The sequence below is a fragment of the Sturnira hondurensis genome, unplaced genomic scaffold, assembly GCF_014824575.4.
Source record: "Sturnira hondurensis isolate 20B ecotype Veracruz unplaced genomic scaffold, ASM1482457v3 Scaffold0022910, whole genome shotgun sequence".
NCBI classification, from domain to species: Eukaryota; Metazoa; Chordata; class Mammalia; order Chiroptera; family Phyllostomidae; genus Sturnira; species Sturnira hondurensis.
The window spans coordinates 10,338,508-10,410,596 of NW_028095541.1; the positions used below are offsets into that span (position 1 = coordinate 10,338,508).

The 72,089-nt window shown below is 40.5% G+C and overlaps 1 protein-coding gene and 1 pseudogene across 2 annotated transcripts; one reads left to right on the forward strand and one right to left on the reverse strand.

Annotated features, from left to right (window-relative positions):
* Nucleotides 1-4,992: 4,992 nt before the first annotated feature.
* On the reverse strand, nucleotides 4,993-12,875 carry LOC118980453 (NADH dehydrogenase [ubiquinone] 1 alpha subcomplex subunit 8-like; annotated as a pseudogene).
* Nucleotides 12,876-47,545: 34,670 nt separating this feature from the next.
* On the forward strand, nucleotides 47,546-53,380 carry HMGB1 (high mobility group box 1). Of its 2 annotated transcripts, none has more exons than XM_037037129.1 (5): nucleotides 47,546-47,705; nucleotides 49,535-49,698; nucleotides 49,902-50,047; nucleotides 50,583-50,757; nucleotides 51,730-52,827. In XM_037037129.1, the coding sequence occupies exons 2-5, from the start codon at nucleotides 49,549-49,551 to the stop codon at nucleotides 51,904-51,906; spliced, it is 648 nt and encodes a 215-aa protein (XP_036893024.1). In that variant the 5' UTR covers nucleotides 47,546-47,705; nucleotides 49,535-49,548; the 3' UTR covers nucleotides 51,907-52,827. The 2 variants fall into 2 exon arrangements, with proteins under 2 accessions (XP_036893024.1, XP_036893025.1); XM_037037130.1 differs by lacking the exon at nucleotides 47,546-47,705 and adding an exon at nucleotides 48,683-48,763 and having other exon boundaries at nucleotides 51,730-53,380.
* The last annotated feature ends 18,709 nt before the right edge of the window (nucleotides 53,381-72,089 follow it).

Consider the following 72,089-nt stretch of genomic DNA (forward strand, 5'->3'; position numbering starts at 1 on the left):
TCAGAGTTGTGTGCTATTTTTTGACCCCTCACTCTGTTCCAAGCACTGTGCTAAGGGCTTTTTGTTCATTGCCTTGTTGGTGCCTAGAAACAATGGTATGTAGAAGGTCCTATTTCCTATTTTATAGAGAAGGGAACTTAGGTTAAGAAATATTAAAGAACACTCCCAGCATTCTTCAGCAACTGAATGACACAGCCAAGACTTAAATCCATCTGATTCCATAAGATCCTGCTTTTGACAGCTCTCCAGAGTACCTTTAAAACTGATCATAAATTGAGTCTTAAAATCACAGACAATCCAACAAACCAGGAGGAGATGGGAAAAGAAAGATGGATGTAGTTATGTAGTAGTTGCAGACTTCTGGGCATTTTCTAGTCTCACTAGAGTCAACTTGGTCGACTCTGCATTTTCAAGTTATGGGAGGAGGTTGGAGTGCAGATGAGTGAGAATCTATAATTACACGTTCCAGAGTTCTTCTTCTATGAGTTCTGCTGATCAACTGTAAAACTAATTAAGTTTCTGTCTTCCACTTTTATTCTCCAAGCATTCTGGCTTTATTTTAATGTGCATAAATACCTGCACATTAGAGAGCCACAGGTATCTGTCTGAGATGCAGAGCCAGAACAAGGGTATTCTATAACAAAATTCCAAAACACAGAACAGTGGAGCTAAAAAGGATCTCAGAGACTGATGCACGTTGAAACCACCTATGAAACTTTTCCAGGAACTAGATCACAATGGTTCCCAAAACAGGCTTCTTGGGTCAGCAGCACCAGCATCACCTGGGAACGTGTTAGAAATGCAGATTGTCAGGCCCCAGCCCAGGCCTCTGGATGAGAGACTATGGGGTGGGGTCCTGCCATCTGTGTTTTGTTTACAAAGCCTGCTTACGTTTGAGAAGCACTGAACTAAAGCAAAAATTTGGATGGGATCCTGACACCATTTCTCTTTTTTGGAAGTACATTGCAGCTGTATTTCATATTCAGTTAAAAAATATTTACTTTCATATTTTATACATGAAATTTCTTTGAGCATTGTATTTAAAAGCACAAGAACCCTAACTTCCTGCTTTTGATCCTATTCTCCTGCTTTTCTCCTTAGCAATTAAAATTGAGTAAAAATATCATTTCTTAAAAGTCTGTCAGTCTGAAATGTTTTTTGCATTGAATTGTAAGGTAGTAGATGACAGAAACCATATTGTTTCACCTAATTTGGAAACAACCACATTAATAGTGAACAAATAGATATGTGATATCACTAAAACTATTCTAGAAACTTCCTTGGGATATTCATTTTTCTATATAGGTATTTTTATTAATATAGTTGTTAAAAGTCACTTTTTAAATTTATTGACTCCAGAAAAAAATAGTAAAAAGTTGCTATAGCCAAAAGGAGAAGAGAAAGCAGTTTTCTGGCCCTGCATATCTCTAACTAATTCAATTTCTGAAAAGTTTCTTTCCCTACTACTCTTCTGATTCGGTTCTTGTTCTGGAGAACTGTGGAATTTGTTCAGGGCAACATTTCCCAAATGGCATTCCTGTAGGACATCAGCTTGTTTCCCAAAGCAAATGTTCCGGGGTAAATACATCTTGGAAATGCTGGGTTAAAAAAAAAATTAAATCAATAGATTCACTTCATGACTTGTTTGAGTTTTTAGTAGGTAATATGAATTGTGACTCTCTGGGGGGTTATGTCAGATACAGCATTTGCCATATTTTTCTAATAAAAAATTTTGGAAACAAACCAATAAGGCACTGTGTCTAAGGACCTTTGGCACTGACATGGAAATATTGCTATACAGAATCCTTTCCTCCGGTGGTGATTTGTGCAAAGAAATTTTGCCTGTCAATTTGTTGTATGATTATCTTAGTTTGTAAAATATCCTATGAACTGATTTTTGGTGCCCTAAAACTAACATATAGTTCCCGGGTATACGAGATGTATGTGTAGGTACACCTCTGCTTTAAGTAATTCTCTTCATGTCATATGAAAACATTATTTCTGGAGTATAATGTATTTTAAGCAATTTAATAAATATATATAATATAAGCATGATGATTAGTGTTCAAATTAAAATCTTTGTTAAAAATTTTGTTTTTATTTTGATAGAAGAGAAGGCCAGTTGATATTTTGATCTTATTGGTGGTAAAGTCATTTCAATTATTAATGTTTTTTCAATGAGTATTTATTGAGTATAATATTAAAGAATGTTTTACTCAACTTAAGGCATTAAAAACTATTAGTTTTTTATTACTGCATAACAAAAATTATCACAGAGGCTTCAAACATCACCCACATTATCAGCTCACAGTGCTGCAGGTTCAAAGTCCAGCTAGACATAGCCAGATCTCTGCCCAGGGTGTCATGAAGCCAAAACCCAGATGTTGGCCAAATGAAATTCCTGTCTGGAGGCACTCATGTTATCAGCAGAATCCAGTTCCTTGCAATCGTGTAACTGAGGTTCCCGTTTTCTTGCCTGTTGTCAGTAGGGTGATGATCTCTGGTCCTATATGCTGCTTTCAGGTCCTTTCTACACAGCCCCCTCTACCTTCGGGACAACAAGGGCATGTCCAGCCTCTCATTTGCTTTGAATCTCTGACTTTTTCTTCTGTCTCTAGCCAGAGAAAACTCTACTATTAATGATTCATTGCGATTAGGTCAGGCCCGCCTGGGTGATCTCCCTTTCTTGAAGTCCACTGTGTCATGCAACATAATCACAGGAGTAATGTCACATTCACAGATTCCACCCACATTCTGAGGGGAGGAGATGCTGCAGGGACAAAGGGCATGTGGGATCATCTTAGAATTCTGCCTACCACAAAGTGCTAAGACATATCCCGATTCTCCAAAGTTTAAAAGTTGGGAGAAGCCCTGACTGGCCTGGCTGTCTTGGCTGAGCATCAATCTGCAAAGTGAAAGTTTACCAGTTCAGTTCCTGGTCAGGGTGCATGCCTGGATTGCAGGCCCAGTCCCCAGTTGGGGTATGTGCAGGAGGCAACTCAGAGATGTTTCTCTTACACATCAGTGTTTCTCTCCCTCCTCCCCTTCCTCCTCCTATCTCTAAAAATGAATAAATAAAATGTTTTTTTAAAAAAATTAAGAGATTGACAAATATAAACAGAATATAAATTTTAAAATGAATGCTACACTAAGTGCTTCAGTAGTTTATAGGGTGACATCAGTGGGATCAACTAGTTAGAAAAATTACATAGGGTTTTTTGAAAAATTAGGTCCAGAGGTCCAGAGGGATAATAGGTCCAGAGGGATAATAATAGAATGGCTGGCATTTATTGAGTTATAAACCCCCAGCATTGTCCTGTTTATGTATATTATTTTATTTGATGTTTACAAAAATTCTACTACAATTATTCCCATTTTGCAACTGAGGGAACAGAAGTTTGGAGAGGTGAAATCTGGCAAGTGGCAGAACCAGAAGCAACGTCAAGGCAGTGGGTTCCTTGTTACTATTGAACGTAACAAACCTTTGTTAGGTCATTACCCTGAGCCAGGCACTTTGCTTGGCACTGTTAATACACAAGTAAGATCCAATTTCTGCCTCTGGGAAGTCACAATAAGAGAGGGTGTCCAGAAACAAACCACTGCCCTGGAGTATGTAGAGTTTGATAACAATACAATGGCCTCACAAAGGATGATTAAATCCACTTCAGAGGGTCACCAAGGGCTTCTTGAAGGAGGTGACACTTGAGCTAGATCTGAAGAATGACTAACTCTCCAGGAGAATGTGGAGGGTTGGGATGGACAAGGAGAAATTCCAGAAATGGAAAAAGGCAAGGAAGAATGAAGCCATGTGACCTAGTTAGGATAACTCTAGTTTACTAGGGAGAGATATGAGATGAGGCTGCAAAAGAAGCCATGCGTCCAATCACTGGTGGCCTTGCACAACGTAATGGCTTGATCGGATTTATCCCATAGGTAGGGAATCCATTAAGCTGTTTTATGAAGGAGAATAACATGGACAGAGTTGTAACCCCAAAAGGTCATTTTAGCATTAATGTGGGGATGCATTTGAGAAGAATAGGAGTAGAGCAGGGAGACCAGTTAGAAGACTATCATCACGTCTAGATGAGCGATATTGAGGGCCTGTGGTGAGAAGCAAAGCAGACAAATGTGAGGGGACCATGGAGAGATGAGGTCTGGTGACCTGTTAGACTGAGGGCACGAACAAGAAAGAGGAGTTGGGATCACCCTTGGGTGTGGTTTAGCTTATTGTTCAGTACTGCTCAAATAAAGTTTGAGTTATCGGTATGACCCCCAAGTGGAGACAGGGGAACCCACGCGCAGATGTTTCTGTATTGCGATGGACACGTGCCTAGCATGCAAGAACATTCATGCAGGGTTACTCCCCAGAGCAGATGACTCTTAGGAAGATAGGAAGAAAACCAAGAGGGACAGTGGAAGAGGTTTTCTAGAGCAAGTGAAAATTGCCTAGAGAGCCCCAAAGGATGGGGGTAGCTGGGGGAAAATGGAATCCAGATGAAGAGAGTGTTACCATATGACTTTACGGTGGTGCACTCAGCACGGGGTGATGCAGGGGCTGTGCCTGAGACGTGAGCACACTGTCCACTGTGAAGTCACTTTAGCATGGTCCTGAAAGCTCTTCCTCAGACTTAGGAATTTGATTTATTTTGTTTGTTTATTATTATTGTTGAAATGGAAGTGGCTTCATTTCTCAGCAGTGGCCTCTCCTTAACCAAGCTCACCAAGACTGAGTCACACATGTAGACAATGCATTGATTTGCAGGGGAAGCTACTGGCAGCCGGCCTCCCTGACCAGGGCCCATACCAGGGAAACTGAGCTGCTGGGAGACTGCTCTGGTATCATGACCTAGTGAAGGAGATTGCCAGATGACTACAGTGTTCTCCTGTATCAGAGCCTGACCAGCACTTTCCCAGTCAACAGACATGGATAGACATTTTGGTTGACTTAACAGATGGCTGCTGTCCACCCCCTCTTGCTCCTTAGGTTCCCTTTTAGTCACACTTTTTCTCTGAATCAGCTTCCTTGTTTGCTTCTTCTTGCCAAATCACAATCACTTTTTTTCTTTTAAATTTTTTAATGGCCAGGAAATGGCATAGAATAATGGCCAAGTCACATAAATTAACTTTTTTGTAATGTTCATAAACCGCATGTGAGTTTTTGTCTGCTGTTTTCCAGGCACATGACTGAGTGTGGGGCATGGACCCATCTTTACATGGAGCAGGAAAAAAGGTGGCTGCGTGTCTGGCAGGCTGCGAATCTCCTTTCATGTCCAAGTTGGGCTCTGGTCTTGATCTTGAGTGACAAGGATTATCTGGTAAAGGTCATGTGTTTTCACCTTGGTGACCCTGGCTAGCTCTCCCAGGTCAGGTCACACCCAGTCCAGCACACACTGGTGTAAAACTTTGCCTGCTGTTTGTGACAGCAACAAAACAGTTGTAGGCTGTAATAATCGATGCAGGTTTAGAATTCTATAAAGTAGAATACTGCACAGTGACATTTCATCTGCGCACTTGTTGACAAGCTTGCCTTTCTCTAAACTCTGCTTCAGGTCCTTCTCTTCCCAGCAGCATAGCATGAGCCCCTCTGGGTTTACGCACTGAGCTTCATAGTGATGTACCACAGCTTTAAGCACAGCAGGACTGACTTTCACCTCTTGCACTTTCAGATCCTCTGAAGTGGGTAGCTCCACTGTCCCAGGAAGGAAGGCAGTGTCCCCAACCGGGACGAGGTGCCCGCAGCCACATCGTCCCTGTCTCCTACCATCACTTTTCAATCCTGCTTCTTTGATATTGCTCCCAGGTTTTGGTTGGAGCTTTGGGTCACCCCCAGCTCCTCAGTCACTCATCTTTAGAGCCCACCTTTTCTTGATTTAGGCATGCCAGTTACATCCACGTGCAGATCTTTAACCATGTAAATTGTGGATGACAACTTTCCAGGTTATAAAGGGCAATCCACAGTCATCCCCTGTGAAGAAGAGTCAGAGAAGGTTAGAAAAAAGGGTACGCTAGATTTAAAGAGTTCTTGCAAAAAAAATACCAAAAAAACCCTAGTCAAGTAGCTCGATTGGTTAGATCATCATCCCCATATGCCAAGGTTGTGAGTTCAATCCCCAATTAGGGCACATACCAGACTCAACCAATGGCCCCCGCCAGTGGCTCAGCTGATTGGAGCATTGTCCCATACGGCAAAAGGTTTGTGCATTAGCTTCTGAGTCAGGCCATGTATAGGAGGCAACTGATCCATACTTCTCTCTCACATTGATGTTTCTCTCTGTCTCTCTAAAAAATCAAAATCAATAAACATAGCCTTGGGTGAGAATTTAAAAAATAATAAAATGTATATATAAAACTCTATATAAAAAAGATGTAACCAGTGAATGCATAAATAAGTAGAACAACAAATAAATGTTTCTCTTTCTTCTCCTTCCTTTCTCTCTCTCTCTAAAATAAATTGTAAAATATTGTTAATAAAACTAAAGAAAAGTTATTGCAGGTGTAACATCTGGCCAAGGATGTGAATTCTAGGGATGTTCCTTGTCCCTGTGAATCCTAGGGAGACCATGGAGATGTGGATTTGGGGCAGCAGGACAGCTCGATGAAATCATGTTTGGGGGCCATTTTCTAGGACTGAGGGTAAGGATTGACTACCTCCACTCCCTACATTAGAGTAAGGATTGACTAGTGGGCAAGAGTCCAGTGAAGAAACTGAGGCAGTGGAGGTAGGTGGACTATGCAAAGCCAGGACTTAAATGGTGACAAAGTGCAGAAAGGAACTACCACGTTGAACACCTGTTTCAAAGAGAGAAGCCACAAGACCTGGTGACTGATGGGCTATAGCAGTTAAAGATGAGGAACTCATTGGCACACACACACTCTTTTTCTTTAGTTTTATGATTCTCATTGTGCTTTGGGTATTTTAATTAATATTACTCGTTGTTTTGGGTATATGTCTGTAAGCACTATACATGTGTAAAACTTGACATTTTCAGTCTGTCTGAGTCTGGGACTCCTTACCCTGGTCTACTTAGGTTTAACACAATGAGCAGCTTCTTAGAAATTCCACCCTGTAGTCTAATCCAGATGATTTTCCTTTGTCAGATCTCTTAGGAAGAAATGTCCTGATATAAGCAGAATAAGGAATAGAATTCTGAGAGAAGAAACTCAGGCTGAAGAGGAGGAGAACTGACCTCTCGAGCAGTAAACATTTATTAAATGCACTATATCCCTAAGGTTGCATGGAGTGCTGTGAAGGCTCTGAAACCTGAATTCCTTCTCAGGAGCTGGATTCTCCTGTAAGAAACAAGCAGCAGCAAGCAGCATAAGGGTCTATATGAGCTATATAGGCTTGTCCATGGCAATGGGTGGTATTTGCATAAAAACTAAGCAGTGGGCCCCTGGAAGCCATCTCAGAAAAAAGAAGGTCAGGAAGACAAAAATCTCCTAGCGTGAAGGCCATAATAAAGGCAAATAGGCAAACTGGGACCGATATGTTTAGTCACAGAGTCCAGGGGGATTCATCTTTTCTTATTCCTCAGAGGCTTATTCTCTGCAACACACTTTTATGTGTATAAACCTCATTTCAGCCTTGACACAATTCAGCAAAGGAGGCATGGTGGGGATTGTAAAGGGGGGAAGGATTTGAAAGAGATTTATGATGTCAAAACAGCAGGACTTTATGACCAATTAATCTTCCGGGAAAGGGTGGGTGAAACGTCAAGGATGACCCTCCTCCATTCACTCAGTCACTTGCTTATTAAATCACCTGTGCAGCAAACACTTCCTGAGGTCCAGTATGCGTTGTGTCTGTGCCCCGGTGCTACCGAGCAGCTCCTAGTGCTGCTGCGTGCCGTAGGAAACAGCGGAGGAAGAACACCTGGTGCTGTCTTTCAGCTCCCCGCTTGCCTGTGGGACACCCAGGTGAAATCAGCCAGTAGGAAATTTTACAGAAAGGTTTGGCTTTTTGGGGGCAGAGGTCTGGGGTCTGAAATAGATTTGGAAGACCTGGGGTGAATTAGACGACCTGGGAGATGTTGGTTAAGATATTTAATAATCCTCAGCTTCAGTTTCTTTCTGCGGGCAATGGCAGTAATGTCTACATCACAGCATTATCTTAGATCAAATAAATGTGAACAGGCCTGAAAAATAGCAGAGCATCATATAAACTGAAAATATTATTACTGGTATTTCATTGCTGTAGAATCAGCATCTTCTCTGACTAAACAGCTTAAAACATTCCTCAAAAACCAGTTTTATACTAATATTCCTCCATTATTTCATCATTCACCCTTCCCCAGGCAAAGGTCAAGAGTTAAATAGATATAGGTGTTGATATCCAGACTCTGAGTAGAAATTGAGAAGACTAGACTAATTCACATCTTAGGTGTGAAAGGTACATGTGGCAGGAGCCGAGCAGGACTGCTGTGCTGTTGTGCAACCTTGACATCTAAAAGTATTAATAGGAAGCCCTGGCTGGTGTAGCTCAGTGGATTGAGCGTGGGCCTGCAAACCAGAGGGTCGCGGTTCGATTCCCAGTCAGGGCACATGCCTGGGTTGCAGGCTGGTTCCCTGCAGGCCAACTCCCAGCAGGGGACGCATGAAAGGCAACCATGCATTGATGTTTCTCTCCCTCTCCTTCCCCTCTAAAGATAAATAAATAAATAAAATCTTTTAAAAAAGTATTAATCGGAAACAAATTTCCAGATATTCTGAATACTGGAAAGTGAGGAGGGGAAAATTTAGAAAAATTTGAGAGAAAAAGTCAAGTTATGATCAGGAAACCCCCTGATTGTCAAAATGAAAGGTAGGGGAAAGCCAGGATACCTTTAGAAAAACATCCAAAACAAAGTTACTGAATGCCAAATTTAGGAGATCTGTTTTGATTGAGTAAAAGCATGAAATATGTGACAAGGAGGGTTTTTTTAACGGTCTGCTTTTTTCGTCATTTTTGGCTTCATAAAGTTAGATTTTAAAAACAAGTTTCTTAGATTCATTCTTGGTTTTTGGGTGATATTCCTATAACAAACTCCATGGATTAGAGCTTGGCCAGAAAGATTAAGGAAAACATTTCTGCTCAGTTTTCAACTTTCAATACAGTGTGATATGGAGGCAATGACTTAGTGCCCGTCCAGGCAACCCATTGCATTTTTTAGCTTTTATTAATTGATGACTGGATGCATAGGTGCATCTACTATGCAAGTAGCCAGCATGACTCAGAAGTAAAATGGGAGGCTGACAGGTCACCTGGTTCTAGAAATTTGCTTACCATGTTCCAGTAAATCACCTCAAGTTCAGGTCAGTCAAATAATAGTATATCCTTAGCACCACACGTGCATGGTTCTGGGAATGCATCTCCTCAGCCCAAGTGCCTGCTTCCTCTCCCCACCCCCAGACCCCTTCACAGCTGAGGACAATGTGCCCTTCAGTTCAGGAGCCAGAAAGAGAGTTGGCAGCAGATCTTAAATGCTCCCACCCCAAAAGCTGCCCCATTTTCCTCTCTGCCCTCCTAGACTTGGAATCCCTCACCATTCAAAGGTCCCCCTCCTGCCAGCCCTCAATGCACTTCCACGTGGAAGGGATTGGAGAAGGGCAAATGTCCCAGGATGCAGCTTTGCCCCACTCCTTAGCTTTTCCTGATTGTCATGGCTTTCCTCTCTCCCTTTCAGCCAGTTTTTATGTCAGTGGAGACTGTTTTCCTGTCTCCTCTGATCTGTCTCCTTCTGTCCTCAGATTACTTCCTGGAGAGGATGGGACTGAGTGCAGACAGAGGCAACCTTGACACTGAAATGATGGTACTCACTGTGGTGACTACAGGTGCAGTGATGGCTGCACACTAATCTGGTAAGCGGGAGTGTAGACCAGAGCAAGATTGGCCTGTGTTGATAACTGTTGACATTGGATGGTGGAGACACAAGGTTTCCTTACACACTTTTCTCTGCTTGTGTATGTTTGTGGCTTTTCATAATAAAAGGTGAAAAGTAAAACAGTTAGAATTTGGAAATACTGTGAATTTTTAGTACTTCTTTTTGGCGGGGGGGCAGGTGACATGAATAAACACATGCTATTTACCAATGTGAAGAAAAGGCAGGAATTATTCTGTGAGAACATTACTGGTTTGGATCTCTCCTTCTCTCCCACCACCAACTCCAGTCTTGGACAGAGTTATCTGGTACTTTTCCTCCCTGGTTTTAATCGGAATTGCCCTACACTTCCTTCCTGCTGAAGGGGCAACTTTCTTCCTCTCTGTTACAAATTGGAAAAGGTAACCCTCTTATAAGGCAGTTGCCATTCAAATGTAACTGAACCTTCCCTTGGCCTAAGGTGTCCTTCCACCCCAGCTGATTTTGCTGTGACAGGGAGTTGCTGCTTGTCATTCTTGTCCTTAAATTCTCCCTTTGTTCATCTCGGAATTAAATAATCCTTTTTTGCCCAACTTTTTCACAGGCCTCTGATGTTTGACAAAGAATTGTCTAGAGCTTCTCTAGTATTGAAAAGATACTTATCAATATTAAGCATGCAAAAACAGATTTCACATATAAAGGATTATTTTCAGTTGAGACCACATTGTTATTGAGAAAGTTGAAGACAAGTAATTTTATGAGTCGAAAGATAAGGAACCACCAGCAAAAACTGTAGATGTTTGGGGCAGAGCAATTCAGGCTCAACTGTTAAACATCCCTCAGTACCTGGGCTCAGCACAGTTCCCCAAAGAAGGCCTAGAAGCATCAGTTCCGTTGCAGAATGGTGGCAACCCTGATCAAAGACAGCTAACCAAATCCTTAGGCGGACCACAGAAATGTTCCTTTTCTAGCAAAAGATGCCCATTCTTCCTAGAAGGTATAGGACGGCCTGTGATAATGATTGCATTGAGAGAGTAAGTGAGTGCTCACGAGGGGCCAGCCACTATGCTAAAACCATCATCAACTTCTCTACTTTTGATCCTAAACCACTCCCTGTCCTTCACTCTACCCACATCTCATTAACTCAGTTAAGAGTGTGGACTCAGAAGCCAGTTTGCCTAAGGAACAAGACCCTCTTGTATCCTCTTGTACCTTAGTCCCCATGTCTTTAAAATGAATATGATAACCATAAAGTCTTCATGAAATTGTTGTGAGGACTCAAAGAGGTACTATATGTTAAGCTTTTAATTAATTAATTAATTGTTTATAATTTTCTTTTTTTCTAAAGATTTTATTTATTTATTTGTAGAGAAATGGGAAGGGAAAGAGAGGGAGAAGAACATGTGTGGTTGCCTCCTGTGTGCCCCCCATGGGAGACCTGGCCTGCAACCCAGACATGTGCCCTGACTGGGAATCAAACCAGTGATCCCTTGATTCACAGGCTGCCACTCTATTCACTGAGCCACACCAGCCAGGGTGTATGTTACCCATTTAGAACAGCACCTTGCATAGAGTAAAGGCTAAGTAACTGTTAGCTATTAATGTTGTTCTTTCGAGAGACACAAATGTGACAGATTTTGTATGTTTTCAAATATTTCCTATACTTTTTTTTCAGTTTATTTTAGACTCCTTTAAACCTTTTTGTAAGTTAACGAACATCTCTTTGCCTGTTGAAATCACAGGATTATCATAATCAGCCCTATCAAGTGGCTATCTTTCAGCAGCCGTTTTCTACGGAATTTGACAAGGGAGAGGGAAGTGACACTCATTCTCTACAGATGATGACCACAAATCTGTCTGTGTTGACACTGAAAAAACATCTTCAAGGTCTGGTGCTGACCCAGAATGAAAGTGTGTGTCCATATTTATATATCACCATTATCTCTATGAGTAAATTCCTGAATAAATTGCACATGTAATATTATATATATTTATAATTTAATACTCTACTTACCCAGACTATGATGACAGTTGCACAAATCTGCAATATACTAAAAATCATCAAATTGTCCCCTTTATACAAGTGAATATTATGATATGTATTATATATAACACGCATAGTGTGTATATACATATATGTGTGTATATACATATACACACATGTATACACACATGTACGCACACACATTCTGTTAAGAGGACAAAGTGGGATTCAGCTACCTACCTCCATACACAACCATTAAACAGAGATTGGTGGAGAAGGAAAAAGGGTTTTATTAGCACGGTGCCCAATTTGGGGGATGGGGGCTCCCTTGCTCCAAGCCATTCTGAGGGGGAAACACAGAAATCCCCTCATCCCCAAAAAGACTGAAATCCAAATCCATGCCCAGAGACCCCCACCCTCCATTCTTATCCGTAGTCCAAGGCTGCTGTATGGATGGGTCTCCGTCTCTCCACCTCCACTCTCTCTCCCTCTCTGGAGTGTGCAGTTTTGAGGTCAGCATCTCCATTGCCCCACCGAAGCTTCCCCTCTCTCCCAGGGCCAGGTGCACTGCCAGATCACTACAGCCAGCCATGTGAAGGACTCAGTCTGCCGGGCCCCAGCATCCAGGGCTGCTTGTGCCCCAGGGCTGACGAACAATTCTGGCCCACTCACCTGTGTACCACTCTCCGGGCGAGAGAATGGGAGTAACCCAGGACCTGTGCTGTGTGCTGTGGGGCTGCAGCACTGAGCCTGAGCCTGCTGCTGGTGAGGTGCACATGCTACATGAACAAGCTCCAGACCGTGCAAGCAGGCAACAGAAGAGCCATGAGCAAGGCTGGTAATCCTGCACAAAGTACTCAGCCTCCATGGGCTGGCTCCCAGCGGTGCAAGAAAAGGAATGTAAAAAGGGAAGGGCTTTTGCAAGCCCTCCATTTTAAATCTTGCCCCCAAAATCCTACCCACTGTGGGAGTGTCCAAATTCCCAGCAAGTATGGACCAATGTCCACCATGAGCATCAGCTCACACTGCATCTCTATCCCTTCTCCCGCCGCCATGATCCAGCAGCAGGTAGGAGGGTTTTCTAGTTGCGCAGGGGCACTGTATCTCTGCCCAGTTTTGGGCGTCTCCTTGTTACAAGTGTGTTGTGACCTTTTCAGCCCCAAGCAGACTCTGTGCAAGTTGTCTTTGGCTGTGTCACATATGCTTCTTGGTTGTTGGAGCAATGCATTCTGCTGCCAGGCTAGTTTGTATATTGCTGTCTGACAGGGTGAAATGCCGGTCACATGGTTTTGGTTGTGATTTCAACTGGCACTTTCTGATCCATCCTGGGTGGGTCTCCCCAGGGATTGCAGGCTTGCACTGCCTTGGGGTTTCTCCCCACTCCCCTGACATCTGGCCGGACCACTCTGCTACAATCCAGTATGTGCATTATATCTCAATAAAGCGTCTTTAAAAATACCATTCTATAAGATATTCTATATACATAAACAAACAGTGTCTGGAAGAAAATACACTAACCTATTAACAGTAGCTATTGTAAGGGGAAGTCTTTATGAGGATAACTTTGATTTTGTATTCTATGTGCTTCTGTACCTGGATGCTTTACAACAAGCAAAGATTGATACATTTTTATATATTTTTGGTTTGTTTTGTTCACTGCTGTAACTCTGGTACCTGGTTCAGTACATGCATGTAACAGGTTACTAAATATTTTTCAAATGAATGGATAAATAAATTATATATTCTTTAAAACATTTATTTTTAGAGAGAGGACAAGGGAGGGAGAAAATGAGGAAGAGAAACATCAATGTGAGAGAGAGGACTGAACCATAACCCAGGCATGTTCCCTGACCAGGAATTGTACCAGCAATATTTTGCTGTATGGGATGAAGCCCAACCAAGTGAGCCACATGGGCCAGTGTGATAAATTATATTTTATATATAACAAAACAAACAGTGTACACAGTAACTTGGTAGGTTTCTGTATGTCATTCTCAAACTTGTTAATTTTTAAAATCCATTTCCAAAATCAGTTTAGGGAGGGGATACTTTTCAACAATTTGAGAACAATTCTTGGAATTCTTTGAATGGATCCTGGCTTTAAAAATTCAGGCTCCACAGTTGACTTTTGGCTGCAAATTTTGGCCGCAAAAGGAGTTTCCACATTATATCTTTTATTCAATCTGTTATAAAGCATATATATAAATTTATTTTTCTTACATCTAATATAAGAAAATGGGATGCTAAATAGTGATTCTATTTATATTTGGTATTTCCTTAAAATTACCTGATTGAACTTCTTTTTAAAGTAATAGAAGTAAGTCTATTGGTAGTTTTCAATCTAGGTTAGAATCTGTGTTTGAACTTCTCCTTCCCAATAAGCCTGTTTTATTTATATTACAGTAAATACTTACTGATAAGTATCTAAAGTTGTGGAATATTATTGTTTATATTAGTGTTCAAACATGTTTACTAATTATGTTATGATCATTTACAATTATTGGACATTATCTTGCTGCTTACTTAAGTGGAAGTTACTTGCAATTTTTATTTAATGCATTTATAAAAATATAAAATAACATTATCTTGATTTTAATCTCATTTTTACTCTAAAACAGTGGTTGGTTCTTAAACCTTTTGGCCATAAAACTCTTAAGGATCTTATGAAAGTGATGACTCTTTGCATGAGAAAATGTACACATTTTAAGATGATCCCAGCCCTGGCTGGTGTAGCTCAGTGGATTGAGCGCGGGCCTGCGAACCACACTATTGTGGTTCGATTCCTAGTCAGGGCACATGCCTGGGTTGCAGGCCAGTTCCCAGCAGGGGACTCACGAGAGACGACCGTACATTGATATTTCTCTCCTTCTCTCCTTCCCTTCCCCTCTAAAGATAAATAAATAAAAAATATTAAAAAAAAAAAGATGATCCCAAACCTCAAGTTAACTCTTCTTCTAAATCATTCAGATGCATGAAGATGACCACAGATTTGTTCACATCCATAGTTTACATACATATTTAATTTAAAAGCATGTAATTTAAATAAGGTTCCTACCTTTTGTATTGATGGTGATTTTTACATTTAACCTGTGGCCCCTAAAGCAAATAATTCCTTTATTAGAATATCATACTTCTCTAGGTAAGAGATACTAACTAAGGTGACTCTTGAATGATTGACAGACTGAGAAGGTTCACATTAACCAAACCCCAGTGGCTTGAAGCAGAGTTTAATTTTGTTTGAGTGAAGTTGTTACCAAACAGGAACTGGGCCCAGAGTGAGTCTGCCTTGGGCTGGCCTATAGTGTGTGGGTTCTTGACTTAGTGCAGGAAAGACTTCACAACACGAGTCCAGGTAATTTTGAGAGTACGTTTATTAAAACTGAGAACAGTGAAACAAGGAAGGGCTTAACATACAAGAAGCAACAGGAAAACCAAGGTGGGACTGCTTTAGCTCACTGGAAAGTCAGACAAAGGCGGCCTTGGAGACAGGTTCGGAGTTTCCCCAGGGTGAGCCGCCACTGCCCATTGCTGCCCTGGTCTCATGGGGACCCTTAGAGTTTAGGAGATGCGCACCTGAGTGAGAAGAAAGATGTGGGCTTGCTCCTGAGAGGGAGATTGTACCGAGTCCTTCTCCTTGAGGGATCTAAAACCTGGGATTTTAGGGGAGGTTTTAAGAGAGGATCTCAGTAGAATATTCATCAGCTTTGCACTGATAAGCCAAAATGGTGTTTATTACTTTAGCTTCTATCCGTCTTTGTGGTGGATGGCACAAATGGCACTAATTGGATTTCTACTATCTATCTTCCTGAGTGGGGTGATTTAAACTTCTTATCCTCTGGTTGTGGAGGAAAAGTGTAAACCATTTACTCTCAACTGTCCTTGGTTATGGGAGACAGAATTTTTCGATTTACTAGATGGCTGTAACCTGCTTGGTCACTTAACTATCTGTCTCAGTTTCCTGATTCCACTTGTCTTGGCTTACTAACCTGTCACAAAGCCAGCAGTTTTCTTTGTCCTTCCAATAAAGTCATTACGTAATTATTTAAAGGTGATGTACCTAAAGGATTGACTTCTCAAGACACCTTTTTCTCTTAGAATCTTAAGAAGTTCAAAACTAGCAATGACGGTTTTTAAGAGAAAGGAGTCTACAATTCATAAAAGGCAATTTCTTACACTTTTTGCTTCTGTAAAAACAAGGGAAGGGAATTGTGGTTTTGCAGTGTGATTTGGAGAATTGTTGGGACAGACTACAAGCAGCCTCAAAGACAGTTTTACCAAGGGAAACTCAGTTCAAAACAAGAACATAGAGAAACAAAGAAGGCACTGAATTAAGGATTCAGGATGGGTGAGAGCTACATTTCTTGAAAACTGATGATCAACTTTCTGTTGACAAACTACTCAGTCTGGAGGTAAAAGATTCAAATGGGCCCATTTCAGACTCCAGTACACCCATCATTCAGTTTCCATTGGTGGGAAGAGAGAAGGTGTTGGGGTGATTTCACCTTATTTTCAGGGCACAGAATTCAGGGAACAAATGCTAATTTCCTACACTAAGAAACTTCTCTAGATTTGTGATATTTGGGGCAAGAACTATTAGAATTGTATTTGCTCCATAACTAGACTTGGGGAATAAAAACCCAAAAGAGACAGAGTGAGTGATGATAATCTTGCAGAGGAAACCAAACCCAAGCAATCTCCACAGTGCCTGCAACAGCTATCATTCTCTCCAGTCTCCCCCAATGGAATAAGGAAAAGTATGAGAAGATAAACTCCAGCAGAAGACCATTGAATTTGTCTGACCAAAGTCCTTGGTGGATATATTTTTGTAGGTTAATGAAAATGGAGTAAGTGTTGGATGCAAGAATGGCATAAATATTGAATAATTATTTCAGGTGTGTACCTATGAGCAAAAAGAGTGGGAGGTAGGTTGGTGCAGTGGTACTGAACAAACATATTCACACTGGAGGGGGCTGGCCATATTTAAAGGAGAAGAGGAATGAGCCAATGAATGGAAAGAGCTAGGGGATAATTTCGGAAAAATAAAAGATGACTATATACCTTAAGGTCCCTGTTTAGGACTGAAGGGAAAGAAGGCTGGGGAAAGAATGGTTTCCCTGTGTATAAGAATGTTAGCACTGAATTTCTAAGAAGAGTAGAAGACATTACACGTGAAGTTTGGGGGATGATGAGGATATTGGTGAAATGTGTATGTTAGGAGGATGGGGGTTACTGATCTGATAGAAGAAATATATCTGTATAAAGGAATAAATAACCATCCACCTGAAGTTGTCCTTAAAGAAAAAAGTACCAACACTTGTTGAATGGTCTTTCCTCTTAAATGCCTCAAAGTTTTGAGGAAACTGTCTGGATTGAATATACTGTTCTTTTGAAAATCCAACAACAAAGATGCCACTCCTCACTTATCAAAAGTCTTTCCAATAGTTTAGCTTTTTAGCTACATAGAAGAAGGCAAGTGAGAAGACTGGATTCTAGGTCAATTCCCCTGCACCATTTTTTGGAAAGCTTTTATTCATTTCTCAGTTTCTAAAATACCAGGTACTTTTACATAAATTCATTTCCTAGATATGTGAATTTTATGGCAGTTGCCCATATTGCCTGCTTGCCACAGGTTCCTAGGAGCTATCAGGAATAGAATAAGCAGTACAAGGAAGAGGCCCATGCATCAGATTGTGTGTCTAGACTGATTGTTGAAAAGCCAGTTAGTTATTAGGGACTAGAGTTTAGTAAGTGACTGATAGGAGGTCTCAAGGGAGAAGTTGATGTAGAGATGACCTGCATTTGCTATCAGGAGCAGTAAGCATTAAATAAATAGGCAGAATTGCTCAGGAAAAAAAAATTCTTATCTTCAACTTGCACCCTCTTCTTTTGTTGGGCCACCACTTCTTCGGGTACCCAATGGTATCATAAAAGTTTATTGGGAAAAAAATAAAATTCTAAATTTACTGCCAGTTAATGTACATCAGTTTTGGAGCTAAAAATATGAATAGTATATTAGGCTGCATTATAGAAGTAGAGCAGCGAAAGAGAGGAGGCAATCATTTCACCTTCCATGAAAAGGACTAGGTTCTGTTTTAGGACTCTTATTTTGAGAGGAACACTTAGTCAGAGAATAGCTAGGGCCACCATGTTATCTGAGGAATGACTAAAGGCCTGGAAAAAGAATACCATGTGACTAGCTTCAGATTTGAAGGGTTGTCTGCCCTGTGAAAGAGAGAAGTCTTATTTAACGTTGTTCTTAAGGGCAAAACTAAAAGCAACAGAAGACAGTGAATAAAGGATATATATTGGATCATAATGAAAAAGAAATTTCTACCAATCAGTTATTTAAAAGTGGCATGGAAAAAAGTAAACTGCAGAGTAGCATTAGACATAGAATCCTATTGTAGTTTGAAATTGTACACAAAGATCTTTCAGCAATAGAGGGACAAGATTGTTGGTTTAGAAAAACGATGCTAGCAGGAGGTTAGAAGGTGCATAAGAGAAAAAGGCAAGGATGGCCAGTTAATAGGCCATTGAAATAATCCAGGCAAGAAATGAGAATTTTTTAAGCTGGGGTTACTACCCCAGCTTAAGTGAGCATTCACAGTTAGAGGTGACCCAAGTGTGTATCAACAGGTGAATAGACTAACAAGATGTGGTACCCAAATAACATCATTTTGTTCAACCTTATTTTGTTGTAACATTGATGAGATGCCATAGGAACTTAACTCTTCATATCAGTTAGGCTGTGGTAAAACTGATTTTGTCATACATTATTTTACTTAAAGTAGCAGAATATTGATGACATTAAGTGAAGACTTACTACATACAGTGTAGTAAGTAGTGCATAACATTTCACTACATACAGTGAAATGTTATTCACCCTCAACAAAGGAAGGAAATGTTGACACATGCTATAATGTGGATGAACCTTAAATACATTATAATAGGTGAAATAAACCAGTCACCAAAGGACAAATACTGTATATGACTCCACTTATATGAGTTACCCATAGTGGTCAAATTCATAGAGACAGAAAGTAGAAATGTGGTTGTTAGGGGCTGGGAGTAGAGAGGAATGAGGCGTTAGAACTCAATGAAGACAGAGTTTCAGTTTTGGAAGATGAAAAAGTTCTGGAGATTGATGGTGGTGACGGTTGCACAATGAATGTATTTAATGCCATGGAACTGTACATTTAGAAATGGTAAATTTTACATTATGTATATTTTCACAATTTTAAAATTACACTTCTGAATTTCTTTAAGAGGGAGAGACATAAATTTGAGAAAGAGTTTAAAGATTTGAAGAAGGAAGACTGAAGGTAGTTGCCAAACTGTCTAGTTTAGCTGACTAGGTAGACAATGAGGCCATTAGCTGAGAAAGAGAACAATAACCAAAAAAGAGAAACAGCTTGGGAGGAGATTATGAGCTCAGTTTTACAAATATGAAATTTGAGTGGCCTGAAGAACATCTCAGTTGGAGATTTTTTTTTATTCTTACCCAAGGACATTTTTTCATTGCTTTTAGAGAGAAAGAGAGAAAGAAAGAAATATCAGTATGAGAGAGAAAAATCAGTTGGTTGCCTCATGTATACACCCTGACCAGGGATTTAACCTGCAACATAGACATGTGCTCTGACTGGGAATCAAACCCACAACATTTTGGCGTACAGGACGATGTTCTAACCAACTAAACCAGGGCTAAATAACAACTTTATTGAGGTATATGCAATAAATTGCACCTACAATTTAAAATTTTATTTAATTCAAATACAGCTGAACCCTGACCAGATAGCTCAGTTTGTTAGAGTGTCATACTGATACACCAAGGTTGTAGGTTCAATCCCCAGCCAGGGCACATACAAGAATCAACCAATAATGCATAAATAAGTGTAACAACAAATCAATGTCTCTTTCTCTTCTCGTAACTCTCTTCCCCTTCTAAAAATCAAAAAAATAAAATAAAATATAGATGAAAGGGTTAACCAGTGTTACCCAACAAAGTCAATAAAAAGTGTTTTGACAGATGTATGCACCCATAAATTCATGACAATCTAAGATACAAAATATTTCTATCATCCAAAAGTTTTCTCATTCTCCTTACTCTCATCCACCCCTGCCCTTGACAATGACTAAGTTGCTTTCTGCCAGTTATCAATGAATTTGCATTTCTTAGAATTTTATATCAGTGGAATTCCTTTTTAAAATCTTTTTTATTTATTTCTTTTGAGAGAGAGAGAGGTGGAAAAGAGAAGGAGAGAAACATCAATGTGTAGTTGCCTCTTGCATGAGCCCCACTGGGGACCTGGTTCACAACCCAGGTTTGTGACTGACTGGGAATTGAACCAGTGACTCATTGGTTCACAGGCCGGCACTCAATCCACTGAGCCACACCTGCCCAGGCTATATCAATGGAATCTACAAGATGTAGTTTTTCTGTGTCTGACTTATTTCACTCAGCATAATGATTTTGAGAACCATCCATGTTGTTGTATGTATCCATAGTTCATTACTTTTTGCTACTGCCTGATATTCCACTGCCTGAATGTGCACGACTTATTTATCCGTTCATGTGTTGTTGGGCTCTTGGTTTATTCCTAGTTTGACCATTACAAATAAAGCTACTGTGAACATTCCAGTAAAGTCTTTGTGTGGACATGTATTTTCATTTCTCTTGGGTAAACACCTAGGAGTGGAATGACAGGTTGAATAGTAGGTAGGTATGTATTTAACTTTTTAAGAAAGTTTTCCAAAGTGGTGCCATTTTAAATTACCACCAGCAGTTGTTCCTCACCTTTGTAAACACTTGGTATTGTCAACTTTTAAACTTAGCCATTCTAATTGTGTAGTAGTAGCTCACTGAGGTTTGAATTTGTATTTTCCTGATGACTAATGATGTTGAACATTTTTTAAAGATTTTGTTTATTTGTTTTTAGAGAGGGAGAAGGAAGAGAAAAAGTGAGGAAGAGAAACATCAGTATGAGAGAGAATCATCAGCCAGTTGCCTCTCATACACTCCCTGACCTGGGACCAAACCTGCAACCTAGGCAGGTGCCCTGATGGGGAATTGAGCTGGTAACTTTTCACCTGGTGAGATCATATCCCACCAACTGAGTCACACCTGTCAGAATGATGTTGAACATCTTTTCAAATGTGTATCAGCCACTCCTGTAACTTTTTTTGTAAAGTGTCTGTTCAAATCATTGCCCATTTAAAAAATGCATTGGTTGTCTTCTTTTTGAGCTGCAATAGTTCTTCATATATTCTGGATACCAGCCTTTTATCAGATTTATGTATTGCAAATATTTCCCCATGCAGTGCCTTGTCTTTTTATTTTTTAACAGTATCTTTCTAAGAACAGATTTTAAAATTTTGATAAAGCTCAGTTTATCAATTTCCTTTTTTATGAAAGTTTGTTTTTATGTACTAAGACATTTTTTGCCTGCTTCTGTCTAATTCTAGGAGTTTCTTAATTTCATGTTTTGCATTTATGTCTATCATTCATTTTGAGTCAATTTTTATGTGCAGTGTAAAGGGTCAATGTTTTTTACTTCCTCCCCACCCCCACACCCCACCACCATATGGCTATGTAGTTCCAACAGAATTTGTTGAAAAGGTTTTCCTTTCCTTCACTCTTTTTAAATATCAGTTAACTGTATACCTGTGGGTCTATTTCTGGAGTCTCTGCTCTATTCCAAGTGGAGGAATCTAATGAGGTGTTTGAAATAGGAAATTAGAGCTTTTTTCCCCCCTCAATGTCAGCAGTGTATCTTTGCCAAGCCCACAGAGAAAAGAATCTCTCTTCAAGGAGGCCTATCTACCACTGTTAGGTTTGCTCATCAATTCTTAAATTATTGATTGAAATACATGTTTCTTATGGGCTAGAATTTCCAATTGCAGTGGAAAACAGGAAAACTTGGGTTTAGAGTTGGTCAAATGCACAATAGCACAATGTATTCAGGGGACCTAATTATTTGCAACACTGAACTTATTCATGTATTAGTTCAGTAGAATAGTTTACATAGTAAAGAATTGAAAATGCCTGGAAGACGGCTTAACGATCTGAAAACTTCTTTGCAAAAACAAGAAGGAATCTGGATGTCAGCAGCTTTTTCTTGTTCTTATTCATGCCACATAAAGTCATTTTTCAGGCACCAGGATCACTGGCTGTGTAGCCTGGACACTTGGGTGGTGGTCTGAGCCCTTCTTTTATCTCTAGAGTTCAAGAAAAGCAAATGCTTTACAGAAAATGGATTTAACTACCATCTGAAAATAGTGTGCATTCCACCTCAGAGAGGTTTAAGGAATACTTTCTCTTGTCCAAAAGGTCCTCTCTCTTATTTCCTGCCATTTATCTAGATATAATGACCCAAGGAAAGAAGAAAACAGATCCAAAATATTGTTTATTATAAATAAGAATTTTAAATAAATATGAGAGTACTTTTGAAGACATAATAGTAGAAGAGACTAAGTATGAAATTCAGTTTTAGTGGATTATTTAAAAGGATAAAAAAATATACTGAAGAACATGTATGCAGAAGCATGTGACCAAATGGCCTCAGGGAATCCAAGTTTATATTCTGATTTTGACATACATCTTAGATGTGTTAACCTCTCGCTTTATTTTAATGAGAACTACAGATGCTATTAGAAGAAATAGACAATGACTGCTTAACTATGCTTATTTAATAATAAGTAAATTAAAAATATATTTCAGACAAATCCTTTTCCACTTACATATGCAGTGTTTTTTGCTTATACAGCTTTTAATTTTGACCCTCTTTCCACTGATACAATTTGCATCTTCTTGGTGAGAAAAATCAAGTCACTCAACTCAGGAGTTGATTTTATGTCCTTCAACGAGTTTTTGAAAGTGCCTGGAAACTAAAGCTATAGGGTTTTGAAGCACTGAGTTAGTGATCTTTCTGAAAGAACGTCAAACCCACTGGTTGCTAAGCCCACTCTCTAAAGTCACTCAAAACTGTATTTAGCCCTGGCCAGTGTGGCTCAGTTGGTTGGAGTGTTGTCTGGTAAACTGAAAGGTCACGGGTTTGATTCCCACAACCAATTGAAGTTTCTCCCCCATTCTCTCTCCCTCCCTTTTCCTCTCTCTAAAATCAATAATCATGCCCTCGAATAGGGATTTTTTAAAAGTATATTTAGACTCCATAGCAGTAAACAGAATGGAAAAAAAATTTCCCCCATTTATGTTTTTGAACGCTTGCTGTGGTGAATATTTGCACTGAATGTTGACATTTGAGCTTTTGTCTCCTTATTTTAATTTGAGTCCTCTTCTTTGGCTACTCTGTGTGTGTGTTAAGTATGTGGAAGATGGCATATGATTTCTTCAAGTTTCTATATTGCAAAAGTTGTTAGTGTTCTGGAACCAGTTTAAGCCCCTGAATGCATGTAGAGCACTATCTATTCAATACTAGTTATTGATTTACTTTGAATCTTTCGTGTCTGAAGCTTTTTAGAGTTATCTCAAGGGAAGCAATTCTGATCCATTTCTTAATGATATTGTAATAACTATCTCAGCATTTGAATTAGAAAATAAAAAGTAATGCTGGTAAGACTTTTTATTTTGTGAGGGTCATAGTTTCCAAAGTTAATATATTTTTTAAATTTATTTACTTATTTATTTTTAGAAAGAGGAGAAGGGGAGTTCCACCAAGATGGAGGCATAGCTGGAAACACTATGCCTTCTCCCACAACCAAGTTTGAATACAACAAAGGTTTGGAGAAACAAAGACACAGCCAAAGGAGAGAAAATTGAATTATACGGAAGTCCGACTACATCTAACCGTTTAACGGGAACGGTAAGAGGGGCGGAGCCAGCAGCGAGCAGGGTCAGGCAGGACAGGTCCCCCAAACTAGGCGCGCAGGCAGCCTGGAACCAGTCGGGGTGCGGGGCAGACTGACTGCGGTTGCACATTCGCGCACAGTGAGACAGACTACACAGGCCCCAGGGGGAGAGGGCGGTGGCACACTGGCGTGCAGCGGGACGAAACGCATGGGCCCCGTGATGGCAGCAGCTGCGGCACCGGTGAGGGCCGCGGTGGCAGGCAGCAGACAGGACGCCATAGTCCCTCTTTGACCCCGCCCCCACATACAGCGTCACAACCCAGAGACTGAGTTGCCCTGCACTAGTGAATACCTTAGGGCTCCGATCCTGCTATGGAACAGGCACGAACAGCCCAAAAGATGGCGCAAGAAGAACTCAAAATCCCAGAACCGATAACTCTCAGCGACTGAGAAATTGCCAGCCTCTCAGAAGCACAATTCAAGACACTGTTTATCAGGATGCTCACAGAACTGGTAAATTATAGTCACAAATTAGAGGAACATATGAAGGCTAAACTAATTGAAATGAAGGGAGATGTCCAGGAATCCAATAGCGATGGAAAGGAAACTGGGACTCAAATCAATGGAATGGACCAGAAGGAAGAATGAAACATCCAACCAGAAAGGAATGAAGAAATGAGAATTCAAAAAAATGAGGAGAGGCTTAGGAACCTCCAAGACATCTTTAAACGTTCCAACATCTGAATTATAGGGGTACCAGAAGGGGGAAAGAAACAGCCACGAGTGGAAAACTTATTTGAACAAATAATAAAGGAGAACTTCCCCAGTCTGGCAAAGGAAATAGACTTCCAGGAAATCCAGGAAGCTCAGAGAGTCCCAAAGAAGTTGGACCCAAGAAGGAACACACCAAGGCACATCATAATTACATTAGCCAAGACTAAAATGAAGGAGAGAATCCTAGAAGCAGCAAGGGATAAGGGGACAGTCACCTACAAAGGAGTACCCATCAGACTGTCAGCGGATTTCTCAAAAGAGACCTTACAGGCAAGAAGGGGCTGGAAAGAAGTATTCCAAGTCATGAAATCCAAAGACCTACAGCCAAGATTGCTTTATCCAGCAAAACTTTCATTTAGAATGGAAGGACAGATAAAGTGCTTCTCAGATAAGGTCAAGTTCAAGGAGTTCATCATCACCAAGCCCTTATTATATGAAATGCTAAAGGGACTTATCTAAGAAAAAGAAGATGAAAAATATGAACAGTGAAAGGACAGCAAACTCACAGTTATTAACAACCACACCTAAAACAAAAGCAAACCAAGAGGACAGCTAGATCAGGAGTGGAACCATAGAAATGAAGAACACATGGAGGGTTAGCAACAGGGGAGTGGGAGGAGGAGAAGGGGGGAGAAGGCACAGAAAATAGCATAGATGGTAGGTAGAAAAAAGATAGGGGGGAGGGCGAGAATAGTGGGGGAAATATAGAATCTAAAGAACTTGAGACACGTGGTTATAAACTAAGGGGGGAGAATGGTGGGGGAGGGAGTGTGCGGGGGGAGGGGAATGAAAGGGGGGAATAGAACAACTGTAATGGTATAATCAATAAAATATATTTTAAAAAAATAAAATAAATAAAAATAATATTGAGTATAAAAAAAAAGAAAGAGGAGAAGGGAGGGAGAAACAAAAGGAGAGAAATATCAATTGGTTGCCTCTCACATGCCTCAACCAGGGACCTGGCTGTCCACCGAGGCATGTGCTCTGACTGGGTATTGAACCAGTGACCTTTCAGTTTGCAGTTCAACACCCAATCCACTAAGCCACACCAGTCAGAGATAAAGTTAATATGTTTTCATTATTTAAAGTTTACCAGTAGTAGGATAGACTGACTTACTTCTGCTTTGGACACTATTTAGTATATAAGCAACTTTTGTACAACCCCTTGGTATATTTGGTGGGGTCCAAAGCTTATACAACAACTCTGTAAGCCTCTGAAGACTGGCTAAATGTTTTCCCCTCGATTTTAAATCATTATTTTGTCAAGAATATTATTTAATTAGAAAAAAAATGTTTCTTTTCTAACTGCAGGCCCATCCACTGAGCCAATAAAGAATTTGAAAACAATTCCCAGCTTCTTGAACTAGTAAGAGAATAAACTTTTTTCCCTTTAATTAGTAACTTAGATTTTTTTTAACCAATGCCAAATGCAATGTGAGCTCAAGATTTTTAGTTCAGTTCTAAACTTAGAACCCGTGATTTTCAAGTGGATTCTAAATTTGGCAAAAATGTCTTCTCACTGCCATAGTAGCTGGTGTTTTCCCATTCTTAACAGTTCCTACATCTTATTTTCTAAGCAAGCAGTACTGGTTTTGTGTACTTTTTAATAAATTTTCCATTTCCCTTTTGTGGAATACCAAATGTAATGCAACTTTTTTTAGATCATAAAATAAAATAGATATGGCAGCTTTTTGAAAGATAAAGGAGGGAAATGGTTAAGAGGGAAAAAGTCTTCTAGCTTCATTCCTATAGTGAAAAGATAAATACTGTATGTCTTAGATACTGAGTTACACAAGTTAATGTATAAGTTGATAGAAATCACCAAGTCAGAATTCAATTTAGATGCCTATTTTTTCTGCAAATTTCTGCATAAATTCACATGAGTCCTGGTTCCTTCCTGAGGAGAACCTGTGAAAAGGTCACCACTTAAAGAACTGTGTCCGATAAAGCCATCTCCTGCCATCTGTTTTTGGTAAATGTTTCATCCTTTTGTTGCATATGAAAATATTAAGGCAAAGGGCTAAATGCAAGACTCAGACCTAGCAAGCCAGGGACACTGGCCTCTGTGGAACACAGGTTATTAGTGTACAGAAGTTATAGGTAGTTAGAAATAGCCACTTACTCATTCTGCAGGGTGTTGGAGGGAATGACACCAAGATCAGTCCCAGAAACATCACTTGCAGGCTTTTCACTCACCTGCGTTTATCTCTGCCCTTCAGGTCCAAGCTCAAATCACTTCCATCTCTTACTGTCATGTTCCTCAAACCCTTTTTCCTCCCATTAGAACCATCCTTTCATTAAAATGACCCACAGGAAATACGGCAAGCGTAAAGATAGGGAGACATGGGGCTTTGTCCCTCCTAGGACAAAGTTTTGGAATCTGATCCCTGAGCTGCACACCCCTGCAGCAGAATGTTTGAGCAGCTTCCTTCTCTTCCCATGATTGTGTTGTTTAGGCATTTACACATATCTCAGGAGCCCAGAGGGACCAAGATCAACCACACAAGCTCACTCCCTCACACAGCATTCCCCTGCACTTCCCTCCAGATCTCAGCGAACAGGCATCCTGTTTGCTCAGGTCTCTCTGGTCCTTGCCCTTTTCTGCTAGGAAGAAAGAACCAGCAGGCTGCTTCTGGCAGAGGGAGACCTCCAACAACAAGAGAGCAGCCTTGGCGGTCTTGTTCAACAGGTTCCTTTGCTTTATTTTCTCTTGCTTCTGCAGCACCAAAAAGGGCGGACTAGAATACTTAAGATATTTTCCATTCCCAGTCTTCCGAGGTACCAACATTCTGATGACCGGACTCCCAGCCAAAGCAGCAATAGAATTTGGGGGGATAGACAGCCCTCCCATCCTCCACCGGCAGCTGTCTTCCCTCCCCACTCTACAAGTGTTGGTACAATTCCATCAACCTCAGCGTTCTGAGGGTGGCTGGTATTGGCCTGGACATTCATCCTTAAAGGAAATGCAGCAAAGCAAACCAGCCTATATTGTGCCCTGCAGACAGTATTGGTCACTCAAGTCCAAGGAGTAGGTGCTCCAAGTGAGAAACTCACATCAGCAGATCAGCAGATCATCCAGGCCAGTCTCCTTGAGCAAGTGTCATGAAGGGTGATTTCATGAGAAAACATTGTTGCTCTCTACCAAGTCAGCCTGAAAAGTTTAGGTTACTCCATGCAATATGCTGGTTTCCCTTAACAATACATTATTTATATGGCCTTGTACCCAGCTTCTCTATTTTGGGTTTCTATCATCTGTCGAAGTGTGTTTATATGAAATAATCTAAAGAAAAGAGCATTTGTTAGGCTAGGAGTCAGGAGTCATGGGTCTAGTCTGTAGCTCTGCCATGAGGTTGTGTATGACCCTGGGCAAGGCATTTACAGGCCTAGTTTCCTCATCTAAAACATTGGGGTGGGGGACAGATTTTATTATAACTGTTCTAAAATTTCATGAATCTTCTTTATTACTTAATAGTAAATATAAAATAGTGTTTAAAATACTATTGTAGGATAATATTTTTCCCCACAGTTGTCCCTAAATTACTTTGGTCACACTATAAATAAGGATAGGCTTACCCTATCTGAGCTTTACATGACTGAATTAACTTCATACTCCCCCTTTTTTCTTGAGCCTTACTGATTGCAGACCTACTATTTTTTTATAAATATACTTTTATTTAGACAGTCTCAAATTGCTCTTAATTATTTTTACTACCCATCTCTAGCAGGACCCTAGCTCTGAAGAAAGTAGTGTGTACTTTAAGTCAAGGTCATGGTGTTTTCTATGTGTTTCCTCATGATCCCCCACAATGTGGTGCCTTCATGATGGCAGCAGTGCACTGAGTTGGTGCCTTTTGGGGCTGCCCATGTGTCTCCTGAGATGCCTTCCTTTGCTGTAAATAGTAGTTCAGAGCCTACCATCTTACAAGTACATTTGAAGTATATTCTACCAAGTACTTGACTCTTTGCCACATGAATTCCTGTCTCCCAGTTTTTTGCACATTCATGAAACTTTGAGAGGCCTTTTGGTTATGTATCCCCTTGGCTGTTCAGTACCTGGAGCAAGAGTCACCTACAGAATTGAAGATTACGCTTTGCATTTCCACTTCCATGTCACTTTTTAAATGTTGGAGAGGGTAGCAGTTGGTGTAGGATGATAAGTGAGGAGCAAGGTGAAGGTCCTCCTTGAAGAATGTGGAAACTTAGTATTTGGTTTTAATATGAATTTCAGTAGCTGATGGCAAAGTCATGATTAGACTCACATCTCTTCATTACCTTCCCAATTTATTATATCATGAATTGAGTGGCCCCTATAGGCTAGGTACTAAGCTGGATGCTGAGAAAAATGGTGACTAAGGTGCCCCTGCCCTTGAGGGGTTTGCAGCCTAGAAGGCTACAAACACATGGGCAGTTGCACGCCTGGGTGAGAATGCCAAGGGGCAAGTGGGCTCAGGGTGCCATGGGAGGAGAGTGCCCACCCAGGGTTGGGCTCAGACCAAAAGACAAGCAGTAGATAAGTGGAGGATTTTCCTAACTGAAGAAATAGCAATTGCCTGAGGAAGCATACACATCTCAGGACCTCCTAAGGGTTAAAGATGGTAGGAGCTTGGGGCCTGGGCCTGGAGAGAGAAGCAGGCACTGACCATGAATGGCTAGGGAGGTCGAACATTCTCTTAAAGGCAAAAGGAAGTCATAGGAGGATTTTTAATGTAGGGGCACATCATGATTTTATTATATCAATATTTACTTTAGAAAAATTGCCTGGAGTTTTCTAAAGGATACTAGGGAGTTTGCTCAGGGACATTGGGTTTTTACAAACCACTAGAGTAAACCAAGCAAGAGACAGTGACTTCAACTAAGATGGTGGCCTTTGAAATGGAGGGAAGCGTTAGCTCAGAGACATAAACTAAAGAGGGAGAGTCCACTGAACTGGATGATTTGTTGACTGTAGGGACTTGTGGAAAGGGAGGAATCGATGATGAAACTCAGGTTTCTAGGCCAAGCGACTGAGCTAGAGAGTACCATGAGAGGTTTTAATGATGAGCGCAAATGTGAATAAAGTCCTGAGTCTCCATGTTTTCAGGCCCTGGTGGACTCAGAATGATGAAGAGCTATTTTCAGAGTGAAGTGAGTTTTCTTTGCCTACTTGGCCCACTTACCTTTGGGTAAAACATGCTGGGGGGTTACTCCTTGGTCACCCCTCTGACATATCACCCATTTCACTGTGGCTTCTCCTCAATAATTGGTAAAGAACACCAATTTCCCCATTTCCCAATAGACCTTAGAAGAAGGCAGAGTTGCACCATTTTTTATTACAGCTGTCATTTTGCTACCTTTGGAATGTATCTTTTTGTGATTGTTGGTTTTTAGTGCCACAGCAAACACCAGGAGGAGACATCCAAGCAGGGCATCATGTTAAGGGCTTTGGAGCTAGAGAGACTAACTGGGTAAGCTTAGGCAACCTCAATTTTCTCCTCTGTAAAATAGGAAAGTAGCACCCCCTCCAAGGACTTGCTTTGAGAATAGTTATGAACTATAGCATTTACAGTGACTAGCAGGTGAGAAATGATCGATAAATATTAGTTTCTGTTCACCCTCCCACCCCCATCCATGGGCACTAACAGCCTGAACAACTCTGCCTTCTCACTCTGATAAAGGAAGTTCCATGCTACCCTTACTTTTACCATCTTGCAAATAACTTTTTTGTGTGTATGTGTTTTCAATTTCATAGACAATGGAGAGAAAGAGAGAGAAGAAAGGAAGAGGAAGTTATTCAAATTAAATTTAGGACTTTTCTAAGTAAGTGAAAGTTTTGCCTGAAAGATCTCCTTCAGGTTTCTAACATCACTTCTTTCTCAACTACAAATGAAATGTTAACCCAAGGCTTGTGATAATAATGTGTCAATGGTAGCACATTTAAGATACAGAATACTTGAACTGAGCTGGAATATGAGCTAATGAATAAGACAGTAGCTTCCCTTCCTTCAGAGACTGACTTTGCTCCACGAGTCTGTCCTTCAATCTTGCAGTTCTAAGCTGTGATAAAACTGGCATCTATCTCTCTTTAGGAAAATGCAGGTTTCCAGCCTTGAGTCCTCTCCAAATCTCTAAGCTTTTGGAGATAGCTTTCTTATCAGACTTCTTTTAAGTCTTTCTGGATGTAGATAGTGTCTAAACCCTGCAGGTGACAAATGCTCAATAAATGCTCAATACATGGCCCACCCACTCCCTCAGGCACCTTTCTCAGAAGTGAGGCAGATTTGGGAAGCATTTCTGAGTAGAACACTTTGGCTTCTAGTTCCTCAGCCTTCCCCTAGCCCCTCCTCTTCCCCTTCTTTCCTTCTGTCGCTCAATCATTTCCTCTTCTAATCTCATTTATATATTTTTTGCTCCCTGCAAAAATCCCATTTTAAAGGATACAAAGTTCAGTTTTAGCCACTGAAGAATTTATAGCCACATAAAATTGTTCTTTGAGTTCTCCTGTTGTCATTAATAAGCACATAGCTTTTGAAGACACATGTAACCCTATAACACTTAGGTCAGGATATAGTTTCTGCCTGCAAAAAAGTTTACATTTCTTTAGGTAAAGTAAGAAAACACAGGAAGAAAAAGATTCAAGAGACTATCTTTGAACAGATAGGAAACCATAGAGATAGCCTCACAAAATCCTTTTTTTTTTCTGCTGGGGATGAGATTATGAATTTCCTCAGTTACTATTTTTCCCTGAAGTGTTGAAATAAGTGCCTTTTGATGCCTGAGCTTGAGAAAAACTTGTTCCCCAAAGTCACATGGCAAGTATAAATCCCAGGAATGAGGTACTTTAAGCACTGTGTTTGTAGAGCTAGAGCTATTGTTAAGAGAGAAGAAGGCAGGGAATGAGGGAAGGGGGAAAGTGATGGTAGTAGAAACCACAGCAGTGAGTGGGAGTGACCACACTACTGGAGAGCAAGTTGGCCCACTCTACACCTCCTGGGGGAGCACTCCCATCTTCATAAGGGAATCCACATCCCCCACACTAAATCTGGAGTCCTTTCATGCAAATTCCAAAATGATTTCATCTAAATCTAAAACCTAGATTGAATGCATTGAATTCAACAAGCACACATTTTTGGTGTCAAAGTACTATATTTTTCCTGTGTATAAGGTACTTTTTTACACAAATTTTTTGGGGAAAAATAAGAATGTGCTTTATACATGGGCAGTACTAATTCCATATTTATATAAATGTTAATTATTTTATGCTTATGCATTAGAAGGGTAAATCTAGAAAGCAATAACAATATATACATGCAAAACAATACCCTTTATAATACAAAAAACAAGTATCTAAATATAAATACAGAAATAATTGAATTAAAAAATTAAAACAGAAGATTTTTCCCCTGAAAGTTTGGGCCAAAAACATGAGTGCTCATTATACATACCAAATACAGTAAATTTCTTTTTTTTTCTCACCTGAAGACATTTTTTCACTGCTTGATGGAGAGAAAGGGAGAGAGAGAAACATCGAGAGAAACATGGTTCCCTCCCTTGGGCACCTGGACCAAGGATCGAACCCACAACCTAGATATGTGTCCTGAGTGGAAATTAAATCCTTAACCTTTTGATTACAGGATGATGCTCTGAACAACTGAGCCACCCTGGCCAGGACTCAGAGTAAATTCCTACACAAGAAGGATGGTAACATTTGGGGGGAGTTTATAAATGTTTGTGATATTTTGTAATATGCAGGAAAAAAAACTGCGTTAACCTCAGAAAACATCTTTGTTGCCATATAAATACAGCCATTTAGAAACCTGGCATTATTGTTTTGACTTTAAAGATTTTTAATAATATACATGAATTAAAACATGAATATGTTTACAAGCTTCTCAGCACCTCACACAGTAAAAACCCAAAACAGAAAATCTGAAAGGCTGATCGTAGAAAGATTGCCCATCCAAGTACTAACTAGGCCCAACCCTATGATCTCACCTTTAACAGGAACCTAAACAACAAAACAAACAAGCACGCAAAATATGACCAAAGACACTGAAATACAGAACAGGCTGACAGGGACCAGAGGGGAGATGGGAGAGAATCACAGGGGAAAAGGTGAAGGATTCACAGGAACAAGTATAAAGGACACATGGACAATAACTAAGGTGGGGGGTGGAAATGGGAGGGAGGTGGGGAGCACTGGGGGGGTAGGCAGAACTGGGAATATAAGACAGAAAACTGTACTTGAACAATAATTAAATTTTTAAGGAAAGAAAGAAAGATTGTCCAAAGTCATTAGGACAGGGGCCAGCCTTCAAAGAATTGAACCACATGAAGTTACCAATATCACTGATTTTGACCAACAAACATGATAACATGACCATATGTTTTGCTCCATGCACCTAAAGTCAGCACACTAGAATGTGATGAAATCTGTGGAGGGAAGGGAATTCTAGACATAATGTATTAAAACTGAATATCAATAATATGATAGGTGTGGGCAGAAAATCAATCAAACATAACCTTAATGAATAAAGTTTGGAAAGGTGTAAAAGGACAGGCTGGATTTTAGCAGCAGAGGTGGGGGAAGGACACTACAACCAGTAGAAACAATGTGACCAGAAGCTCCACGGTAGGATAGTACAAGGTTCAGCTTGATTGGAGATTAGGAGAACAGTGGGGAGGGAAAGCAAGAGAGAAATTTTGCCTTATCAGAGAAGGCTCTGAAGGTCAGGTAAGGATATCATAATTAATTTTGAAGAAAATACTATAAGTACATGGGAAGCTTTCAAGCAATAGACTTTGGTGCATTAGGAAAATATTAATACCACTTTTTAAAGTAATCTTAAATAAACAGCCAACATCAGTTGATCATTTACAATGTTAGAATCAATTTACATACTAGGCTCGGCTCTGTTATGAGCTACTTTAAACTCACAGCTCCCCTTTAAAAAGGATATTACATGTTTTACAGAAGCAGCTGAGGCTCAGTGAAGTTAACTCACTTTGCCTAAGGTGACACAACCAGCTAGTGCCAGGCCCAGGATTTTAACCTATGGGTGTCTGTTTCCAAAGCCTCCATTCTAAACCACAATCTAAACCAAAATAATAAATACCACCATTAAGTTGACAATAGAAATGGAAAAAGTAAAATAAAATTATTCAAAAGTAGTGTGATATAGATGTTGTAAAATTCAGTGTGAGAGAAAAGCAAGAAGGGGGATCAGACCCCTAGAACTGAAGCCAGTTTCAGAAATTGGCAAAGAAAGAAATTAGGTGGGGTTGCAGACTGGTACAACCATTATGGAAAACAGTATGGAATTTTCTAAGAAAACTAAAAATGGATCTGCCTTTTGACCCAGCAATTCCACTGTTGGGAATATATCCTAAGAACCCTGAAACACCAATCCAAAAGAACCTATGCACCCCAATGTTCACAGCAGCACAACTTACAATAGCCAAGAGTTGGAAGCAACCTAGGTGCCCATCAGTAAATGAATGGATCAAAAAACTATGGTACATTTACACAATGGAATTCTATGCAGCAGAAAGAAAGAAGGAGCTCCTACCCTTTGCAACAGCATGGATGGAACTGGAAAGCATTATGCTGAGTGAAATAAGCCAGGCAATGAAAGACAAATACCATATGATCTCACCTTTAACAGGAAGCTAAACAACAAAGCAAACAAGCAAGCAAAATACAACCAAAGACACTGAAATAGAGAACAGGGGGACAGTGACCAGAGGGGAGAGGGGAGGGAATTTCAGGGGAAATAGGGAAAGGATTCACAGGAACTAGTATAAAGGACACATGGACAAGAACTAAGGGGGGTAGAAATGGGAGGGAGGTGGGGAGCACTGGGGGAGTGGGCTGGGATGGCAGTAAAAGACAGAAAACTGTACTTGAACAATAATTAAATAAAAAATATTTTAAAAAAGAAACTAGAGAGAGGTGTGGTTTAGAGAGCAGACTGGTGAGCATGAGAAACTGGTAAGTGTTGGGGTCAAAGACAGAGCCTAAGTCTGCAGGGGAAACTTAGAGAGTCATTTACATAGAGATAGAGGTTAAAACTACACAGTGAGGTGATCCCTGAGGTCTCTAAAAGAGCTGAGAAGCAAAGAATATGATTCAGGACCAAATTATGGGAAAAAAAGGAATAGCCATTAAAGAAGACACATCAATAGAGATGATAGGTAAAAGTTTTCAAGTAGACAACTACTGATTCTGCTTCGTGTTATCAAAGCAGTCACCTTAGAGATGCCGTGGTGACTTTAGGGCTAGAGTAAATATGCATGATCTTTATAGATGTTGTATGTTTCCTTATAGGGGAGAGTTTCTAAAGTAAGGAAATCTGAATTTTTTTAAATGATCTGAATATTTGAGTCTTTTATCAGCAAAATTTCTTCTCTTAATATATTGAAATTTTAATATAAATTTGTACACTTGAATTTTATGCAATTATATTAACCAATGTCACCTCAAAATTCAATTTTTAAAAAGTACAAGAGAAATATTTGTCAAGGCCTGTAGCTACACCAAACAAAAAATTGGAGGTTTTTGTTTCTAATTATAGAACTAATATGAATGGATTCTACAAAATTGAGGAAATGTTATAGAATATAAGGTAAAAGCTATTACCTTTCACCAGAAATGAAAGGTAATACTTTAGTATATTCTTCCAGTTTTTTTAAATTATATTTTATTGATTATGCTATTACAGTTGTCCCAATCTTTCCTCCATGGCCCCACCACCCAGCACCCCCCATTCTCTCAGGTCATCCCTACACCATTCTTTAAGTCCATGGGTTATATGTATAAGATATTTGGCTACTCCATTTTCTGTACTGTACTTTACATTCCCATGGCTATTTTGTGACCACATATTCGTACTTCTTAGTCCCCTCACCTCTTCACTCATTTCTCCCACATGCCCCTCCCATCTGGCAACCATCAAAATGCTCTCTACACCCATGATTCTGTCTCTTATTCTTATTTGCATAGTTTGTTCTTTGGGTTCAGTTATTGACAGGTATGTATTTATTGCCATTTTATTGTTCATAATTTTTATCTTCTTTTTCTTAAATAAGTCCCTTTAACATTTCATATAATGTTGGTTTGATGGTGACAAACTCTAGTTTTTTCTTGTCTGGGAAGCTCTTTATCTGCCCTTTGATTCTAAATGATGGCTTAGAGCAGTCTTGGCTGTAGGTCCTGTTTTTCATGGCTTTGGATATTTGCCAGTCCTTTCTAGCCTGAAAAATTTCTTTTGAGAAATCAGCTGACAGTCTTTGGGAACTCCCCTGTAGGTAACTAACTGCTTTTCTCTTGCTGCTTTTAAGATTAATTCTTTATCTTTAACCATTGGCATTTTAATTATGATATGTCTTGGAGTGGGCCTCTCTGCATTCATCTTGTTTGGGACTCTCTGTGCTTTCTGCACTTGCATGTCTATTTCCTTCACCAAATTAGGAAAGTTTTCTTTCATTATTTTTTTCAAATAGATTCCCAGTTTCTTGTTCTGTCTCTTTTTCTTCTGGCACCCCTATAATGTGAATGTTGGAATTCTGGAAGTTGTCCCAGAGGCTGCTTATACTACTCTCATTTTTTTGGATTCTTTTTTTTTCTTGTTCCAATTAGTTGTTTTTTGTTTCCTTATGTCCCAAGTCATTGATCTGATTCTTGGCTTTAACCACTCTACTGTTCTTTCCCTCCCTGTAAATTGTTCTTTATTTCAATTAGTGAATGCTTAATTTTTGACTGGATCTTTTTTATGTTGTTGAGGTCCTCACTAAATTCCTTGAGTATCCTTATAACCAGTGTGTTGAACTCTGCATCTGATAGATTGTTTATCTTCATTTTGTTTAGCTATTTTTCTGGAGTTTTGATCTGTTCTTTCATCTGGGCCATGTTTCCTTGTCTCCTCATTTTGGCAGCCTCCCTGTGTTTGTGTCTATGTATTAGGTAGGGCTATTATGACTCTCTGTCTTGGTAGCATGGCCTAATGTAGTAGGTGTCCTGTAGGGTCCAGTGGTACAACCTCCCCTAACACCCAAGCTGGGTACTGGAGCTACACCCTCCCCTTGTAGTTGAGTCTTGATTGCTGTTTGCAAGTCATTGGGAGGGATTGAACTAGGCCAGTCAGCTGCAAGGATGGCTGTGACCGCTGACCACCAACAGAGGGTGGAGGATAAGCTGTGCAGGGGCAAAGTATTGGTACTCTGACATGGTCTGTAGTTATCCACTGGGTGTGCAGGCTCTGGGATTTCCTAGGTGGAATAAACAAACATCAGCCCCAAACCATGTTCTGCTCAGGGCCACCCTGCATGAGCTATAAAGCAATCAGAGGTGGCTGCTACTTGTGCTGGGATTAGAGATTCCCAGGCAAAGCCAAACTATGAATCTAGGCTGACTGCTGCTAGTGCTGGGTCTGGGGTCACTTAACAAGAGGTATGGGGACTGAGGGCCTACTGAGGCCAGCTGTTGCTTGTTTAAGTGAATTTAGGAAGTTGTGAAGTATGAAACAAGACCAGTCATTCATATGGAAAAGTCATGGTTAACAGTTCAGATGGTACTGTAAGTTGGGTGGGATGGAGTGTCATGGGATTTTATGAGGCAGGGAAAACAGTGCTAGGCAGGGTAGTGGAGTTGCAAATATAGCACCTGCCTGCCTACTCTGTGGCTCTATGGGGGGATGGCTCAGATACAGGTGATGGCTTCTGCCCACCTTTCTGCCAGAGGGAAAACTGCCCCCCAGCTCTTGCCTTGATGTCAGACACTTCAGTTCCTTGCTGTATGCCACGAATGCCTTTCAAGCTGCTACCCCAGTGCTGGAGCTCAGAGAGAGTAAATCTGAGTAAGTCCGTGTATGGGTTCTTTAAGGGGAACTGCTTGGGACTCCAATAGTTTCTCCACTGAGCCAATCCCTGCCGGTTTTTGCAGCCAGAAGTTATGGGGACCTATCTTCCTGGCACTGGGACCCTGGGAGGCTTGGGCTGGGTGGATATGGTTTCTTTAATTTCATAGTTGTCAGACCTCCATTCAACTATGAATCTGATGAATCTCGGTGTCAGTTGTTCAACATTTTAGTTGTAATTTTGATGTGGTTGTGTGGGGAGGCAAGCCATATTTTCCTATGCTGTCATTTTGACTGGAAGTTTCTAGTCATTTTGGAATTTATATACACTTTTTTTTCAAACCAAAGAATCCTTCTGAAATGGTTTTTGTCACAATAAGATATTATAAATATTTTTACATGACATTAAATGTATGCATAACAATATTATGACATAATATTCAAATTCATAATAATTTGATAGTGGAATAATAGTAATCCATCATCAGGATGGACCAAAATTTATTTAACCAAGGCCCTTTCATTGGACATCTAGGTTGTTTCCACATTGTAAATAATGCTGCAATTGATACTCAAATATTTATGCTCTTTAATTATTTCTGATCATTATTTTCTAAATATGTCCTAGAAGCAAAGTCACTGGTCAAATGTCATGAATGTTTCTAAGACAGAGTTCATTTCTGAATATACACATTAAGTATCAATGTGTATATTGGTTAAATATACATTTAAGTATCAATGGCTGGTAGTACTTATGTTAAAATATACTAAATAGTGCTATGTCCTTCCTACTTCTATATTTCTTACTTTGGAAGTAAAAAGGTAACCTTAGATAGAACGAGGATCAACAGCAAACTTTCAGACTTCTGGCCAAGATGGAGGCATAGGTGGAAACACTGTGCCCCCTCCCACAACTAAATTTAAAGACAGCAAAGTTTTAGAAACAAAAACACAGCCAAAACAGTGAAAACTGAACTGTATGGAAGTCCGACAACAATGAACCACTCAGCCAGACTGGTAAGAGGGGCAGAATCAGCAGCGGAGCTGGGTTGGGCTGGAAAGATCGTTCGGTCTGACTGACCCAGGAGCGGAGGCGGAGGTGGTTGGTGGATCCCAGGCATGGGGTGGCGACAGGCAGACCCACCGAGGGCATAGGACCGCTGGCTGACTGCAGTCACACATTCGCGTGCAGACAAACCAAGTGAAGAAGCGAACAGTGAGACACACTGCTCAGGCTACGGTCCCAACTACAGGAATTAGAGCCTGAAAGAACCAACTGGAAAGACTTTCGGGGTGGAGGTGCCAGGAGAGGCTCCCAGGCTCATAGAGAGTTCGTTAGAGAGACCCACAGGATCCTGGAGAGTACACGGGCCCACACACCCGGAAACCAGCACCAGAGGGACCCAATTTGCTTGTGGGAGGCTGCAGAAGGGGCCAAAATCCGAGAGAAAGGGGAGCGGAGCAAAGCACCATTTTTTTTCCCTCTCTGACCTCGCCCCCACATACAGCATCACAACCCAGAGACTGGGTCGCCAGGCCCTGGTGAACACCTAAGGCTCCGTCTCTCATACATAACAGGTGCAAACAGAGTAAACATTATGACTCAAGAACAGCTCAAAGCCCCAGAGCCTATAATTCTAAGTGACCAAGAAATAGCCAGCCTTTCAGATGCACAGTTCAAAATACTGGTGATCAGGATGCTCACAGAATTGGTTGATTTTAGCTCACAGAATTGGTTGATTTTAGCCACAAATTAGAGGAACATATGAAGGCTAAACTAATTGAAATGAAGGGAAATGCACAGGAAACCAATAGTGATGGAAAGGAAACTGTGACTCAAATCCAGGGAGTGGACCAGAAGGAAGAAAGAAACAACCAAACAGAAAAGAAGAAAGAAACAAGAATTCAAAAAAATGAGGAGAGGCTTAGGAACCTCCAAGACATCTTTAAACGTTCCAGCATCTGAATTATAGGGGTACCAGAAGGAGAAGAGGAACTGCCACGAGTGGAAAACTTATTTGAACAAATAATAAAGGAGAACTTCCCCAATCTGGCAAAGGAAATAGACTTCCTGGAAATCCAGGATGCTCAGAGAGTCCCAAAGAAGTTGGACCTGAGAAGGAACACACCAAAGCACGTCATAATTACATTAGCCAAGATTAAAATGAAGGAGAGAATTCTAGAAGCAGCAAGAGATAAGGGGACAGTCACCTACAAAGGAGTGCCCATCAGACTGTCAGCGGATTTCTCAAAAGAGACTTTACAGGCAAGAAGGGGCTGGAAAGAAGTATTCCAAGTCATGAAATCCAAAGACCTACAGCCAAGATTGCTCTATCCAGCAAAGCTTTCATTTAGAATGGAAGGGCAGATAAAGTGCTTCTCAGATAAGGTCAAATTCAAGGAGTTCATCATCACCCAGCCCTTATTCTATGAAATGTTAAAGGGACTTATCTAAGAAAAAGAAGATGAAAAATATGAACAGTGAAAGGACAGCAAACTCACAGTTATTAACAACCACACCTAAAACAAAAGCAAACTAAGAGGATAGCTAGATCAGAAGCGGAATCATAGAAACGGAGATCACAGGGAGGGTTAGCAACAGGGGAGTGGGAGTAGGAGAAGGGGGGAGAAGGTACAGAGAATAAGTGGCACAGATGGTAGGTAGAAAATAGACAGGGAGGAGGGCAGGAATACTATGGGAAATACAGAATGTAAAGAACTTGAGACACACGGACATGAATGAACGGGGGGATGGTGGGGGAGGGGTGTGCAGGGTGGAGGGGAGTGAAGGGGGGAATGGGACAACTGTAATGGCATAATCAATAAAATATATTTTTTAAAAAACAGCAACCTTTCAGAAAAAGCCTACAAGTGTTTTTATGGACAACAGATATGCATTGGCAGTACCCTTCTATTTAGTCCCGCTAGCCATTGTTCTTTTAAACAAAAAGGCCTGGAACCTTGGGAGAGGAGGCAGTCTTCCCAACAGGTCTACCTCCCCACTGATGAATCTGAGGTGGGGAGCTCACCAGGTGAGGAAGATACTTACTAAGTCAGCTAGAATTTCTTTCCTAGGCCTCAGGATTTACAGGTACCTTCTTTGCATTTCCTGGGTCTCTGGCCTGGAATGCCTGGTTTCTTCTGAGGTTTCCATGGCAGAGGTGGCACTCTTCTTTCCTGTCTCCAGAGTCTTTCTCTGGGACAGTCCCACAGTCTTGGCACCACTCTTGTTGGGTGTGCTGGGGAGCTCTGGCTGTGGGTTCTAGGTGTGGGGCACCTCTCCTGACATGTTCCTCTCTTCAGTCCTGTACGATCAGCCTGCAGCACTGGAACTTGTCAGTTAGGGTGGATGTCACCCTTGATGGTAAATGGGGCTTATTTATTATGGTTCCAATGCGATGTTTTGCTCTTAGCAGGGCCTGGTGGGTTTGGAGGTAAATTTATGATTTTAAGGAAAAACAAAATCAGATGCCATCACAATAATGGTAGATGTTGTTTCATGAAACATTTTTCAAATTTTCTGTCTGCCACATGTATAGGTCTTATTCTAAAACCTTGAAAGCAAGGCTGTAAACTCGTGTCAGGACTCCCTTGAGAATATGAGGTATGCTTAGGTGGGAAATGTGATGTGTTCATTTTATATTAGTGAGGCTGGTAAGTGGAAGGCCATGTGGCTTAGTGGAGAAAACTTTAGCTTAGGAGTCAGAACCAAGTCAATATTGTTGCTCTCTAACTGTGTGACCTTGGTCAACTTCACTGATGTTACCAAGCCTCCTTAACATTATTTGTAAAAGAGAAATAAGTATCCTAGCCAGTAGGGTCACTTTGAGAATTAAATAAAATAATCTATGGAAAGTGTTCAGCACATAAGAGACACATAATAAATAACAGTTATTATCTAGCCTTTTGTCTGGACCATAAGACATCTTATGCAGCATAGCTATATTCTCTATTCCTCATCAAGAGTATGTCACCAAAATGGTCTGTTTTTCATTGGAGGGACCCCTCTAGTTCAGTTTGCCACTCTATTCATGTGTGATAATAAGTGATTTCTGTGAAAGGAATCTCTGATGACAAAAAATTCACAATCACAGGTCGTAGTCATGAAATACCAAGGACCCAACTCTGAAGTTGGGCGTGTGACATGAGTAAGTCAGGTGGAATGATTAGGGAATGGTGGGGACTGCAGCAAACTGTAGAACACATACCCACTTTGAGGAAGGCAGCCCCTTGTCACTCCACCAGGTTGTGACCCTGCCAAAATGTGGATCCAAGCTTATTAGGTCTGACTTTTCCAACTTTCAAAAACATAATGTTGGCCACATGAAACATCTGCGTGTCAGATAAAGCCAGAGGCCTGCCAGTTAGCACCATCTGATCTTACCCTACAAGGCTCAGCAGATTTACTGCAGTCAACCCAGGTTCTCAAGAAAAACCTCACAAGGTACCCTTGAAAAGCATTCTTCTAATATTTGTTTTTGAAGTTTCTATTTATTTATTTATTTTTAGAGAGAGGGGAAGGGAGGGGGAGAAATATTGATGTGTAAGAGAAATATCATTTGGTCAATTCTCATATACCTCCCGACCAGGGACAAAACCTGCAACCTAGGCATGTGCCCTGACCAGGACTTGAACCAGCGACCTTTTGCTTTGTAGGACAATGCCCAAACAACTGAGCCACATGAGTCAGGGCTTTCTTAAGACATTTTAAGCACAGAATATGTAACCCCAATAATAGATGAAATGTCCACCTAATGAAGAGAAAGGTCCATTTTCACATGGTATTAAACACCATAGCCTACAAGAAGGTATTGGGCACAACTGGCAGGTAGGTTGTATGCTGTTGTACCTTTCTGTTTGATTAATCAAAACCACTCATAAAACATTTATAAAACAGCTTTATTGAGATATAATTCACACACATACAAATTCAGTGATTTTTGGTATTTTATAGGGTTATAGAACCAGTACTATAATCTTAAAACATTTTTGTACTCCTAAAAGAAGCTCCATGCCCATTAGCTGTCATTGTCCCTCCCCTTTATCCTCAACTCCTGGCTACTACTAATCTACTTTCTATACTTCACATATATTTCTATTCTGGACATTTTATATTGATGGAGCCATACAATATATGATCTTTTGTGGCTGGATTCTTATATACTTAGCATACTGTTTTCAAGGTTCAACCATGTTGTAGCATGAATCTATGCTTCACTCCTCTCTTGGTTGAATGATATTCAATCATATAAATAGACCATATATTATTTATCCACTCATTCGCTGGTGGACATTTGGTTTTATTCCACTTTTTGATTATTACAGATAATGCTGCTATGAACACTCATGTACAAGTTTGTGTGGGCATATTTTTGTTTCTCTTGGGTTTATATCTAGCAGTGGAGTTGCTGGGTAATTAATATGGAACTCTATGTTTGACTTTGGAAGAACTGTCAGACTGTTTTCTAAAGTGGTTATACCATTTTACATTCCCACCAGCAGTATCTGATGGTCCCAATTTCTCCACATTCTCACCCACACTTGCCATTATGTCTTCTTGATTGTAACCAATCTCATAGGTATGTTAAGATATTTATTTTTAAGGTTTATGGAACTTTTAATAGGGCAGCTGAATTTAGTATGTTATGTGGTTCTTGACATCAAGACTTAAAATAGTGATCTTTTCTGAATATAGATCATCATTTTATAAAATCTTTTACTAAGGAGTATCCCCTTTTCATGTGTATCATTCTTTGACTAACCAGAGAACAGGCATCTAATATATAAAAAAGGAAAAAAGAAAAATTATATTTCTTCCTTATTCACCAGTAAAATATTCCAATTCTGGAGAAATTATTGGTGTAAAATAATTTCTGTACCATTTTTCATTGAGGCTTCCGCCATCAATGCTGCCCACAGCTGAAGTCCCTGATTTCTCCACCTGCAAACCACATTTGGACAGAAACCTCAGGCTCAGTCAGAAGTACTTAAGCTGCTCGGAACAAGGTTCCCCTTCTCTACACACTGACAAATAGAACACTGCCTCTCTGCCCTCTGCCTCTGGTGCCTGTCCATTCGGTTCTGTAACACCCTTGCAAGTTAGATAGGTATCATAGCCCTCAGAGTTGGAGAAACCAAGCACAGTTTGGCGGGGTTGGAACTCAACTGTCCTGTTTTGTAGTGCAGAGTTCACAAACCTTTGCTCTTTTCTTTTTCTGAATTCCTCTGTCCTTTATTTTCAGCATCCTAAAAACAAAAGTTTTAAGTATGGTTGTCCTCATCAGACATTTTGGTTTACTCTTCCTATCTTTTTCAGAAACTGGCCCTTTTTGAGAAGGAGAAATAAGAGACTTCACAAAGATGGACTTTAGGATTGATTGCAATGGGAAGAATCAATATCCCTTAGCCAAAGATAAGTCTCAGTGGTTTTTTTGTTTTTTTTTACATTAGAGTTAAATTTCAAAGGCCTGTTGGAAGCAACCTTTGGGCAGACATTCTGGTAGTCTCTGTGATAAATTCTTATTTGGCTTGCTATAGTTCAGTGTATCCAACAAGGAATAACCTCGGCCTTGTTGGGAACTGGTAACTACTAAAAATTTCTGTGTTTGTCTATATTTGAGATCCTCTGAGGCCCCCAATTCTGTCTTTCTCTTTTTAAGTTATAAGAATGAGGTGCAATTGGTATCTATCTTCATTGTGGTATCCTAACATTTACTTATTGTTATTCTATTTTCTTACCTTCTGATTTACAGACCCCAATGCTTATCTCTGAAGATGGAAGAGGAAGATTAAAGCAATAATTTTCAATAAGTACTCTTTCAACTATTAATTCATTTATTCAATAGACTTTATTTAATGCCTGCTATAGGCCGTGCACCCTGCTAGGTGCTTGGGAAACAAAGATAAGACAGGGTCCATGCTTATAAGGGGTGGAGTGCAGTGGGACAAACAGATACATAACTGGATAATTACAATTGTGAGCACAGTAATTAACACAGAGAATATTATAGTATCAAAGAAGGGAGACAATTCACCTACCCCAGAGAGGATAAAAGGCAGGCTTTAAGAAGGATATAAGCTGGACTAATGAAGATCTATAATTCATTTGGCTAACTTGGCATGGGAGAGAGTGTTCAGGCTTTCTGAATTAGACAACTCTGTACTTTGATATAAAACCCCCAATAACTCTAAAGTAAAGTATATGCCAGATTTGTGGCTAATGATCCATTTTGAAAAAGGAGTCTAATATAATAAATAAGTAAACATCAAATTTACAGGAGTAAAGCTAGAAGTTGCTGGGATTTTTTTAAGTTTCTTTCCTTTCTATGTTCCTCCCTGCCTGTATGAGTGGAAAAACAAATATGAAAAATGTGTGCCCGTCAGGAAGGTTTTTATATTCTTCTCTCTGGCATGGTCTCTGTTACATTTGGTAATAAACAAAGGCACCATCACTAGACTGGATGAAAATTAGTGCTGCTTGAGGCCAGAGTGTATTTATTTTTATTTGTTTTAAATTTGTTTTAGATTTTTGTTTATTCACTTCTGGAGAGAGGGAAAGGGAGAAAGAGAAACATTGATGTGTGAGAGAAACACCTACTGGTTGCCCCTCGCACACCCCCGACTGGGGACCTGGCCCATAACCCAGGCATGTTCCCTGACTGGGAATCAAACCAGCAACCTTTGAATTTGCAGGCCAGCACTCAACCTACTCAGCCGCACCAATTCTGAGGCCAGAATTTAAAAAGGAAAAAGCTTAATTGGTTTTGCAACTACTGCTGTCATGTAAAAGTGTGAGGAAAAATTCAATGTTAACAGCATTTGAGGTTTTCTAAGTCATGGGTTTGAAGGGATCTGCATAACAATTTTAAATCTTTGAAAAAAAGTTTAGTCTTTCTAACAACACTCTGATCATTTCATGGAGAAGAGATTTGGGAGAATTGAAGCACAAGAGGTTAAAAAAACCTTGCCTAAGATCATACTGGTTAGTAGCAGAGCTGGGGTTTGAACCCAGGTCTGTTTAAATCCAGTGTTTATTACTCGTCATACTATCCAGCTGAAATAGATATCTGTGTGAGTCTGTTGCTGTCCTGTTGTTACCCTGGCAGTAAGAGGTAAGCTATTGTAGACAATTAGTGAAGTGTGTGCTTGGGCCACTGTAAATCCAATATAATGTGAAAATAACAACATAAAAGTTAACTTTAGATGTTTACTTTTTACACTGAGTGTGCCTTATACTATTTTATATATTCTTCAATATTATACACTTTTTCATGTGCATGTGTTGTGCATTATCTGTTCATCAAGACTATAATCCCTGATTCTAATCATGTATTTTAAAAAAGGAATAAACATTAAAATCATAGGTCAGGAACCCTGGCTGGTGTAGCTCAGTGGATTGAGCACGGGCCCGCGAACTGCACGATCGTGGTTCGATTCCCAGTCAGGGCACATGCCTGGGTTGCAGGCCAGTTCCCAGCAGGGGACTCACGAGAGGCAACCATACACTGATGTTTCTCTCCTTCTCTCCTTCCCTTTCCCTCTAGAAATAAATAAATAAAATATTTTAAAAATAAAATAAAATCATAGGTCAGGAAAAGTTAATCAAGCTGATTCTCAAACACCTTAAGAAATTAGAGCAAATACATTAGGTTATGGATGCTTAGAATGGATATAAAAATAAAAAATCATAATAAAGTGATTAACTTTGCTGTATTAAAGTGATTTTCAACCCATGTGCAGCAAGAATTTTTAAAACATGCAATACCTGAGTATTTAGTCAGGGGCACTGACCTCTTTTCCCATAGATTGTCAAATTTTTAAAAATGGCATCGGCCGACACAACAGATAGCTGTCTGGTGTGAATGAATCATAATTACACCAATTTTTGCCTGATCAGCAAAAAATATATTTTTTTAGTGTGTCCCAGAATTTTAGTAATTAGTTTATGCATGCTGTGAGATGAAAAAGGTTGAAATTTCCTGAACTGTTACATCAGGGGGAACTGGCTGGTGGATTTTAAAATGTATAATCATAGCATTAGAGTGTGAAAAAGGGGAAGTCTGTTATAACTGAATGGGGCGTGGTCTGCTCAGGCTAAGGAGGACTAGATAATGGTTTCATAAAGCACTGATATTTGTGTATGGTCTTCAGACGGCTGATATAGCTATCACATTTTCTTTACAGACATAACATAATAAATGCATCTATAACTACCAGCCAGCTTGGTAAACTAGAGAAAGCACAGCCTGTGGATTTGGGTGTACGAACTCTGTGCCTCCATCTAGACCTCTAGGTAACCGTATCTCTACAGCTCCTGTAATCCTAGAGCAAGTACATGGATGCACTAAGTGGTGTGATGGGAGGGAGAGATAGCATCACAAGGATTCGTTTGATTATAACAGTAATCCACACCAAGTCAAATAAAATAGCCAAACAGTTAAAAAAGTGGTCCCTAATGAATTTGCTAATTCTAGCAAGCCCTCGCAAACATTTCCTGCCGGAGTGCCCCATATCAAAATGAAATAGCTGTGCTTTAATTACATGGAATAATTATTCGATTTCCAGGAAGTTAAAACAGTGCTTTGTATTTAAATAAAAAGTTCTAGACACGCTGTGAAACTCGATCAAACCAACAAAAAGGGTGAAACCAAATGCCTGTGCTGTGAGTCAAGATTTCAGCTGCTCAGTAAGCCTGACTTTACGGTTTACGAGCCCAGAAAAAGGGGCATTTTAAAACCAGCCAACCGGATCATGTCACTTTCTTACAGGAAAAGCCCTGCTTTTGCAGAGATCTAGTGTAATGTAGCCACGTGGTGTTGCGGGGCCCCAATCTTGCTGCCTTCACCCCTGTGCACTGGCAGGAGCCCCACTTTTCAGGGGACGCTGCCTCAGACTGTCGCTCTCACTTTCGAAGGTCTGCTAAAATTCTGGGGTCCCTTATCTCAACCGCTTTACGAGTAAGTTTGGGGTAGGGGGGGGGAGGCCTGTGGGTGTCTGTTTTGCCTGAGGAGTTGGAGACTCTTGTGGAAAAGTCAGGCCTGCGCCGCTCCGGCGGCCGCTCCGGCGTGGGGCCGGCTCGGGTTAGACACATGCACACACACCATAGAGCTCGCTTTCCCGTAGCAGCTGCTGCCTCTGCCTCTGCCTCTCCCGCCTCAGCCTCTTTGCCCGGCTTCCACACACATTCAGATTTGCGCGCTGTTTCAATCCTTGATGACGTGTCTCAGGAGACAGCCAATAGCCAGCGGGCTCTGGTCAGGACAATGGGAAGAAGCGGACCAATGAGCGGGCTCGGTGAGTTGGCGGTAGCCAATAGGAGGTGCGCTGGCTGGAGAGTAATGTTACAGAGCGGAGAGAGTGAGGAGGCTGCGTCTGGCTCCCGCTCTCACAGCCATTGCAGTACATTGAGCTCCATAGAGACAGCGCCGGGGCAAGTGCGAGCCGGACGGGCACTGGGCGACTCTGTGCTCGCTGAGGGTGAGTCCGGGGCAGCGCCGCGGTGGGGAGGGCGCCTCCGGCAGCGCCCGGCACGCGCGGCGGCGGGATCCGGCGGCCGGGAGCGGCGGGTCGGGATCTACACAAAGGCGGATGAGGGGGGACGGGGGGGAACTGCGCACGGAGCGAGCCTGGGGCGCCGAGCCTTGCCCCGCGCCGGACCCCGGCCCCGGTCACCAAGCTCCGCAGCCCCGCGCCCGTGCCGCCCACCCGCCGGCGTCCGCGCTGACTGGCGCAAAAAAATTTTTTTTATTAAAAACATTTTTAACGTGTTTTCAGCCCCCGGGCCGAGCGTTCGGACGGCCGCCGTGCGCGGGGGACGGTGGGGCCACGGCGGGAGGGCGGGCGGCGGCGCCTCCTTGGGCTGCATTGGCCGCCGCAGAGCCGGGCGCGGGCGGGCGGCGCGGTGGGCCCGGCGGCCTGCGCCCGGGCGGCGGCGCGGCGGCGGGGGGAGCGGCGCCCTGCGCCCGCCGGAACATGGCTGACTCGCCCGGCGGTGCCGGCGGGGAGAAAACAAGGCGGCGGGCGGGCGGGGGAGCGGGACGCGCAGTTCCGAGGCAACTTTTTTTCTCGCTCCGCTTCCAGCCCCGCGTTCCCCGTACGGGGGTGGCGGGCGCGCGGGCCGCGGAGGGAGACGGGCGCGGCGGCGGCTGCGGGCGGGAGCGGGCGGGGGAGGGGAGGGTCCGGCCGCGCGCCCCCCGCCCCTCCCCCCGGCCGCAATGGCCGAGCGTGCGCCAGAGCGCGCCGCGCACCCCGCCCGCGCTCGCACTCACACACTCACACACATACACACACAAAGGGAAGGAGCCATGTTAGCGCTCGCCCTCGCGGCGGCGCAGGCGGGGAAGACGCGCAGCGGCCATTCCGTGCGCGCTGGGCCGGCGGCCGCGGGCGGAGCCAGCCCCCATTTCGAGCGGGGCTTCTCCCTCAGCGATCCCGACAAAATGGGGGCGGCGGGCGCACGTGGCGGCCCTGGTCCCACGCCTGCCTTCCCCGCGCTGCCCGCTGCCCCCGGACTCCTGGGGCTAAGTGGCGAGAAGGTGCGAGGAGTCCCCGACGCTGGGAGCCCGCCCCGCAGGGCGCCCCAACTTTCACGGATTAAAAAAAAACACTCCGATGGGGGGGGGCAACCCGAGCTACAGGCAGGAGTGGCTTTTGTCCCTCATCCTTGTTTACGAGGAGAAACTTCAGACCGGACGTGTTGAGTCAGAACTGAAATACATCTCTGGGCCAAACCGATGGGAGAGAAGCTGCCTTGCAGTGTGGTGGCAGCGGCACGGATAACGCTGCCACCCCAGCCTGGGTCTGAGCGTGGCAACTTTCTTGCCCGCCCTTCTCCCAGCAAAGTTTATGTCAAGCGAGTGTTTTTCAAGTAATCACTAAACATTAGTGGTTCAGGCCCATTATTGCGAAGGGCCTATTTACTACTTGGGCTTTTACCTATTTATTACTTGGGCCGTTCAAATTTACAAGTCTGCAACAGTAGTTTTCTAACAGTTGGTTTTGTTGATTTAAAATGGTTTTGAACACATAAGGGAAATTTAAAGAACCTCTTAGGTATTTTGAACAGACTACACAAGTATACCATTGTGCCTACGCTTTTTTGAAAGCACAGTGAAGGACCGTTTCCTGCTTGGCATTGCTGCTTCTAGAAATTTGCTATTACCATTTTTTGGTTTGGTATTATGGGAGGTTGATGTCACTCCTGTATTAAATGGCCAGTACATTAGTTTTTTTACCCTCTCCAAGAAGTAAAAGTGCTCTTAAATGCCATAGTTTCATTGCTAACATCAAAAATTTATGTTTTTTAGAAAAGTAATTAAACATGGGCAAAGGAGATCCTAAGAAGCCGAGAGGCAAAATGTCATCATATGCTTTCTTCGTGCAAACTTGCCGGGAGGAGCACAAGAAGAAGCACCCAGATGCTTCAGTCAACTTCTCAGAGTTTTCTAAGAAGTGCTCAGAGAGGTGGAAGGTAAGAGGTCTTAAAACATACCAAAAGAGTTCCACTCCTAATTAGGATTTTTAAAAGTTTATGCGCCATTTGCGTAATGTGGGGTGGTAATGTTAGAACAGGCTACTCAATAACGGGACACTTGTTTTATTCATTTTAATATTTTTGAGGACAGTTTATTGAAGATTTTATTTCACTAACGTTGACAAATGATTCTTTTGTAGACCATGTCTGCTAAAGAGAAAGGAAAATTTGAAGACATGGCAAAGGCGGACAAGGCCCGTTATGAAAGAGAAATGAAAACTTATATTCCTCCTAAAGGGGAAACAAAAAAGAAGTTCAAGGATCCCAATGCACCCAAGAGGCCTCCGTAAGTATCTTGTCGTTTTTTTTTTTTTTCCAAGGAGTGTTTTGCAGTAGAATCAAATTCAGCAAGCCACCTTGTGGGTTTGGAGTGTATAATCTAAGTTTCTTAGCTAATAGTGGGTCACATTGGTATATTTAAGTATTATAAGTAAAATTCCTGTGGGGTGGGAGTTTATCCAGAATGTTTGAATTTGACATTTGCTTCCTTGACCCATTATATTTCTAAATAATTTTGAGTCTTTTCTCAAGAAATATTTGTCTGACATACAAATCTGAGTAATTTGTAGAATGTCTTGTTGGAGATGTTTAACATTAATAATGTCTGTTCAGTTAGTGTCGTGAGTTATGTAATTATAAAACAATTTAGTTTATGAAAGATAATTAGCATATTGTAATTATACTATTTTTATATATTTATAAAAATTATATATTTACACCTTATCCAATGCATGCTGGAAATTATAGGCAGTTTTTGTATAGCAATACAATGCACACTTGATAATAAATTTAAAATTCTAAAATGAAATTCCTCTTTGTAGTTCGGCCTTTTTCTTGTTTTGTTCTGAATATCGCCCAAAAATCAAAGGAGAGCATCCCGGCCTATCCATTGGTGATGTTGCAAAGAAGCTGGGAGAGATGTGGAATAACACTGCTGCAGATGACAAGCAGCCTTATGAAAAGAAGGCTGCTAAGCTGAAGGAGAAATACGAAAAGGTAAGAATTACGGATTTGCTTGATGTGATGATGATGAAAGGGTATGCCAGATGTTAGGTAATTGTATCTAATACCACATTTTAATATTTTATTTTCTTAGGGATTTTTAGAAGTTTGATAAGTGATACAGTTTTTTAATATTAACTACATTTAGTATGTCAGTGGCTATAGTCTTAAGTCTTTTTCCATCTTTCAAATTACATAGAATATTAAGTTTGGTAATTTTTTTACTCTATGTAATTTGACTTGGGCAGAGGCCATACATTTAGGCTGGGTTTGTTAATTCCTCGATATCTATAAATCTATAAAAACATTGGTAGTTACTTTGAATCAGATGATTAGTTATTTTAAATGGTCAGGCAATACAAAATTAGTCTGGAGAAAATAATATGGCTTGTGTTCTTCATAAACATAGCTTGAAATGTTTATGCTCTCTCCCCCTAGATAAGCCAAAAAAAACTCAATTTTAAGTTAAAAAGTTAATGTCTATAATAAGTCGATACGAAGAAAAATGTATAACCTATACTATGAATTGAGATTTAAAAAGTTAAATTTTAGCTTAGTTACTATTTTTTAAGACAAAATTTCTTACTGTGGATTAGTATCTGACAATATAAACCTGTAGAATGCTTTTTTGCATTCAGAAGGTGGCAGTGTCTACCCTTTAATCAGTCTCTACCTTCTAGTTACAATAAACAAGATAGGATGTGGTGTGTAATTTCATGTAAGTGAAGCATAACACAACAAATGTTAGACCATGCCATTCAATGAGCTATGGATTATTGACAGTCATTTCAGTATTTTTTTATGCATTTTTCAAAGTCCTGGTTAATCATGGAGCTGGTGTGAACCTTCAGATAAATGTATTTTTATATAACTGGGCTTGGTTAAGTTTTGGCATGTTAACTTATTTTTCCCCTTACTTAACTGTATTGTCTTTCCTACCAATTTCTCCTGCCCTTATTTTGGAAGGATATTGCTGCATACAGAGCTAAAGGAAAGCCTGATGCTGCAAAAAAGGGAGTTGTCAAAGCTGAAAAAAGCAAGAAAAAGAAGGAGGAGGAAGAAGATGAAGAGGATGAGGAGGATGAGGAGGAAGAAGAAGACGAAGAAGATGAAGATGAAGAAGAAGATGATGATGATGAATAAGTTGGTTCTAGCGCAGTTTTTTTCTTGTCTATAAAGCATTTAACCCCCCTGTACACAACTCACTCCTTTTAAAGAAAAAAAATTGAAATGTAAGGCTGTGTAAGATTTGTTTTTAAACTGTACAGTGTCTTTTTTTGTATAGTTAACACACTACCGAATGTGTCTTTAGATAGCCCTGTCCTGGTGGTATTTTCAATAGCCACTAACCTTGCCTGGTACAGTATGGGGGTTGTAAATTGGCATGGAAGTTTAAAGCAGGTTCTTGTTGGTGCACAGCACAAATTAGTTATATATGGGGATGGTAGTTTTTTTCATCTTCAGTTGTCTCTGATGCAGCTTATACAAAATAATTGTTGTTCTGTTAACTGAATACCACTCTGTAATTGCAAAAAAAAAAAGTTGCAGCTGTTTTGTTGACATTCTGAATGCTTCTAAGTAAATACAATTTTTTTTATTAGTATTGTTGTCCTTTTCATAGGTCTGAAATTTTTCTTCTTGAGGGGAAGCTAGTCTTGCTTTTGCCCATTTTGGATCATGGTTTATTAGTGTTTTTCTTTTCATATAATTAGCTGATAAAAAGCTTTTGTCTACACACCCTGCATACTCATGATGAGGGTAGTAAGAGCTGAATTGAGACAGTTTTCATCCATAAGTGAAACTCTAAAATTGTGATCAGTTGATACTGAATTTCACATAGCCCAGTTACATTTACAAAGTGAAAAGTAACCAACCACTCTACTCGCAGCATGGGATTAGAATCAAACATTTTGGAAGTCCTTGAAAGAGTAGTAGAAAAGTATGTTCTAATCTTTACATGAGGACTACATTTTTAAACTCCCATTACCATGTAATGGCATTATATTTGCAGTTCCTACATTAAAGAAGACCTGAGAATGTATCCCCAAAAGCGTGCGTTTAAAATACAAGACTGCCATATGAAGTTTTTTTTTGTTGACATTAATTCTGGCAAAACCTCTGGGGGAAAAAAATGCTGGCTGTAAATGTCTTATATTTAAATATGGATGGCTTAGGAAACAAGATTCCATTAAAGAAATTTTTAATTAATTGGGCCAAAAATTGTATGCTACATTTAAAGTCAGGTGTATTTTCCAAATTATTTGCCCCTTTATAAGCCAAATAGATAATGAGGGAAGAGGACACTTAACCTTTGTATCACAGTATGAATTTATTTGAACTTGGTTTTTCTTTATAAAACTCAAAACTCATTAGGGTCATATGTTTATCCACTTAGCCATTTAGGAAATGATTTGGCAGTTTGCAGTTTTTGACATTACAGTGCCAGTGTTTTAAAATAGCATTCTTGTAATTTTACACGCTTTTGTGATAGAGTGCTGTTTTGTTATAATTTGACGTGGACCTTTCCATTTGCATTTGTTTTTGTAATTTCAGGAGGAATACTGAACATCTGAGTCCTGGATGATACTAATAAACTAATAATTGCAGAGGTTTTAAATATTAGTTACATGGCTTTCACTTAAGATTTTAAGATTTTGTTATGTACATATCATGTTTTTGATAACAGCAACACCATTTAAATAAGGGCTGGCTTTTAAAATACTCTGCTTATAAATAGATTAATTAATGGGCTGATAAAAAGGTTTTTGTTATATATTCCAAGTGGTCTCAGCAGATATTAAATGTAAATGAAAAACTAATTTTTTAGAATGTCGGGTTAAACCAGATAATTTTTTAAAGCAAGGCACATATTAAGTAAAAAGTGATTACAAATATTAACAGTTTTCTAAGCCAAATGAGAACCTCAACAGATGCTGAAATTGTGTCCAAATTTATCAAATTTTTAGTCAAAAGGAGCAAGTATCATTTCTTGATTTATATGGAAATTTTTGGTGAGGCTATAGAACCACATTTAAAGTATCAGTTGTTAGCAATGATGATCCCTTTAAAAGTGAATTCAAGGAAACTAGCAGGTTAATAATGGAAACTAGCGTTTTGAGAATCTGAACAAGTCTCTGGGCTAACTGACTTCAGATCCTAACTGGAAAAAATGGATGAAAACATTCAATCTGAAAGCCATTCTGCTCAGTGTTTTGACAGACCCCTGGAATGTAGGGGGCAATTTAGATCATTTAGTGTAAAAGTACAAATGATGTTTTTTAGAGTTACTACATAGGAACTTAATGGTTAGAAATAGTTTCAGCACTATGGTGCATAAAGATAAAGGTAATCTTAGCATCAAGGAAAGATTAAAAGGTACAGATTTGGTAGTTGCATTCTTAAAAGTTGGTATACTGATTGAAACTTAACATCCAGTTGCCTAATTTTCTTGTACAAAGGTTGAGAGCTATGGCTGGGTAGTTGTGATCAAGGTGTTAGTATTTGCCCTATCTTTTTTGTGTGTGTGTGTGAAATTTAAAAAACCTTTTGAGTCCTGTGCATCACCAGGGTAAAAATTCAGTGATGTTAAGTGTGTGATCAGGAGCCATTTGACAAATATTTCACTGCCCAGGGAATTAGAAGTACTGCTCAGACATCAGTGTAGTATTTGCCTATACTGAAAACTACAGTCAAGAGATGGGTTTTTTTTGTTTTTTGTTTTTTAAATGAAAATCACGGCCAGCTGCTTTGGCATCATGCAATCTATGATGAAAGCGCAAGTCTAAGTCAGCTTGGTACAACACACCTGAAAGGTCCTGAAGTAGGTTTTTTTCAGAATCAGCCAGGTACCTTTTCCTTATGCTGCATATTTGCATAAATCCAAATATATTTTGGGTCTTGGAATTAACTTGATTATGAACCACTGGTTAGTAAGTTATTAGGCTGTTTTACTAATAGTGATTGTGGTAAGTTATTTAAAATTTTCATATTTGTGCTTTGCCCTTTACAGACGGCTTTGAGATTTTTTTTAAAAATTCATGAAAGCCAGAAAAAAATTTGTATATCTATGCAACATAAGATGCAAGCTGGGCTTTTTGTCCTCTTCTAAGCAAAGATGTGAACAGCAGTGCTAACACTTGCCATAACTTTGGAAATTCCCTGGATCTGAGCCAAGTTGCTCCCTGGAGTAATAAGAGAAAGTATAGCTCTAAGACTGCTGTAATTTAATGATACACCACAGCACAAATACCACACAACACAGAATGACATGAGCATAACAAGCCACAATCCAGAATATACAACACCCATTTTCCAGTGGGTTTCAATCTGAAGTGTATCTGCCAGGAAGAATGTGATCTCATCCCTTTAGGCATGTCCGTTGATTGGAACCTATATAATTGAATTTATTGGTTGCCCACCAAAAAAAACAGAAGTAGTAATACAAGATCTGGGATAATGAGGGATTTTGATAGGCCTATAGGTGACCACATGAAGAATGGTAGGTGAAGGTTGGTGTGGAGACTGAAAGCCTTGTAAATTACAAAGTATTTTCATTTTCACATATAAGTGACTTTCCATAGTACGAAGCCCATAAATTGATCATTCCTTTACTAATGGTCATTCACATTTCATTCACCACCCCAAGTATAAAAGTATAATATACTTTTTTTCTATTTCTAACAATACTGCAGTGAACTATGTACATGTCTCTTAGGCACTCTTAGGCACAGGTAGGTCTATTTTTTTTTTTAAGATTGTATTTATCTTTAGAGGGAAAGGGAAGGAGAGAGGGAGAGAATAATCAATATATGGTTACCTCTTGTGCATCCCCTGCTGGGAACTGGCCTGCAACCCAGGCATGTGCCCTGACTGGGAATTGAACTGTGGTTGTTGGGTTCGCAGTCCTGCGCTCAATCCACTGAGCTACACCAGCCAGGGTAGGCACATGTAGGTCTTTAGATACCTCAGAATAGAATTGCTGAGTCAAAAGATTTGTGCATTAACAACGTGGCAGACTGACAGATTGGCCCCCCAAAAGGGTATACTTTAAAACATTTTAGTAATGATTTCTTAAATGATAATTCAAGATTGTTACTGGCTATATTTGGCTCCATGAAATAACCATTTTTAAAAGATAAATTAAAATACTGAAATACTGTCATTTGTTAAGAGACACCTAAACACAAGAAGACAGAATCAGAACTGAAAGACCTTGTGTTGGCTGTTAATTATTTAAACTACTGAACAAATTATTTCTCCAAAAAGTTAACTATATTAACTAAATAAGTAACTTGTTGTGTGAGAATGAGGAATTTCCCATTTGACATCCTCCATCCTAAACAGGAGCATCAGTAGTTTTACCTTTTCCTAGCAGAGACTGTCAACCTACAAACAACAGATTTGGAAAAGCAGTAACTTTTGGCTACAGAGTGTACTCAAGGACTGTGTGGACAAGATTCTGGGCACTAGGAGATAATTGGTTGCTTGGGAAAGTGAATGGACACTGAAGACTTGCCTTAAATGGGATAAAGAGGATGCCTGCTTCACCTCCCGGGGTTGGTAATTTAGGGTACTGGACTCATGCCAATGCATTTATAAACTCTTAAAGTGGAATTAAACTTCATTCCTTAGAGTTACATAGACTCTAGTTGTAGGCTTCACCATATTTTTGTTCACTGGGTTTTAATTAGAGATCATCTTATAAAATGTTCTGAACATAACCAAGTAAGAATAAAAGGTCCTAAAATATGAGTATCAGGTGAGAGAATACTCCTACAGAAAAACAGGAAGCTCAGTCACCACATCTTCAGATACCAGTGTGATGCCCAAGTGTGAAGAGAGAGTTTGGAGGCTATTTGGCAAGGACACGGCACCCTCCTCTCAGATCTGAATTCCAAGGAAACTCAGATCTTGCTGTGCATCTGGGGTTGGCCTGCCTGGGATTTGGGTATAGTGACTGGGTGAGGCGCGCTCAGGCTATGAAGCAGGGAGCCTGACCTAGAGCTTCTTTCAGAAGAGGAACAAGAGTTGCCCGTGCTTTGAGGGCCAGTGCAGGCTCATAGAATACTAGAGGCAAAGGGCTTTTGCCGGTCTAGCCTGTGGTTTTTACAGAGTAGAGGGTAGAGGCCCACAGAGACTCAAAGGTTTGCTCAGACCAAAAGTAGCATCAAAACAATAGAGCAGTGCCAGGCTCACAGCAGAAAAAAAAGAGTTCTTCCCTCTTCTTTATTTTTACTTTTTATTTTTTGTATTTTATTTTTAAATTGAATTTATTGAGGTGACATTGGTTAATAAAATTACATAGGTTGCAGGGGTACAATTTGATAATACATCATTTGTATATTGTGTGTTCACCACCCCAATCTTTCCTCTTCTTTTAAGGATGGTAACAAGGGTCTGGAAGGCTTCCTCCCAGTCCCTCACTTTCATGCCTGGGTTCTCATACCATGACTACAGTTGTTAAAATGCAAGCAGGGCAACACTCTGCCATAACTGTGATTCCTGTCCAGCTTTCCTCCTCCTATTTACTTAGACTCAAGACACTTCCAGACAAAACAAAACAAAATTACTGCTTATTGTATAGGACATTATAAGCTACCCAATTCTTAAGAGCTGAAAAGTACCAGAACTGTGCTCCTTGGAGTCTTTACATTAGCTGTGTGAATGTCCAGAAGTAAAAGGTAGAATTGCAATACACTACACACTGCAATAACTTTTGAAAAACTCTACCTTACTCTGAGTGAAATTTGCACTTATTGAAAGAAAATAAATATCCTAGACTGACAACAATATGGTGATTACCAGATGGAAAGAGGAGTGGGGGAAGTAGGTGAGGGAGATTAAATGATGATGGAAGGAGACTTGACTTGGGATGATGAAAATATAGTATAATATATAGATGATGTATTATAGAATGGTACATCTTAAATCTATGTAATTTTATTAACTAATGTTACCCCCATAAATTCAATAAAAAATAAATAAAATAAAAAGCTACAATTGTAGTCAGAAAGACAAAAATACTGTGTCCTTCAGTGTGTGTGTGTGTGTGTGTGTGTGTGTATTACATTTTAAAAGCTATGAGGAGATTCACATAAAATTAACCATTTTAAAGTGACAATTTAGTGGTATTTAGTACATTTCCAGTATTGTGCAACCACCACCTCTCTCTAGTTTCAAACATTTTAATTACCCACAAAGACAAGCACTTACCCATTAATTTCCCCGGCCCCTTGGCCCTCAGCAAGAACCAATCTGCATCATCTCTATGGATTTACCTGTTCTGAATATGTCACATAAATGGAACCATACAATATGTGGTCTTTTGTGACTGGCTTCTTTAACTTAGCATGTTTTCAGGGTTCATCCACATGAAGAACTTTTACATTAAATTAATTGCAGGAGTTCAAAAGAGAATGTATAGATTAATTAGAATAGGTAAAAAACTTTGAAAATTTTGCAAAAGCATTACAGCTTTCTTAATTTTCATTTCATTATATCACTGTTCTTAATTATATAATTTTCAAAATCTATTAATTAGTTGTTTGTATCAGAATTTTTAAAATAATAAGACCAATTGTATTTTTACATGTAATTATGACTAAGACATAGGTCAACAGTTCTAGGGAGTACATGTTTTATTTAATGGCAGTCAACAAGTCAACATAAAATTGGATTAATTATAAAAAATTATCTTCTAGTCAAATCCATAGGAATATATTTCATCCATTGATGAGCTTGGATTTTACACTGTATAGATCAAACCTGGAAAGCAGTGTAAATTTAATGTTTCCATTAAGAACCTAAATTTAAAAAAAAAAGAACCTAAATTTTAGAGGTCAACATTGCAAAACTTTGTCATTAACTTATATGTTGAGCTTCTCAGATAATCATAATGGATGATCAGAAAAAATACTGATTTTATTTTTAAAATTAAATACATTATGATTAAATAACTTTCTATCTCTATTATATATATATATATCTGTTGTATATATATCTATATCTATTTTCAATATAGTACTTGAAGTTTCTTTTTAAGATTTTCTTTATTTGTTTTTAGAGAGAACGTAATGGAGGGAGAGAAACATACATCGATTAGTTGCCTCTCGCAGGCTCCCAGCTGAAGGCCCAGCCCAAACCCAGACACGTGTCCTGACCAGTAATCAAACCAGCAGCCTTTTGGTTTGCAGGATGTCCAGCCCACTGAGCTACACCAGTTAGGTTAATACTTGAAGTTTTTGAAAAAACTAAATATTAAGGTCTTAAAGATTTTTAAACAATTGTGAAGAAATCAACTGACCTGGAAAAAAACCCAACAGAGATGCAGTTTGTTTGTTTATTGATTTATTTTTGCTTTGTCTTCATTTCTAGGCCAAATCTATTTTTTCTCATCTTTATGACCAGTCTCAGTAGGCTTTTGCTTATAATAATGTTTAAAACATCACCAAAAAAATCATAAAATTACACTCAGTTTGTTTTATTATAAATATTTCTCTTTTAAAATGGGAAAATTCTTAAGAAGCTGATGTTTCAAACAGAAATTATTGGGTTGGCCAAAAAGTTAGTTTATTCTTTTCTGTAAAATAAAAGACACATTTTTAATTTTCACCATTAACTTTATTGATTTGGATATTTTGAGTATGTTGGCTATCTCCCATGTGATATAACCTTGATTTTTCTTAATTAATGTCTTAATTTGATCACTATTAGCTTCAGCTGGTCTACTTGAGCCAGCTGAGCATCATCCACTTCTGCCTCTCATGAAAAATCTCTAGTACGAAACTTCACAAACCACTTTTGACACACTCAGTCACAGCACCTTCTCCATACGCTGCACAAATCTTTTTTTGTTGTTTGTTACAGTTGCATTTTTACCTTTATTGAAATAATGAAGCATAAATTATGCCAAAAATGTCATGTATTTTCTTCCACCTTCAATATTAAAATGGCTACACAAAAATTCACCAATTTTGCCCTGGCTGGTGTAGCTCAGTGGATTGAGCGCAGGCCTGCAAACCACATGATCGTGGTTTGATTCCCAGTCAGGGCACATGCCTGGGTTGCAGGCTAGTTCCCTGCAGGGGACTCACAAGAGGCAACAATACATTGATATTTCTCTCCTTCCCTTCCCCTCTAAAGATAAATAAATAAAATCTTTTAAAAAATTCACCAATTTTGATGGGTTTTTTTTTCTTTCTGAATGTACACTGAGTCCTGGCTGGTATGGCTCAGTGGTGGACTGAGTACCAGCTGGAGAACTGAAAGGTTGCTAGTTTGATTGCTAGTAAGGGCACATGCAATGGGCCAGGTCTTCAGTTGGGGGCATGTGAGAGGCAACTGATTAATGTATCTCTTGCACATCAATGTTTTTCTCTCTCTCTTTCTCCCTCCCTTCTCCTTGCTAAAAATAAATTAATAAAATCTTTTAAAAAATAAAATAAACTCACACCAATATGACAGCTGTCACAATACAATCTAACAAAACTGTTTCGAATGCAGTTAAAGACAACTAAGCACTACTAGAGCCATCTTACAGAAAAAAAAACTTTTTGGCCAACCTTTGATCACATTCATACCTCTATCATCAAATAGGATGAAAGGATAAAAAAAGAATGAATGAATGCTCATGTCAGAGTTTCATATGGGACTCGTCTTCTCTGTAGACCAAGAGGAAAGCATGTGATAAATGTGTGGAGTCTGATATTGTATGACAGTTTGGGGACATTCTAGTCTCACTTTGGAAAGTGTGTGGACAACGCTCGCCCCAGGGATACTGGTCAGAACTGTCGATAAGGTAACAGGATCTCAGCTCCAGCAGGAACTCCCATGTAACAGGGATGAAGGGCCCGTTTTAGGGAATATTTTTTTACAACTCTTAACATTTCCTTCTTTCACAGGAACTGAATGCCCAATCATGGCTCTTCCTCAAAATTGGAGCAGCCCCTTTGGAATCATATACCAGGGAAAAGGAATCTGGCACCATTTTTTCTAGAGATAGGCAACCTGCTACAGGTGTGCTATGTGATGATTTCACTGCAGCAGACTTACAAGGAACAGCTGCTGCTAATTTTCAGCAATATTAAAAAATTCCTAGAACTATTATTCTTCCTCCCAAGAGTTCAGGAATATGGGGCCCCTTGAGTTTCTGGTCTTTAATTCCAGGAAGTCAGGTAAGTAATAGACATTGTCAGATGATAGTCACCTTCTTATTATCTAGTCTGCATTCTTTCCCAGCATCCAATTTTAGCTAAAAACAAAATAACACCCACCTAATAGCACTTTGAGAGTTAAGAGGAGAAAGTTCGAGGAAGGTTTTTAAATAACAAACTAGCAAAGTACATTTGTAATCAAACTGATAAAAATCATGGGTGAAATCTAAATTTACACCCAGTATGAAGAAGTCTTTCAATGTTTTATAAAAGGAGTTTAAAAGAAATTTTATGTATCTAAATGTGGTTTCTTCAAGTACATGATATTGTACCATTCATGTATGTGGGTGTTCTCTCACTAACTTAAACTGGTTAGCATGATGTCTAGTGTTTAAGAATGATCAAAACTGGGAAACACGCACATGTCTTTACCTTGAGAGTCCAAGGTATGTGAAGATCCCTTGGGTAACAAGTAAGTTCCCTGATCTATAAATTCCATAATGAGGCCAACCCCAGCCTCTCTTTTTCTCTCAGGAAGGTTCTACTGGTCACACCAGATCTTTCCTCCCTTGACCCAAACGTCCAGTGCAACAGAGTACCTGTAGCCACTAAGGAAGCCAGTCAGAACCTCTGCCACCTCTCGGGTCTGTGCACACCCCACAGCTCTCTCCAGTGGGGCTGTAGCAGGCCTCATCACCAAATTCTCTTTTAGTCTCCAACAATCTTTAGGCAGCGGTGTTGCATTCCCAGTCCCTCATCTCCAGGCACATTATCTTCAAGCCAAGTCCTTTCCCACAAGATTTCTGTTTTCTATTTTCTTTTAAGAGAAAGTGGGGGAGTCAAAATGCAATTCAAATTACACGATTGTTTGCAACTCTGTTCAAATGATGTGGTTCTGTTTTTCTAGCCAGTTGTCAGTCCCAGGAGGGCTGGGACCACCGCTGTCTCTGACTGCCGGATACCTGAGCAGCTGCTCACATAGGTAAGGGCTTCAGAAATAAATTCATTTTCTATACCACAGCAAACTACAAATTCTAACATGTTATTTCCAATACTAAATAGGATATAAGTAATTTTTAGAAATTTAGGTTGACATACCCTATCTATCACCCAGTTGCCTGGGATAATGCTAGCAAAATACGAGGATGTTTCATTATAATTATAGTGAAATAAGTTATGAACTCTGAGATCTTTGGAAGAATGGGCACTAATATGTCCAGTCTATATCATATTTTTACAATATCTCCAGATGTGTGTATCATTATCAGAAATAATTGTCACATTGATAAACTTTTTCTTTTCAGCTGATTTTCTTCTTAAGTATAAAATAGTCAGGTTTAGAGAACATTTTTTATAGTTAAGACTCCTTCAGTTCCATTAATACATAAAAGTAATTTCATTAATGTCATTAAATGTTCCTCATACATAAAGGAACGAAATCTTCCTTTCTTCCTTTAATAAGAATCTTCTGAATTCTTATCAAATACAACAGACTGCATTGGACCAGTCACTAAGTCAAATCTGCTGAATTGAACTTAGTCTTTCCCAAATGTATTTTGGCCAAGTTTTAGGTGAAAATCATCCTCTAAATGATTGTGCTTTAAAGAATATTATTGTGACTTTCTAGTTATCCTATAATTTAACCTTCTTTACATGATACAACATTATTACATTAAACAGTGGCAAGTGGAATACATCACAAGGAGAAACTGCAAAAAGACCACTAACATTTTTTAGCTGGATCCCACACAGTGTGCTGGAAAAATATATAAACCCAGGGAGAATAAATTTCCTAACCCCAAGTAAATCCAATTTCTCTTCACAGGTTAGGTGGAGGTTAAGTCAAGAAATCCAAGGAGTGGGTAGCCTGCTAGTGGGATCCATACAACACAAATGAGTCAGGCACCATGCTTGGCACTGGAGACCAATAGTCAAACAACATAGACCAAGGTCCCCCTCACCTCATTTCCATGAACTTATAGAGTCATGGAGAAGACAGTGAGCAAGTCAACAAAAACACCCGAGAAAGATAGTTTCAGATGCTAAGAGCCATGAAGACATAAAGTAATGTGACAGAGGGTGAGTGAGGAGGTGGGCTACCGAGGCAGTCCTGAAAGGCCTCTCTGAGGAGCTAACGGGAAGTTCATCCTATTTTCAAACTTTATTAGGACTTCCGCCTGCTTACTCTGCTGGTGTTGGCTAGGATGATTGGTGGCGGGCTAATATTTAGGGTCCCTTGGGGCAACTCCAGCGGAAGTTCCTCAGGACCCTTTCCATGATCCCGGGAGGCCCAGCCTGTTCCGTATCCACCGCTCCCTGTGTGTGTCTCTCTCACACCCTCCCAGCAGAGGCTCTGTATCCAACCCTCAGGATGTGGAGAGCTGCAAATAGCACCGACAGCTGCAGCTGGAGGTGGCTGTCCGGGAAGCGCGCCAGCTGCCACCGCCGCAGGAGCCAGGCCTGCCGCCGGCTCCTGGAGCCCTGGTGAGTAGCCTAGCTTCCCTCGATGACAGGCCAACGCACTAGTGCAAATTACGGCTTTGGTTTTCCAACTTGTGCACACGTAATGATGGAAGGCAGGAGAAGAATGTGTGCCTTAACTGTTTTTTGACACATCTTCAGGCAGCTTCCGAATTCGGTGAGCATTAATAATTACCTCTTCTGTCCAAGGTGAAGTGGGTACATGACTTTGGGCAGAACAGTTGAACCGGGAACCCGGACTCAAATGCAGCCCTCTGTTCCTGGGGCATGGCCTTTCCCTCAGCATATGTTCAGTGCCTTCACTTTAGCTCCGTAAAATGTTTTCCTCCTGAGCTTGCTGCTAGACTCACATTCTCTTGGGCCACATTCCTACACTTGAGAGTATAAGTATTATTTATAGAGTGCCACGGGAAATTTGTCTAAGGAAGAAAGCCTAAAAAGATTAAAATCTAGCTCCTGCTTCTGCCTCACACGGAACAGGGATGGGGTCAGCCAGGCACAGCCTGGGACAGTTCTTCCCAAAGGGAAGTGGGAGAGTTGACGTTTGGGAGACAGCAGATTCGGTGTCCAGGGGCTTCACCCTTCTGGAAGGTTGGTGTTTTCGCTTGGGTTTGCACCTCTACCTGAAGACGGAATACAGCCCCCAGCCCGCGACCCGCCCTTTGCCTTCCCCCGCCCCCCCCCCCCCCCCCCCCCCGCCACTGGCAGCACTGAGTTGGGCGGAGATGCTTGGCCCTTCTGGACCTACCCTTGCAATGGGGACATGAATGTGCTTCCCCCCGGGCCCTGCCCGGTGCTGGAGGGGAGTTCGGTCCCTTGCAAGGCCAGTGTAGCCTGGCAGGAGGCTGTAGATGCAGTCTCAAATGGGCAATTGCCCTGCAAGGTGTGGGTGTGAGTGCTGCTGCAGAAGGAGAGGAACTGCTGTCCTGAGGTAAGGGGGCTGGACAAAAACAGGGCTACTTGTTGTTGGCCTGGCCTTGAGGGAGCATCTCAGAGCAGGTTTAGCTCCTCTCTCAGCTTTTATGTGTAAAGAAGAGACAACACACAATCCAGAAATGGGCAAATAATGAGAAATACAACACTGTAATTGTCACAGGTAACTGCTGCCAATAACTGTGATTTTATAGAGTACTTTCATCTTTCTCTCTTCTTTTTGATTTATTTTGTGTTTTGCTATGCAACCAAAAAGGTTAATGTTTATAATCTAAATGTTAAGAATTCTGCTGGTATTTAACACGTTACTTAAGGTACTTACCTTAAACAAAACCTTTTAAACAAACCCATACATGTTTACAGGTCAACACTGAAGATTTTATGAAATAAGACTTGCAGTGAACAAGAAGCACTATTACATTCTGAATTTTTTTAATAAGTTTTTAAGATTTTATTTATTTATTATTAGAGAGATGGGAACGGAGGGAGAAAAAGAGGGAGAAAAACAGATGTGTCAGAGAGACATTGCCTCTTGCCTACCAGCAACTGGGAACCTGGCCTGAAACCCAGGCATGTGCCCTGACTGGGAATCAAACTGGTGACCTTTTGGTTCCCAGGCTGGTGCTCAAGCCACTGAGCCACACTGACCAGGGCTATAGTCTGACTCTTTCAACTAAATTTTCAACATGCTTTAGCAAATATTTCTGTTCACTCCAGGTGCATGTTTTGTCTCAGGCTTCCTTTTAGCTGAGTGCTTTAAGTTGGCCAGAACCTCCCCCGAGAAAGATCTTCATGTGGAATATTAACTGCTCTGCCTATTATAACCATAAAGCCAGGCCTATCTAACTTCCCAGGGTGTGTCAGAAGTTGATTTTGTATGCTGTTTGGAGAGGCCTTGGCATCCAGAACAAACAAAAGTAAAATAAACCAGAGCCCCAAAGAGATAAGACAGTGAAGTGCAAAGACCTAAAGCAGTTCTCAATTTTAAGTCACTGGTTTTCAAAAACAACTCAGTCATAGGCTTTGTGGTCATACTACTTTCTAGCAGCTCTCAACTTGACCACTTACTGGTTGGGTGTCCTTGGGCAAGCACTTAACCTCCTGAGCCTCAGTTTCCACATCTGTAAAATGGGCAGAATAATCACATATATGAGAATTTAATAAAATAATCCACATAAAATGATGGCACAATGCTTGGCACTTGGTTAGAACTCAATAGTCAGCTATTACTTTAAATTTTTAAAAGTATTTACTTATTGATTTTAAAGAAGGAGAGAGGGAGAGAGAGATAAAGAGAGACAGACAGACATCCAGTTATTCCACTTATTTATGCATTCATTGGTTGATTCTTGTATGTGCCCTGACCGGGGATAGAACCCACAACTTTGGCGTATGTGGATGATGCTTCAACCAAGTAAGGCCCCCAGCCAGGGCAGCTATAACTTTTTATATAACAAAAATAATTATATAGGAAATAATTAGCTTGCAATAATTACCATTATATTATTACAAAATCTTATTCTTTTCTCCTCCTACTTAAGCTTCCACCTGAATGTAAAACAGAGTACAGCGGCTTCATTCCTAATTATTTGAACTTGATGTCAGTGGTTCTCAAGCTTGTCTGAAAACCGGTGTCATCTGGTCTCACTCCAGAGATTCTGATTTAAATGATCTGGGCTGTAGGCAGGGCTTTGGAAGTTTTAAGTGCTTTCCAGGTGATTCTAGTGGACAGCTAAGTTTGAAAATCAGTGTTTTTTGGTGCTGTCCTTATCCAAAAGGCAAACAGACACCTACAGTTTAAATCAAATTAAAGCAGTATATATCCCAAGCTCATCATTTGACTTAACTTTGCTGCATTAGCCATTCAATTCAGTCAATCAATCAGACTTATTTTTTCACTGAATATATGTTTTGACTGACTTGACCAATTAATTCAGTAAAGAATTTGATTCAATATAATCCTATGGCCACAGCCTCAAGTGAATTGAATTTGTTGGGAATCAGCTATGACGGTGTGGGTATTTTGAATCTTTTAGATGATAGATTACCACAGAAGTCACATTACTTAATTTCATCCTATACATTTGCTAATCTGGATATTAAGTAAAAATGCTGATCATTTTGGATTGACTTAACCAATTCATTTAGTAAAAAAAAAAAAGAATTTCTCAAGCTCCTATAGCTGCAGCCTAAAAGAGGTTTAATTTGTGGAGGACCAACTAGGGTTTTAAGTGTAATATAGATTAGAACTGACTACAGGAGTACACATCACTTAATTCCATCCTGCACATTTGCTAACCAACTGAATGTTAAATCAAAATGCTGATCGTTGCAGTGAGGTTAATGTTGTCTCATCCCTTTGATCTCATCCTGGGACCTCTGAAGGCATGTAGGTAGCTATTGGCTTTGTATACTACCGGCTATGTATTATTAACCTCTTTAAAAATTAATAAGCATGTCCCTCCACTTAGTGCTTTGGTCATGCTGACCCATCGGATGAATCATGAGCGAGGTAGCACTCAGCCTCCATCAACTTCCTGTCAACATTTTCCATTAGAGGCATGAAATGCTAGATTAGAAAAAGGCCCTGCACCCCAGGAGTTCTGCCTCTGGCCATGGACTGGGCCTTTATGAGCCCCTTTCGCTAGCTGGGCAGAGCAAGCCTTTCTGGGATGTCTCTGTAGTCAGAATTCAATAACCATGTGTCTCTTCGTGCTTACATGTAAAACATAAAACAGTTATCAAGTAGAAAACCAGGCAATTTTATATGTATGAACTATTTACTCCACCATAGAAGAGTTATTTATAAGGGTATTTATTTGTAACACACAAAGAAATGGTATCATTAGAAAATGGAGGGCATAAGAAAGGTATTTTTATTTTTCCCTATTGATTGTTTTATTTAAAAAGGAATTTTAGCTAAAGCTTATGTTTAAACAAATAGCTTATCGTGGTCAAAATGGTCAGAAGGGAACTAGTATTTAGTTCGTGCCTACTGGATGAAAGGTTCTTTCTGTGCACAATCTCCCTAGTCCTTACAACAACACCTCAAGATAGAATCCATCAGTCCCAATCTGTAGATAGGGAAACAAGTTCAGAGAGATTAAGTAACCTGCTCAAGACTACACAGCATAAAATCACAGTAGGGATTTGAATCCTAGCCAGTCTACCCCAACATCCCATGAGCTATTCACTGCATTGTCAGGGTGACTCAGAATCCTGATTTGCCAGGAACTGAGGTATCTCCTGGAACCTGAGACTCAGTTTTAAGACCATCCCTGGAGAACCATGACAAGTTAGCTACTCTACTTGATAATCAGAAGCTGGTTCTTCCATAGACACCTGGATTCCAGGCCTCAGGTCTCCCCTGCTGGGAAGGACACTTATTTCAGAAAATAACATATCCAACCATATTACACTCCCACTGAAAAAAGCATGTTAATGACACTTCTAGCCAAATTACTATATCCTCAGGTCATGTAGGTCAAGGATTAGCACACTCTTTCTCTGAAGGGCCATGTCTGATTTTGTGGGTCATTGGGTCTCTGTCACCCTAGGAGTGACACTACAATTACAGAATTATTTCTGTAAGTACTTTGATTGGAATAGAACCAGTGACAGTTGGGAGCTGTCTTTTGGACCAACCTATTCACCAGTTCGCCATGTCTACTGTTTTCTAATATTTGGGGGCTATGGAATTTGACTTTTCTAACCCTACACAAAGTCACTTTGTGGGTGTCTGAAGGCAGCTGAATGACATCTCCCATCACAAATGTATAGCCCCTTTCTTGTCTGTGGGGAGATATTAGTCACACTCATTTTTCCCTGGTCTTTCCAACCACTTCTTTTGTTCCCAAATGCCATTTAAGAAGTAATTCCTATTGCATTCCACATAAACTGAAGAAATACTCATTTGCTTTAATATAACATCTTCTTTATTTTTGTTTTTAGATTTTAGTTTGAGAGAGAGAGGAAGGGAGGGAAAAAGAGAGGGAGAGAAATATTGGTGCTGCCTTGAGCATGTGCCATGACAGGACCAAACCCGAGGCCCACACAACCCAGGTATGTGCCCTGACCAGAAATTGAATCTGTGACCTTTCACTTTGGAGACAACACCCAAGCAACTGAGCCGTGCCTGCTGGGGCATCTTTTTTATTGTGTGTTGAAAACACCTATTAGATTTATCTATACTGAAACACAAATACTCATTTACCACTAGAGCAGCCTCTGCCATCCCACTCGTCAGTATCTTCCCGCCAGCACTCTGGGTGCTCTCTGAGCGTTCGCTTTTTGAGGTGAAGGAGTGGGACCATTCCAGATCCTGTGCCCCATCACAGAGATGCTCCCAAGTGGAGGAGACCACACAGCTTCTCAGATCCTCAAGTGCAAAAGAAACATGGGCGTGGCTTGAGGACACACAGGGGAGGAATGCAAATTTGGGGGGAGAGAACAAATGGGAAGGCTGGGGCTCAGGAATAAGGCAAGCAGGAGAGGGCACATTGAATAGATTAATTCAGGAACAAAAGACACTCAGCCTTTGGGAGTCATAAGGAGGGCACCCATGTTAAAGCAGGCAGATCCACTAGTTCTCAAGCGGGAGATGGACAGTGATAACAATAGAACTTCAGGCAGGTGCCCTACTGGTGGTGTCCAGGGTGGTTGCAACTAGAAGCCTAGGTCAGAATGTGGCAGTCAAAATAAACAGAAAGGGACAGGGTTCAAAAATAATTCCACGGGAATCAGGAAGGTGTTCATAGCATCACTAATTCCAGAAAAATTGGAAAGAGGTGATGCTCATTTAAAAAGATGATTGTATTCCTCTCTGATACGGCTCAATCCATCCCTGGATTGAGCACCAGCCTGTGAACCAAAGGATTGCTGCTTTGATTCCCAGTCAGGGCACAGGCCTGGGTTGCGGACCAGGTCCCCAGTTGGGGGTGTATCAGAGGCAACCAGTCAATGTGTCTCTCACACATTGATGTTTCGCTCCCTCTCTTTCTCCTTCCCTTTCCATCTCTCTAAAAAATAAATAAAATATTTTTAAAAATATATAAAAAAGATTTCAAGATTCAGCTTGAAAAACTTCAGATATTTTCATGCTCCTTGAATAAAGGTGTTCTCTGAGCCAGATCAGGGCTGTGTATGTTTTATGTAGAACTCTCTATACAGATGGTAACTGAACCAGACAAGGAGTTTTTAGTGTTTTTTTTTAACTTTTATTTTCTTAATTGTCTCTGCCTAAATTAATGTGTGTCTGAAGAGCAACATTAGAACTAGTGTCTCCTCTGACTTACTCTGGCTGCACACACCTGCAGATGACATCCATACTGGACACTAATTTTAACTTCCCCAAATCATGGCGTTTGAGGTAACCTGTGAGTGGCCTGAATTACCAGCTCTGGCTAGGTTGGGCTCTGACAGCTGGTTTTCATTGCTGGGTCCTGCCTATCTTGCCATGCCACACCAGTCACTGAATTGGTGATTGGTAAGCTTGCACTTGACTTAGGAGAACTAAAACTGCTTATGACCCTAAAGGAGAGTAATTTAAAGAAGTTATTATAACAGGTAGGAATACATAAACACATACTTAGATAAATATTTAGATGATAAATGCACTAAGCAAGGCATTATTTTGGTTTGATAATAAAACCAGAATCAACTATTCACCTGAAAAAATGCCGTAATTGTTTATCAATTTAACCCACGGACTACAATTTTCCAACTTTACCCTTGTAAGAAAGGCATAAATGTTGAAGATTACAGTGATCTCCAGTAGAGGAGAATACAGCAATAAATAGTGTAGCTTCTTTATGCTTCAGTTGCTTACCTGAATTACCTATGAAACAGCAACAAACACTGGTGCTATTGGGAAGTTGACATTATTACCCATTTCTTATTTAGCAACAGGATCATTAAAAAGGAGAGAGAAGGGACACTGGCAGTGAGAAATTCACTGCTGTATTAAATACAGATGCAGTATAGAGAGAGGCTACATGTTTGGTTTAGCTAAAGGATATTCAAAGCCGCTAAGCAAGAGAATGATTTTTTTAAAAAAATATATTTTATTGATTATACCATTACAGTTGTTCTATTCCCCCCCTTCATTCCCCTCCACCCACACCCTCCCTCCCCCACTATTCTCCCCCCCTTAGTTTATAACCACGTGTCTCAATTTCCTTAGATTCTATATTTCCCCCACTATTCTCCCCCTCCCCCTATCTATTTTCTACCTACCATCTATGCTATTTTCTGTGCCTTCTCCCCCCTTCTCCTCCTCCCACCCCCCTGTTTCTAACCCTCCATGAGTTCTTCATTTCTATGGTTCCACTCCTGATCTAGCTGTCCTCTTGGTTTGCTTTTGTTTTAGGTGTAGTTGTTAATAACTGTGTGTTTGCTGTCCTTTCACTGTTAATATTTTTCTTCTTCTTTTTCTTATATAAGTCCCTTTAGCATTTCATATAATAAGGGCTTGGTGATAATGAACTCCTTGAACTTGACCTTATCTGAGAAGCACTTTATCTGTCCTTCCATTCTAAATGAAAGTTTTGCTGGATAAAACAATCTTGGCTGTAGGTCTTTGGATTTCATGACTTGGAATACTTCTTTCCAGCCCCTTCTTGCCTGTAAGGTCTCTTTTGAGAAATCCGCTGACAGTCTGATGGGTACTCCTTTGTAGGTGACTGTTCCCTTATCTCTTGCTGCTTCTAGGATTCTCTCCTTCATTTTAATCTTGGGCAATGTAATTACGATGTGCCTTGGTGTGTTCCTTCTTGGGTCCAACTTCTTTGGGACTCTCTGAGCTTCCTGGATTTCCTGGAAGTCTATTTCCTTTGCCAGACTGGGGAAGTTCTCCTTTATTATTTGTTCAAATACGTTTTCCACTCGTGGCTGTTCCTCTTCTCCTTCTGGTACCCCTATAATCTGGATGTTGGAACGTTTAAAGATGTCCTGGAGGTTCCTAAGCCCCTCCTCATTTTTTTGAATTCTCATTTCTTCATTCCTTTCTGGTCGGATGTTTCGTTCTTCCTTCTGGTCCATTCCATTGATTTGAGTCCCAGTTTCCTTTCCATCGATATTGGTTTCCTGGACACCTCCCTTCATTTCAATTAGTTTAGCCTTCATATGTTCCTCTAATTTATGACTGTACTCTACCAATTCTGTGAGCATCCTGATGACCAGTGTTTTGAACTTTGCATCTGAGAGGCTGGCTATTTCTTGGTCACTTAGAGTTATAGGCTCTGGGGCTTTGAGTTCTTCATGCACCATCTTTTGGGCTGTTTGTGCCTGTTAAGTAGCAGGATCGGAGCCCTAGGTTTTCACCAGAGCAGGGCAACTCAGTCTCTGGGTTGTGACGCTGTATGTGGGGGCGGGGTCAAAGAGGGAGTATGGCGTCCCGTCTGCCGCCTGCTGTCGCAACCCCCACCGGCACCGCAGCCACCACCATCACCAGGCCCACGCGTTTCGTTCCACTGCACGCGAGTGTGCCACTGCTGTCAGCCCTCCACCACTGAGTTCGCCCCCTGCGGCCTGCGTGGTCCGTCTCGCTGTGCTCGAATGTGTGACCTTGGTCAGTCTGCCCCGCACCCCGACTAGTTTCGGGCTGCCTGCGTTCCTAGGTCTGTCCTGCCGACCCAGCTCCACTGCTGGCTCCACCTCTCTTACCGTCCTCGTTGAACGGTTCGTAGCTGTCGGACTTCCGTATAATTCCGTTTTCTGGTCTCTGGGTGTGTCCTAGTTCTCCAAAACGTTTGTTGTATTCAA

What these genes read in the sequence shown, in the direction of transcription:
- HMGB1 (XM_037037129.1), top strand. Translation starts at nt 49,549, where the DNA reads ATGGGCAAAGGAGATCCTAAGAAGCCGAGAGGCAAAATGTCATCATAT. An exon ending in AATGCACCCAAGAGGCCTCC is followed by an intron (nt 50,048 to 50,582) that starts GTAAGTATCTTG and finishes TCCTCTTTGTAG; the next exon opens with TTCGGCCTTTTTCTTGTTTT. An exon ending in TGAAGGAGAAATACGAAAAG is followed by an intron (nt 50,758 to 51,729) that starts GTAAGAATTACG and finishes TTATTTTGGAAG; the next exon opens with GATATTGCTGCATACAGAGC.